Here is a 72089-nt window from a genome sequence, read left to right on the forward strand (position 1 = left end):
GCAAAAGTAATTTCTACAGATCACCATATTGCATTGACAGTTAAACCCTGCAGAAGTTTCATAAAGGTTGTCACATATGGAAAGACTCTAACTCAATTACACTGCTCTAGGATGGAAGTTTGAATATTAGAGTGTGAAACCGATCTCCAACACGGCAATATATCACTGTGTACCATGTCAAAGTAGTAAACATACAATTAGTATCCTGCACCATACAAAATCGCCCCTTTTACATCTTTCATACAGCTATCGACCGTCAGACGCTTGTACATACATCCCGAATATGGACAGCACCATACACACTAATCTCTGCACTAGATATTTTCCGCAAGGTTGGGTGGTTATCCACTCCCTACAGGTGACCCTATCGCTCTAAGTGGACCAAAGCCATTCTGAGAACTGTATACAAAGGCTGGGTCGGTTCCCATTGACACAAAGAGGTTACTTATTCTGGTCCCGACCTGCTTGCTTATTAGTTTTTCTACACCCATCTTCAAACTCTGGGGACGGCAAGAACACATGTACTTTCACATGGTTTGCCAGAATATTATACCATTCACGCGATACTTCTCGATATCAGTCATATAACAGTATCCCTACTAATTACTCGCACAACGTAATTCCGAAGATATAGACTGGGAACTATTTCTCTACAAACCCGAAACTTTAGCGAGGTGCAGCGTGCTGTACACCATTGAGTAACTAGAAGCTTATCCCATCTGTGAAGACCTTCATGTGAGAGCTTGATAAAAGAAATACAGGAAACTGATATTTCCACTCGCAAATACTGATGTCGGTGATATAATGGATTCCAAATCATCCCTATTATTTACAGAGTCAATTAAGGTGTTTCTCATGTTTAGAAAGCGAGAAAACGTGTCTTCCACTTGTATTTCACCTGCTAGATGCATACACCACACTCAGTGGTATCTCAACTAAATATAGGCGCGAAATGTGCAGAAGCAGTCAAACGAACAATTTACATGGGAGGGAATGACGTTCCAGCACGAACACACATCCATATAGAATCTTCTCAAATTTCCATGCCATCACGAAAGCTCTCCATCACATAGTATGTATTATTTCGCTATTCGGCCGTCTAGAGGAAGTTACGGTTAAGTTAGCTACATTCCTGCACCCCAAAAGAACTATCCATTAGGACAGCTCCTACTGTTAGCTGGAAACGTGAATCATTCTCCCCACAGGTCACCAGCGCTGCACGCCAAGCACGCATAGACAGAATCGTCCTAAGAAAAAAAACAGCCTCATATATATGTTATCCCTGTACTTACAATTAATTATTATGATCGCGGTCTCAGTTAAACAACGCTCTAAAATGTGGGAAGTATCGGAAATACACCCTGCTAACGGCTGTGTCTCTGGAAATAGAAGTATCTGAACTATTCTTATGACCTGACACACTCTTCCCTTCGCTATCAAAGAATTCCACGTCAAATCCATACCTTCTTTACGACTGGAAATAGTATTATCCTTTGCACATGTCGGATTATACACACAAACTTTATAAACTTGATGCTCAAGGCGAACCTGTCACACATCCCCTACTACTAAGTATAGTACTTCGCCAATAACTGATTGCTAGCGATACGAAATAATACTGACCGAAAATCAACGATGGGCGGACATGTCTCATAAGTTTTTCTTGCGAGGGCTACCACTGTGTGTTAGAAAGAGAGGCATAATTGTCTTACAAATCGCTATGTATTAAAAAAACACAACCATATTAGCATCACAAGCTATCTTGTTTCTACAGGTGCATACACGTATCCCTGTTAAAAGCTACACCAGCTTTATAAATCCACATTTGGCATTGCCTACAAATGACATAGTTTGTCCAGACAAATACTGGGACACTGAATATAGTTGGTGATCGCTGGAATGTACATTATCAGACCAACAGTGCAGTTACACTACGCCAACAGTGCAACCTTGTAATAAAATTACCGAGCACAAAAAGCGATTCGGTTAAGGAAGGTGGTATGATACTGGGACTTGCACCTCCCTCATGCTGACTCTAGATATTTCTCCAGGATTTTTAATGCATTCTGTCCCAATGCCATGCCAGAGGTACTGCAATACATCCACTGGGTTATAGGCGTAGGTTGATTGAGAAGGATCACAAACCGTAGATGGTGTGCTGATTGAGGTTTTAAGAAATTAACACAGGCTTTTCAAATCACTAGTGTTTAGCTACCCGGTAGAAATACTGTCAGGGATTTGAAATCAAGTTTTCCCATTCAACCACATACCTGCATTGGATCCTATGGAGAAGGCCTTTAATGAATCATATTTATGTCACTCTCATATCTCGAAACGAGTCATCTTTCTCGAACCTGTCTGCTACAGTAAAATTCCAACGTGGTTTTAGGTGCTCCCTATGCATCTTGCAACTGACCCTCAGACTCTGCGCTACCATCCCTGCAGCATTGCGCACGTGATCATTCCAATGTAAGTCGCAACTGATTAGACATCAAAGGCCGGCCGGTGTAGCCGAGCGGTTCTAGGCGTGTCAGTCTGGAACCGCGTGACCGCTACGGTCGCAGGTTCGAATCCTGCCTCGGGCACGGATGTGTGATGTCCTTAGGTTAGTTAGGTTTAAGTAGTTCTAAGTTCTAGGGGACTGATGACCATAGATGTTGAGTCCCATAGTGCTCAGAGCCATTTTTGATTAGACATCAGAGATATATCTACAACCTTCTACAACCCATGTAGAAACAAGCTAAGCTGAGATACAGCAACCGGACTTCGTTTGGATCATTCGATGGAAACGGGAACTGGGAGAACAACTAGGATTTTGCTACTGCACAGTGGTGCGTCTGAAGGACGAGCGACATGTAGTACTTGTGTGTAGTTCGGGGACGCACCACAGTGCAGTAGCAAAATCCTCGTCCTTCTCACAGTTCCCGTCTCCATCAACTGGTCAAAACGCAGTCCATTCAAGTCTGTCACCCTAACATTCTGTGCCATGTAACAGAGAAAAATTACGAACTATGAAACCTACACTAACTTCAACCGATAGAGAATTCCACAAGATACTTACCGCATCTCTCTCCTGCCATTTATCTAAAACAAATACCGCATCCATACCAACATTGAGGTATTCATCAAATGCACAGACCAGTTTAAAGATTCATCACCTGTACTACAGGAGGATGACTGTATCCCACAGACTATACTGTAAGTCGCAAAAGACTTTCCCTGTGACCCCGTGTCGCTGTTTTAAGCATTGTTCTTTCGGCTGTAGCACGCTTTGTACACTGCCATACATGTTTTTCCGCCACGACTTCGAGATTGTGTCAGCACCTAACTGACATTATCACATTATGATCCATTGCTTCTCGCATAAAACTAGACGTTGCACGGTGTAAATCATATTGTTACTGCTGCTACCATAACATGCCACACACAATGGAAGAGTTTGGCGGCACTGTAGAGAATTTCCAAACTGAAGTCCGAAGGTGACTGACGATCTCTACTTTTAAACTCGTCTGTCACAGTGAAGTAATAGTTGATGGCTCTGTTTTCCGTTTCGACTGTTCTTCATATTGCATTCATGTACGCTATCACTGTTTTCATGTTAGCCACCCCTCTCCACCAAAACACTTTCTCGAACTCAAACAAGCGATGTCAGTCAATCATTATGTCATAACCAACAGCGTGCCAGTGGGCGGATGGGATGGAAAAGACACCATCGATGTAATGTAATAATAAGCATCACAATTGCTAGTGCGAACCATTTTAGCGATTTTACACTAATTCCAACACCGACCACTGATGCCACAGCATGTTTCCAAAATTCAGTATCATAGTTAAACAGGCCTTCTCTACTTTGCGAGTATCACTGCGAATCCAGATAGATAACTGTGATGTACGTCCATTCATTGTTAATTCTCGAATACATATGGCTCTGAGCGCTATGGGACTTAACTTCTAAGGTCATCAGTCCCCTAGAACTTAGAACTACTTAAACCTAACAAACCTAAGGACATCACACACATCCATGCCCGAGGCAGGATTCGAACCTGGGACCGTAGCGGTAGCGCTGTTCCAGACTGTAGCGCCTAGAACCGCTCGGCCACTGGCCGGCCTCTAAAACATACATCATAAAACTATACCAGACAGCGCTGTACACATTTCTAACACCTCAAGCATAGTGCTTAATTTACGATCTATCTCCGCGTGGCTGGGAGAGACAGAGCATTCTCGCAGTCTTAGGATAAAATTAAAGACTGAAAGACCCCCTTGCACTGTCTTTGTGTGACCAACCTGCTCTGCAGCACCGTTACTGATTAAATCTGCAGCTGACCACAAACAGAACGCTGCATTCCGCGTCTCGTGAATGAGTGGAGCTTGCCGAGTCATCGCCTGTCCAAGTGCACAAAATATCTCCAGACGCGCCCATGTCGAGGAGGTTAACACCCCTTGGGTGATTTTATGCATGATGGAGCTTCAGGCGGATGGAGTTCGAACCTTTTTTGTAAATCAACTACGCTATCAATTTTAAAGTATTGTTCTAGTGTCTGGGATCAGTACCAGGAGGGTATTAGTAACAGAGAACATAAACACACGCACTCCTAATGCTACACAGTTCTGCACTTAAAACAGCCTGTACTGTTAGGTCACTTGAGTTTCCCACCTATCAGTCATGTGGAATGCAGTGCTGTTAATATTGCAATGTAAGAAATATACACTCCTGGAAATTGAAATAAGAACACCGTGAATTCATTGTCCCAGGAAGGGGAAACTTTATTGACACATTCCTGGGGTCAGATACATCAAATGATCACACTGACAGAACCACAGGCACATAGACACAGGCAACAGAGCATGCACAATGTCGGCACTAGTACAGTGTATATCCACCTTTCGCAGCAATGCAGGCTGCTATTCTCCCATGGAGACGATCGTAGAGATGCTGGATGTAGTCCTGTGGAACGGCTTGCCATGCCATTTCCACCTGGCGCCTAAGTTGGACCAGCGTTCGTGCTGGACGTGCAGACCGCGTGAGACGACGCTTCATCCAGTCCCAAACATGCTCAATGGGGGACAGATCCGGAGATCTTGCTGGCCAGGGTAGTTGACTTACACCTTCTAGAGCACGTTGGGTGGCACGGGATACATGCGGACGTGCATTGTCCTGTTGGAACAGCAAGTTCCCTTGCCTGTCTAGGAATGGTAGAACGATGGGTTCGATGACGGTTTGGATGTACCGTGCACTATTCAGTGTCCCCTCGACGATCACCAGTGGTGTACGGCCAGTGTAGGAGATCGCTCCCCACACCATGATGCCGGGTGTTGGCCCTGTGTGCCTCGGTCGTATGCAGTCCTGATTGTGGCGCTCACCTGCACGGCGTCAAACACGCATACGACCATCATTGGCACCAAGGCAGAAGCGACTCTCATCGCTGAAGACGACACGTCTCCATTCGTCCCTCCATTCACGCCTGTCGCGACACCACTGGAGGCGGGCTGCACGATGTTGGGGCGTGAGCGGAAGACGGGCTAACGGTGTGCGGGACCGTAGCCCAGCTTCATGGAGACGGTTGCGAATGGTCCTCGCCGATACCCCAGGAGCAACAGTGTCCCTAATTTGCTGGGAAGTGGCGGTGCGGTCCCCTACGGCACTGCGTAGGATCCTACGGTCTTGGCGTGCATCCGTGCGTCGCTGCGGTCCGGTCCCAGGTCGATGGGCACGTGCACCTTCCGCCGACCACTGGCGACAACATCGATGTACTGTGGAGACCTTACGCCCCACGTGTTGAGCAATTCGGCGGTACGTCCACCCGGCCTCCCGCATGCCCACTATACACCCTCGCTCAAAGTCCGTCAACTGCACATACGGTTCACGTCCACGCTGTCGCGGCGTGCTACCAGTGTTAAAGACTGCGATGGAGCTCCGTATGCCACGGCAAACTGGCTGACACTGACGGCGGCGGTACACAAATGCTGCGCAGCTAGCGCCATTCGACGGCCAACACCGCGGTTCCTGGTGTGTCCGCTGTGCCGTGCGTGTGATCATTGCTTGTACAGCCCTCTCGCAGTGTCCGGAGCAAGTATGGTGGGTCTGACACACCGGTGTCAATGTGTTCTTTTTTCCAGGAGTGTATCTCCAGCCCATGACATACATCCTTCTTGCAGGTTTCTCTACGATAAACTATGGCAATAAACTGTAAAGAGCAAAAACTACTTCCTTACAACAGTGGCTCTGTGTGATACATGCGCAACGTAGCTCTCCAGAGATGTATAGCGCCCATTGTTCACATCTGATCACGGTTCAGAAGTTATACTATGCTCCATCAGTCCTATATAAAATGGTCGTTAGTAATGGAGAATACCTCCAACAAGAAATCAGATAGACCCATGTACGAATAGTGGCCACAGGCACCATATCCTCGCGCCGAGGGTGTGCTCCTTCAATGATGGGCATCGTTGAGCGTAAGGGTGGCACGTTATCTTCCCTTACAATGACCAGTGCGCAAGGCTGCACATTCTGACTGGGGGCCATGCACATAGCCCGCTGCTGCAGATGATGTAGGCAGTTAGACGGCCAGCGTCGCCAAAAGATCTGCTGTAGTAGTTCCCACCTTGTGAGCAAGTTCAGTTTGGCTGTACGTTGATCTGGCTGAGCAATACTTGAGACAGCAGTTCCAATCAGGAAATGACCTGGGGTAATGACTTGAGGATCAGCAGGATTGCAAGACAGCGATGAGAGAGTACGAGAGTTAAAACAAGCCTGTGTTTGACAAGTCAGGGTTGCCAGATCTTCAAACGTTGAACACAAGCTTCCCATCGTTTGCCGAAAGTGGTACTAGAAGGACTTTACTCCTGCTTCCCATATACAACCAAAGTGTAGTGACGCTGGAGGAATGAAGGACCAATCGATGCCTTCTTCATGCACCAAGCTTTTCACCTGTGTCTGCTGATAATAGCTGCTCACAGCAGCTTCTAACTCACGGAGTTCCCGTCTAGATCCGACAAAGTTTATACCATTGTCGCTGACCAAGTTTTGGCATCTACCCCGTCATGACACATATCTTCTAAGGGCCGACAGGAATCAGTCAGTAGTGATGTAGCCAGCTACCACCAAATGCATTGCTCGTGTTGCCAGGCACACAAACAGGGTAACACAGCACTTTTCCTTTAATTCCGATAGCCATGATCCGGTTTTCTCATAGAATCGTCCTGTGTAATGAACTCGACAGCTGGAGAAAGGCCTCACAGCTCCTATACGAGGGCATGGTAAGTCTCGCACAAGCTGATGCGCAGGCTTTGACTTTAATCGCTAACAAGTCAAGCACTGAATCATCTTGGCAGATTAAAACGGTGTGTCGGACCGAGACTCGAACTCGGGACCTTTGCCTTTTGCGGGAAAGTGCTCTACCATCTGAGCTACCCAAGCACGACTCACGCCCCGTCCACACAGCTTTACTTCTGCCAGTACCTCATCTCCTACCTTCGCAGGAGAGGTTCTGTAAAGTTTGTAAGGTAGGAGACGAGGTACTGGCAGAAGTAAAGCTGTGAGGAGGCGGCGTGAGTCGTGATTGGGTAGCTTAGATGGTAGAGCACTTGCCCGCAAAAGGCAAAGGTCCCGAGTTCGAGTCTCGGTCCGGCACACAGTTCTAATCTGCCAGGAAGTTTCATATCAGCTCACACTCCGCTGCAGAGAGAAAATCTCGTTAATTCATGCACTGATTCAGAACAGCCCGATTGCATCTCGTCCGTCAGTATCCAGTATTGCTTCCTGAGAGATGTAAGCATCAGTTGACATCCAACGTGGGGAAGATGATGATGTTCACTTTCCACTATTACCCTTGTGAGATGTTGACCAGGTGGCAGTATCACCTGATGCTTCTCATCATATGACAGATCAGCATTTCGCAGCGTGTCACTCATGTCACCAAGGATAGGGTGAAATTATTTCAGTTTGATGTAGCTTGCTAGCCTAAAATTGGTAGATTTCTGTTGCATATGTGGCTCCTTGTGCCATTATGACGACCCGTAGCAAGGCATTCTGCAGTTCACTGCGAGACAAGTCAGCAGTTACTCTTGTTTCCCTTGCAGTTTTGCAGTTATTGATAAATCTGATACGGTATGACATTATCCACTGTAGTCGTGACAACATCGAGAATTAACAGATGAGATCATCTTGGATTACTCTGCTGATGTGACAGAGGACTTTGGCTCTTTCTTCTTACAACTCCTTACACACATACCCGCTAGAGGCATCTAATACAGACCATGAAGTGACGTCCTCTTTAAGCCAGGATGGTCCTTCCCACCACAGGCGGTTTTCTTGCATGTCTGCAGGAGACACTCCTCGCGAAGTCAGGTTAGCTGGTTTTTCCATTTTAGATACATGGCTCCATAACGCAGCTGCTGTGGTGTCCTGTTCCTCGGAAACACCGTCCACGCGAAGGTCTTCCACGTGTGGGTGGAGCCGCGAGCCATTTCAGCACAATCGACGAATCAGTCCACAAATGGTTCAAATGGCTCTGAGCACTATGGGACTCAACTGCTGAGATCATTAGTCCCCTAGAACTTAGAACTAGTTAAACCTAACTAACCTAAGGACATCACATCACATCCATGCCCGAGGCAGGATTCGAGCCTGCGACCGTAGTGGTCTTGCGGTTCCAGACTGCAGCGCCTTTAACCGCTCGGCCACTTCGGCCGGCAATCAGTCCACAGGTAAGTTCGTTCGATGTTTAAACCCAGAGCGCTAACAACGTACTGCACTAGTCGTGAAAGCAAGAGAGCCCCACTGAGTTCCTAACGACAGCCCTTTCTGTGGAGCAAGTCGCGTTTCGGAGCTGAATAGTTTGACACACGTGACTCCATACTGATTAGTTGATGGCACATAGATACACCAGTCATACTTCTCCGAAGCATCACAGAATCCATGCACTATGGTGATAGGTGTCCCTCCTGCAATGAATCTATGGTCAACACGAATATTGTCTGTAGTTAGATTTCAGGGAGGTCACCAAATAGCAAGGCCTTCACTCCCATCGGATGAGTGAAGGAAGTCGGCCGTGCCCTTTCAAAGGAATCTCCCCGGCATTTGCCTGAAGCGACTTAGGAGCAGCAGGGAAAATCAGGATGACGCGGGTCTGAACGTCGTCCTCCCGAATGGAGTCCAGAGTGCTAACCACAGCGCCACCTCGCTCAGCGAATGTTGTCTGTCATATGAATTTCGCTGTATAGTGTCTGCCACAAACAGTGCAACTCTTGAGGCAAGGGCTCGTCCCAAGTTAACTTATGCTGCCATAGACGTTGTGAAAATATCTTGAATGTGATCACAATCGGCCAAATTAATCTCAATGGATCAAAAATTGATGGCGTGATAGACAGTACAGTGCGTTATGTGAAGCTGTAGACAGTACTTGCTGGTTTGACATTTGTTGTGGACTGGCAAGACAGCCAATCCACTAGGAGGAAGCCGAAAGGCACGCGTTTAAGCTCACGCAGGCTGGCGTGAGGTGTGGAACAGGACTAGGAAGTTATAGTAGCAAAGAACGTACGTAGCTGCCGGAATACTTAACTTTAATCCATAATTGGTGAACATCGCTCTTGACGGTACATGTTTTACAGCATCAATAGTAACTGCTAATGGCGCCTTGCTAGGTCGTAGCAAATGACGTAGCTGATGGCTATGCTAACTATCGTCTCGGCAAATGAGAGCGTAATTTGTCAGTGAACCATCGCTAGCAAAGTCAGCTGTCTAACTGGGGCGAGTGCTAGGAAGTCTCTCTAGACCTGCCGTGTGGCGGCGCTCGGTCTGCAATCACTGATAGGGGCGACACGCGGGTCCGACGTATACTAACGGACCGCGGCCGATTTAAAGGCTACCACCTAGCAAGTGTGGTGTCTGGCGGTGACACCACAACATTGTTCACAATTTGGAACTGATCAGCACCTTGATGCCAGAGTGAACCTGAAGTTTTAAGATCTTCGTCGTTATCAAGTCGTAAAGGCAGTTGTGTTTCTCGCTACTCTGAAGGGATATGTTCGACTTATTCCACGCTGTTGTTGCAGCATTTCCGTAATGAGAACGCACCTTTCTTCGGTAGCTTCGTGAGATCTTGCTGGACATAAATCATTAGCAAGAATGTTTGCTGCCACGCACCGCTCACCCTCTTGACGAGAAAGATGAGACAGACATTGTACTGCAAGAAATGGTGCACAAGCCACTCCATACGTGACTATCTTCAACTGATATTCCTGCTCTGGTGGAAGACCTATCATTCCTCCACAAAATTCGTTGGTAAGCGCAATATTCATCCCCTACCAGATGGTTCAAATGGCTCTGAGCACTATGGGACTTAACATCTGAGGTCATCAGTCCCCTAGATCTTAGAACTACTTAAAGCTAACTAACCTAAGGACATCACACACATCCATGCCAGAGGCAGGATTCGAACTTGCGACCGTAGGGGTCGTGCGGTTCCAGATTGAAGCGCCTAGAACCGCTCGGACACATCGGCCAGCCCCTACCAGACCCTGTCGATACATCAGCATGTCTGCTGAGAAGGCAATGCGATACATGCGGGAAGCGTAATATTATAGGTCATAAAACCTTTAGGATGGTCGGAACTACCATTAGCAGACTGTTTAAAGACAAATTCGTGTTCGTTTTGGCGGAACAGTCAAACATTACTCTTGTGTCGAGATGTCTTCCTTCACGGCAGCACGATGTGGCATGTAATATGAAATCGAGGTTACGTGACTATTGGCTCCAAATGTCCTAAGTTTTCATACATGTGAAGGTGGCAGTCATAAATAATTTTGAATTATGTTAACTATTATTTTTGTATTATCTGAAAAGAAGAAACTACATTGGAAGAAACTGTATTTGAAACACCAAAATGAGAGAAACACGCTGAACCACGTCATTTTCTGCAGCCGACAACGATGCATTGTGGAATCATACTTACACAACTGAAGCCAAGACTTATATTTGCTTGCAAACGTCTAATGGAAAAGGTACTGTCACTAAATATGGCAAATTTAAGTTTATAAAAAAAATGGTGACCATATTTTCAACTTGTGTAATAGCCGGGATGCCATATTTCAACAGTTGAAATATGGCATCCTGGTTAAGACAGAAGTTGAAAATATGATCACTATTTTTTTATTCACTTAAATTTGCCATATTTCGTGACAGTACCTTTTCCATTATACGTTTGCAATCAAATATAAGTCTTGGCTTCAGTTGTCTAAGTATGATTCCACAATGCATTGTTGTCGGCTGCAGAAAATGATGTGGTTCAGCGTGTTTCTCTCATTTTGGTGTTTCAAATACAGTTTCTTCCAATGTAGTTTCTTCTTTTCAGATAATACAAAAATAATAGTTAACATAATTCAAAATTATTTATGACTGCGACCTTCACATTATTCTTCCGTGAACACACACCAAGAGTTAGCTTGTGACTCGGACTGACTATAGTCAAAGACTACTCCAACGTCAACGATATTTTACACAATCAGTTTCTTTGCTATTCTTCGATACATTTTCTAATAGTAATCAATATGCTTTTACTCTCAAAAACAGAAGTAAATTAACATATAATAAGACAAATTATGATAAATTCTGACAAAAATATTAGAAAACATTTTGAATTCAGTATCGACAAATACGGTAAAAAAAATAACATCTCCCAGATCCATTACAACTGCTCCCCAGGGCTTTTATGTTATGGACATATATAACAAAATCCCGACAACACTCAGTGATGGATCTGTATTACACAATTAGTACATTAATGATGCAGTCTGATAACCTCTTCCAAATTTGGACTCTTTGAATCTGTGGACCAGTTACTGGCTGTTGTTGCAATGATACTTCCCCATCAATCCCATACACAAAAATTTCAAGTAAAGAAATTATTTAACATGACAAATATACATGGTATAAAACATACATGAGAAATATTCTAACATACAGCATACAGATTGAAAATAATAGAAAGGTAAAACTCATTTCGTAGAATAAGATTTAATTAATTTTTTTTATATTAATGTTAATTTCATTATGCTTACATATTGCAACCGTAAAAATGATACTGGACATATATAGTGTAATGTGTTTTTCTCCATATTTCCCTTTTATATATATATATATATATATATATATATATATATATATATATATATATATATTTTTTTTTTAACTTCTGATTTTTTTTAATTTTTATATTTTTTTATTAGTCATGGTTTTTTTTGTTTTTTGTATATTTTTTGCTTATGATTTTCTTCTTAAATTTTTTTCTCATGTTTTTTCTATATTTTTTATGATTTTCTTCTTTAGTACAGCTAAAGATACGTCAGTATTATCTAAATTTTTTGCAATTATTTATGTACACTTTCCTCTCAACTACAATATTACTACAAGTCACATTCTTATGAAGAGTACTTTTGCTCCCCACAACATCAGTATAAACAACATTAAACTGCTCATATATCATGAGGCTTTATCTAAAATTGGTTTTGAAACTTATACCTTTGCATGCATGTCCTCACATGCATGCCTTCACCCACAGGGAAGACTTAGCTTCCAAAATTAGAAAAATTCAGAAATGCTCACTAGGGAGACTTTTTTGTAAAAAAGTAAAAAGAAATCTTTCTCTCATTCTTTGTTACATCAGTGTTTTTTTATCAGTTTCAATTAACATGTGACTTCAAATTATTAATTTATACATGCAAATATACACACTTGGTTGTATAGGCAGTTTTGTTCTAAAAAGCATATTCCAGTGGAGGACTTTTGTTTTAGATGATAATGGGTTATTTAAATTTTGAAATTATGATTTCTGTTTATACAGTTTTAAAGAGACAACATTCCTGAGACCAAATGATTTCTTTGACTTAGGATACACCAAACGATAAGCATTAGGGTGTGGATTTTCTATGACTTTTCTCATGCTTGAGCAACATTCTGCTTGCAAATGCTATGGTACAATGTATCTTAACTCCATTCTCTACTCTTTCTTGAAATAACTCTGCTCCAAGCCCATAATTACTGCTATCAGTGTTCAAACAAAATGGTAAATTAAAATCAGGTCTGTGTAATAAGTGTTGCTTCCTCAACTCTTGCTTAATTTTATCAAACTCTTCCTAACAACTTATATCCCAAACCCAAACAGTGTTTTTTTTAAGTAACTGACTTAAACATGGTGCATTCAGACTCTGATCACTTATATGTTTTCGGTAATAACCGCATAACCCAAAGAACGACTTTAATTGTTTTTTAGTCTTAGGAATAGGAATTTCTGAAATTGCTTTAATTTTTTCTGGATCTGCCAAAATTCCCTTGTCTCTGACAACATGACCCAAAAATTTTAATTCAGAAACTGCAAATTTACATTTCTCTAATTTCAATGTCATCCCCCCTTTTCTAAGTTTTTCACAAACTGACTTCAAAATCAAAAAATGTTCCTCCCAATTTTTCCCTGTAACCAAAATGTCATCTACATAGATTATCAGTTTAGACGCAAGTTCTTGCCCCAGTAAATGATCCAAAGCTCTTATAAATTCGTAAACAGAAGAATTTAACCCAAATGGCACAACACAATATTGGTAACTCTTACCATTGTACAAGAAAGAAGTATATTTTCTAGAATTAACCGAAAGTGGTACTTGATCAAAACCTGAAGTTAGATCCAAACTTGACATATATTCTATATCTGTAAATTTATAAAGTAACTCATCAATATTTTCAGGATGGTCTGTCTGTCTGAACAAAATTTTGTTTAAGTGTCTAGAGTCCAAAACCAATCTTACTCCACCATCTTTTTTCGAAACTACTACTAGAGGATTATTATATGCACTGATACTCCTTTCTATTATATTACATCCTTCCATCTTTTTCAGCTCTTTCTCAACAGCAGGTCTTTTTGATAATGCAATTGTGTATGGTTTTATGAAAAATGGTTCATGAGGTTTTACCTGAAGCTCACACTGGTAACCCTTTACCCTACCAGGTATGTCACTAAAAACATCACTGTATTCCCACAGCAGATTTTCTAACTGTTGTTTTGCTCCCCAGATAAATTTTGTGTTTCTTAAATTTTCAAACTTACCAAATTCCCAAATTCAACTCCATCAGTATCAAATCTATGAATTTCAATATTCTCCAATCTATTTTCTTTTAGTAAATTAATACTGTCAAAATTTCCATTATACTCTGGTCACCAAGTGTGTTCACAAAATTTGTCTGAATGTATTCCCTTTCACTAGTTTCTATCAAAAGTTTTCTTCCAACCCAATCAAATGCTGTATTTACTTTTACTATCCAATTCATACCCAAAAGAAAATCCTCATTAAATTCCTGAATTACAAAACATCCATGTGTGAACAACTTGCCTTCAATTAAAAATGTCACTAAAGCCTGGCTTTTTACCAATTTACTGCTCTTCCCAGTAGCACCTTTTATCTTTACCCCAACAAATGGCATTTCAACATAATCTTTCCCCACTTTCAATTTTTTGCTTAACCTTCCAGATATTCCCAAGATCTCATTTCCTGTATCAATTAAACATTTACCAATCCATGACCCAATTTGAACTTTTATATAAGGACTGCAAAATTGATCACTTTTCTCAGAACCTGTATCCTCATGTAATAAATCACTTTCAATTTCCCCAAACCTACACTTATCAGAATCATATGGTATACCATTATATGTATTATTTGTCACAGTTATAAAATTTGCACGAGATACAAAATTGTCATTAGTACTCTCTATTATCTCAAATAGCCAAGAATTTTCATCCAAATCACATTGTATACTATTGAAGTACTTATCCTTCAGCTTTTCAAAAATAAAATATCTCATCTTTTTCCACCACTCAGGACATACTGTTTCACATACATTAATAAGCATCTTTCTAAAGTTCTTGTCAAAAGAAATTGTTTCACTGTTCAGCCATATATTCATAAGAAATGTGAGTGTATCATTAGTATCTATAAAAGTTTCACTTGGGTAAGAAGTTATACATGTGTCATCGTTATTTGTGTAGTCAGATCCTTTACCAGCAACATCTAAATTCACACTTTTACATACACCCAGATTGCGAGTATTATTCATCCTGGCAACATCCCTGGGAATTTCTATAGTATTCTCACTATTTAATCCATTTTCAACCATGTGTATACCCAACTCCCTATTTAAACTAATGAAATACCTTCCCTCAACATCATCATCAATACCATTACCATCATTATCACCTTTATCAACAACATCATTATCATTACACATATTCAGGTCATACACATTCAAATTATCCCCCAAAACATTATTTCCCCTTTCTAAAGTTACCAGATCCCTTTCACCAACATCTTCATTCTCACAGCATGCATTCTCTCTTTCATTCACACACATCTCTGAACTACTGCAAATTACATCATCAGACAAAGTGTTTTTCTTTTCTGCCCGAGTGTAAAACTCTGTTAAATTAAATGAATCACAATTACTTTTATCTACTGTATGTTCTTGTGTATTGAAAATGTTATCTTTATCATTATTATTTTCCTCTTGAAATTTCTTCAATAAGTAACAACTAATGACCTCATGTGATATCTTAGGTTTGGAACTGACCTGTTTGGGTTTATGATAGTCACATCCATTGGTCCTTTCATCATGCTCACCTTCTGCCTCAACCTTGCGCACCTTCAAGGGGGCGTCTACTCGTTTTTTATTTCCGGTTCCTGTTTGAACTGCTGATTATGGTTCTGCCAATGTCTCTGATCAACATTTCTGATCCCATTCCTATGCCAAACATTACCTGATTGTTGGTAGTTTCTATTGTACTGACCTCTATCAAAATTTCTGTGATTTTGATCCCTAAAGTGTTCTCTATTTTGTTGATTATTAACGCGAAAATGTTGTTCTTGTTTTGGATAAAAATTATGGTCCTTCTTTTCAAAATTGTTATAGCCCCCTGAATTTTGACTGACGCCATGATAATTGTTTCGTTCCCTTTTTTGAAAGTTGTCATTTCCCCAATTTTGACCATTACCTTTCTGAGCAAACCCACTGTGTGTTCATGTTGTTACCCTATCCAACTTATCAATATAATTGAGAAACTGCTCTACATTACTATCAGGACAATGAACTAAACTCAACTGCATTGCTGATGGCAATCTTCTCTTTAAAGTATCAATTTTGATCAAGTCATCCAAAGGTTTTGTTAAATGAATAAGTTTTTGAAGTTCACTTTTGCAAAATTGTTTCATGTTCCCATCTGATTCTCTATAGTTTCGCCCATTCAAAAATTCACTTTTGATTCTAGTTTGTTTAAGATCATCCCAAAATTTTTCCAAAAATTTTGATTCAAATTCTGAAAAGGTCATCCCCAAAGTTACAATCTGGTTTGCCCAAGTCAAAGCTTCCCCTTCCAAGAATTTTTTACAAATTTAATATTTATTTCATCTGGTGAATGAGGTAAAAAACAATACCTGGTAGGGTAAAGGGTTACCAGTGTGAGCTTCAGGTAAAACCTCATGAAACATTTTTCATAAAACCATACACTATTGCATTATCAAAAAGACCTGCTGTTGAGAAAGAGCTGAAAAAGATGGAAGGATGTAATATAATAGAAAGGAGTATCAGTGCATATAATAATCCTCTAGTAGTAGTTTCGAAAAAAGATGGTGGAGTAAGATTGGTTTTGGACTCTAGACACTTAAACAAAATTTTGTTCAGACAGACAGACCATCCTGAAAATATTGATGAGTTACTCTATAAATTTACAGATATAAAATATATGTCAAGTTTGGATCTAACTTCGGGTTTTCATCAAGTACCACTTTCGGTTAATTCTAGAAAATATACTGCTTTCTTGTACAATGGTAAGAGTTACCAATATTGTGTTGTGCCATTTGGGTTAAATTCTTCTGTTTACGAATTTATAAGAGCTTTGGATCATTTACTGGGGCAAGAACTTGCGTCTAAACTGATAATCTATGTAGATGACATTTTGGTTACAGGGAAAAATTGGGAGGAACATTTTTTGATTTTGAAGTCAGTTTGTGAAAAACTTAGAAGAGGGGGGATGACATTGAAATTAGAGAAATGTAAATTTGCAGTTTCTGAATTAAAATTTTTGGGTCATGTTGTCAGAGACAAGGGAATTTTGGCAGATCCAGAAAAAATTAAAGCAATTTCAGAAATTCCTATTCCTAAGACTAAAAAACAATTAAAGTCGTTCTTTGGGTTATGCGGTTATTACCGGAAACATATAAGTGATCAGAGTCTGAATGCACCATGTTCAAGTCAGTTACTTCAGAAAAACACTGTTTGGGTTTGGGATAAAAGTTGTCAGGAAGAGTTTGATAAAATTAAGCAAGAGTTGAGGAAGCAACACTTATTACACAGACCTGATTTTAATTTACCATTTTGTTTGAACACTGATAGCAGTAATTATGGGCTTGGAGCAGAGTTATTTCAAGAAAGAGTAGAGAATGGAGTTAAGATACATTGTACCATAGCATTTGCAAGCAGAATGTTGCTCAAGCATGAGAAAAGTCATAGAAAATCCACACCCTAATGCTTATCATTTGGTGTATCCTAAGTCAAAGAAATTATTTGGTCTCAGGAATGTTGTCTCTTTAAAACTGTATAAACAGAAATCATAATTTCAAAATTTAAATAACCTATTATCATCTAAAACAAAAGTCCTCCACTGGAATACGCTTTTTAGAACAAAACTGCCTATACCACCAAGTGTGTATATTTGCATGTATAAATTAATAATTTGAAGTCACATGTTAATTGAAACTGATAAAAAAACACTGATGTAACAAAGAATGAGAGAAAGATTTCTTTTTACTTTTTTACAAAAAAAGTCTCCCTAGTGAGCATTTCTGAATTTTTCTAATTTTGGAAGCTAAGTCTTCCCTGTGGGTGAAGGCATGCATGTGAGGACATGCATGCAAAGGTATAAGTTTCAAAACCAATTTTAGATAAAGCCTCATGATATATGAGCAGTTTATTGTTGTTTATACTGATGTTGTGGGGAGCAAAAGTACTCTTCATAAGAATGTGACTTGTAGTAATATTGTAGTAGAGAGGAAAGTGTACATAAATAATTGCAAAAAATTTAGATAATACTGATGTATCTTTAGCTGTACTAAAGAAGAAAATCATAAAAAATATAGAAAAAAACATGAGAAAAAAAATTTAAGAAGAAAATCATAAGCAAAAAAATATACAAAAAACGAAAAAACCATGACTAATAAAAAAATATAAAAATTAAAAAAAATCAGAAGTTAAAAAATGTATATATATATATATATATATATATATATATATATATATATATATATATATATATATATATATATATATATATATAAAAGGGAAATATGGAGAAAAACACATTACACTATATATGTTCAGTATCATTTTTACTGTTACAATATGTAAGCATAATGAAATTAACATTAATATAAAAAAAATTAATTAAATCTTATTCTACGAAATGAGTTTTACCTTTCTATTATTTTCAATCTGTATGCTGTATGTTAGAATATTTCTCATGTATGTTTTATACCATGTATATTTGTCATGTTAAATAATTTCTTTACTTGAAATTTTTGTGTATGGGATTGATGGGGAAGTATCATTGCAACAACAGCCAGTAACAAGTCCACAGATTCAGAGTCCAAATTTGGAAGAGGTTATGAGACTGCATCATTAATGTACTAATTGTGTAATACAGATCCATCACTGAGTGTTGTTGGGATTTTGTTGTATACATCCATAACAGCAAAAGCCCTGGGGAGCAGTTGTAATGGATCTGGGAGATGTTATTTTTTTACCGTATTTGTCGATACTGAATTGAAAATGTTTTCTTATATTTTTGTCAGAATTTATTATAATTTGTCTTATTATATGTTAATTTACTTCTGTTTTTGAGAGTAAAAGCATATTGATTACTATTAGAAAATGTATTGAAGAATAGCAAAGAAACTGATTGTGTAAAATATCTTTGACGTTGGAGTAGTCTTTGACTATAGTCAGTCCGAGTCACAAGCTAACTCTTGGTGTGTGTTCATGGAAGAACAATGTGAAGGTCGCAGTCATAAATAATTTTGAATTATGTTAACTATTATTTTTGTATTATCTGAAAAGAAGAAACTACATTGGAAGAAACTGTATTTGAAACACCAAAATGAGAGAAACACGCTGAACCACGTCATTTTCTGCAGCCGACAACGATGCATTGTGGAATCATACTTAGACAACTGAAGCCAAGACTTATATTTGATTGCAAACGTCTAATGGAAAAGGTATTGTCACGAAATATGGCAAATTTAAGTGAATAAAAAAATAGTGATCATATTTTCAACTTGTGTCTTAACCGGGATGCCATATTTCAACCCGTGGATTCTTTAGTTGTGTGTTCCACAAAGTCTCTTTCGCATTGGTCTCCTTCTTTCGTCATTACAACACGATTTCATTATTCTCTCTCCGGCAATGTCTTCGTGAATGTTTGAACGTCAGTATGGGTTATTACAAAGCACGAGACGACCGGCAGCCTTGACGAAATGTTATGCTCTACCATTTGATACTGCACTGACGTAATCCAACTTAGTTCTCCTCTTGTAGCACACGATGACCAGTTCCTACGGAGATAGTCCTTGCCTTCTGAATGTGTGGGCAAACGTCTGCTCCCAGCAACACGTCGATCATGCCAGGTGACCAGAATTCTGGTTCAGCGAGTTGTACACTCTGCAAGTCCCATCCACTGGGACCAATTGTTTTCTTCGACAAAACTAAATATTTAGTACATAATACGAACCTGTTTACACAGAAGCTGACTTGAACAGAAACGCCGTGTTTTGTTTCTGAGAGGGCTGCACCTATTTCTTGAATCGGTACTCTGCTGGTCCATGTTTGAAGTCTGCGGCGTTGTGCGTTTGCTTCCGATATAAAGCGTGACTGCGACCCAGAATCCAAGCGAGCACGACAAGTTTGTCATTTGACACTGCTACGAGGGTGAGTCAAAGGAAAATTTTAAATATTTTTTTAAATATTATTTATTGTGCAGAAGTGGTACTAAGCTCTATCACTTTTCAACATAATCTCACCCACGCTCAATGCAGGTCCTCCACCGCTTACAAAGTGCATAAATTCCTTTAGAAAAAAATTCTTTTGGTTGTCCGCGCAACCACTCATGCAAGGCCAATCCTGAGTGGTCCATTCGGCATGTTGTTGTGCCCATCTGTAACAGGCTGCATGGTGTTGTGGTTGCAAAGATGGACTTCGCCATGGACGTCGTGAGTGAAGCTGTGCATCAGGCAACCTATTGCGCACAGTTCTAATCCTAACACGACGTCATGTGGCTGCACTAAAAGCATTATTCAACATGATGGCTTTGCTGTCTGGGCTCCTCCGAGCCATAATCCGTAGGTAGCGGTCATCTACTGTGGTAGTAGCCCTTGACCGGCCTTAGCGTATCTTATCCATATCCGAACAACATCGCTTTGGTTCACTTCGAGACGTCAGGACACTTCCCTTGTTGACAGCCCTTCCTGGTACAAACTATCATTGCGGAAATGATCGAACTGCGGTATTGACCGTCTAGGCATGGTTGAACTACAGACAACACGAGTCGTCTACCTCCTTCCTCGTGGGGTGACTGAAACTGATCGGCTGTCAGACCCCGTCCGTCTAATATGCGCAGCTCAGGCACGGTTGTTTACATCTTTGGGCGGATATCGTGCCATCTCTGCGAAGTCAAAGGGACTGTGTCTGTGATACAATATCCACAGTCAAGGTCTATCTTCAGCGGTTCTGGGAACCAGGGTGATGCTAAACTTCTTTGAAATGTGTATTTTGTACTCGAAAATAATCTGAAGTTTTCCTTCGTGTCACAAATATACGAACTATGGGAATTCTTTGTCTCGGCTAGCTCGGCCCTCGTATAACAGAAGCAAAACTGATTTTTGTACTTAGATAACCAGTCTAGTTCGAACAAATAACATTTATTGGTGGCCAGTTTCAGTTCAAAGGCGGACAATCTTCAGACTGTACTCTGAAATATAGAGTACTATTCACATAGAAGAGGATACGCATTAAATATGAACAATATAATAAAAATAAAATGAAGTTCTACCAAAAATTTGTGTGTGGAAACGGATCCATGGGGCAGCATCAGAAGTCTTCCGATGCTGTCAACTGCTGGAGAAAACGTGATGCGGTTTGTTTGAATAGCGCAATCTGCCCCCCCCCCCTTTACCCTTGTCGTCTCCAACAAGTAGAATAAATGCTTATGGAATACATGACGAAAAAAATGGTTCAAATGGCTCTGAACACTATGGGACTTAACATCTGTGGTCATCAGTCCCCTATAACTTAGAACTACTTAAACCTAACTAACCTTAGGACATCACACACACCCATGCCCGAGGCAGGATTCGAACCTGCGACCGCAGCAGTCGCGCGGTTCCGGACTGAGCGCCTAGCACGACGAAAAGCTTTAGCTGATAAATTAAAAATGTTATCTATTTTTAGTATTGGCAGCAAGATTAACCACTAATATTTTTAAAACATAAAGCAGCGTACTATAAAAGGCTGATCAGTTACTTTGCCCTCTACGGGTATGAACAAGGCGTCACTGGTTACTTATCAGCGTGTATAACGCTTCTACTAAATTTTGGTTACCAGCTTGCTTATGGTATCTAACTATAATATCGGCTTAAGTTGGCTATTTTAAGTTTACGCTGTAAAATATAATATGTTTAAACGAAAATTAACGTAAAATAAGAAGCCAATTACGTCACTGTTGTAGTGTCGTATACAAGACCGTCTGTACTACGTGAAGCTGCTGGTTACTTACCAACGTGCAGCATCGACAGTTGTCAAAGATGTTACGATGTAATTAATTATGGATATCTGGTCGCTCTGAAGTACTGCTTGCAAGTTAACTAACGCACAGAAATATGATTTCTGCAAACTAGACCTTTTCTCAGTACAGCTGTGAAATTGATCGCTGTTTCCCCAAAATGTTTTCGAAAACACGTTTTACCATTGGAATCACATTAAGAAAGGCACCTGAAGATTCTTTGGAGACAAACACAGCACGTGACTAGGCAAATATGCAATAAAGTGTTCGCATAAACCCAATTACGTGCTTCGGCTTGTAGAGAGCTATAGACTTAGAGAGAGAAAATTAAATACACAAAATTAGACCAACTACAACTTTATAGTACACATTACCACTAATTTCTGTTACCACATGTTATAAACAAGTTACTGAAATGAAACTGCCAAGTTGTTAGCAGAAATAAAATTTTAGAGATTAACGAAAAGCTAAATTTATAGATTAATTTGAAAAAAACGTACGGGGATAATGATACGCACCGCCTTGTTCTGACCTGCATTGCTTTTGAGTACACACCCATTTCTCTTGAGGACTGCAGATGCAAATGTTACAGTCAAATGATTTCGAACTCCCAGGTGCACACACTGAAAAAGCAAAACACAAGAAGTGAAAAATGATACATATTCGAAAAATCGGCATCAGTTGAGTTGTAATGAGAAATGGAAATTGGGGTTATAGGTGGTGAAACTCACCTTCAATTGCACTCTCATACGAACAAAATAATTAAAAAATGTAATGAAGAACTCCTCAACTTTTTGTACAGACCGTATAGTTGAAAGCGTGGTTTTCGGTTGAAATGTGGCGTTGCAAAACGATTCAATAAAGTTAATACATAAAATAATTACAAACGAAACTTTTTGTGTTATGTATCAGAGAATTTTATTTCTCACTGCACGAATTATGTGCCGGGGGTACTGTTTCAAACACGTCATTTAGCGTAACATACAACGGAACAAAGAATCTACATACATGAATGAAATTAAATGTTAAACCGAGACCTTAAAATATACAAAAGATAAATTAAGTTGTGATAAGAGAGCTTTTTTTCCATGCCCTGATAGGTCGCGAAAAGGAAACCACAGCGTAAATTATAACTGTTTTGTTTGCAACATTTAGCTACACCTTCCAACTACTTCTCTGCTCAGTCGCCACTTCGACTTAGACATTTGTCGTGGCATGGTAGTAACTGTCCAATACCCTCGCCTGTGATTAACGCAAATTCTCTGAGCTGGTCCGCAACTTGCCATACTGTAGTCCTCATACCCAGGGGTTCATGTGAGGTAAGAGATGAAATCAGAGGGAGCCAAGTCCGGGATGTAAGGTGGGTGATCAACACTTCCCCTCGAAAATCCACCTGGATCGGCTTCGTTGCCCTGCAGTATGCCGAGAACTGGAAAGAAAACACGCGACAGTTACTTTGTGTGGAGTGCATGAAAGCAGGCAAAATCCCTTATCAGGTCTTCCATCATAGCGGGAGACGCTACATGCTAGGCATATTTTCGTGCCCACTGTATGCTCAGAACAGAAAAGTACGATGAGACGCGACAGACGAGCATACTAAAGACACATATACGCAAAGTTTCATTGGATTTTAATTGAGGTATTAATTTCGCGACCGACTGGAGATGGAGAAAAAACAGTCATCGTAAATTGATGGAGACCTATCTAGCAGGTTGCCAGCTTGTAGTTCCTCAGCGCACAAGACTGATAATAGTTATTTTTCACAGTGTTTGAACGAAATCTCATAGTCGAATCAGTTGGGAAACGATAACGTAGTCGTGATGAGATAATGGTATATTGACTAGGAGGAGGGAGTATACTTACGACAATCCTGAATGAGGCCATTGGGTGTCGCTTGTTCACAAGATCCAGAAGGGCATTGGTAGTGGAAGGTATCTCGGTGCTGGCATCCTTGACTTTCAGAAGGTGTTCTATTCATTTCTGCTCCATTGTCTAATAAACACAGTACTTTCTGAGTGAACAGGCCAACAGGTATGGCGTTCAGAGTGAGATTTTCAATCTGCAGCAGAGTGTGCGCTGTTATGAAACTTCCTGGCAGATTAAAACTGTGTGCCGGACCGACACACGACCTCTGGACCTTTGCCTTCCGCGGACAAGTGCTCTACCAACTGAGTTACCCAAGCACGACTCAATCCCCCTCCACACAGCTTTACTTCTGCCAGTATCTCGTCTCCTACCTTCCAAACTTTACAGAAGCTCTCCTGCGAACCTTGCGAAACTAGCACTCCTGAAAGAAAGGATATTGCGGAGATATGGCTTAGCCACAGCCTGGGGGATGTTTCTAGAATGAGCTTTTCACTCTGCAGCGAAGTAAGCGCTGATATGAAACTTCCTGGCAGATTAAACCTGTGTGCCGGGCCGAGAATAGAACTCTGGACCTTTGCCTTTCGTGAGCAAGTGCTCTACTTCTCTCCTGACAGAGCACTTGCCCGCGAAAGGCAAAGGTCCACAGTTCGAGTCTTGGTCCGGCACACAGTTTTAACATGCCAGGAAGTTTCAGGTATGGCGTTGATTGCATTGATGCATTGAAGATAGTCCTTTGAAACCGAATATACCGGATGATCAAAAAGTCAGTATAAATTTGAAAACTTAATAAACCATGAAATAATGAAGATAGAGAGGTAAAATTTGACACACATGCTTGGAATGACATGGGGTTTTATTAGAACAAAAAGAAGCAAAGTTCACAAAATGTCTGACAGATGGCGCTGGACAGCGAAACTGCTACCGTAACGGGTGAGAGGTACGCCGATATTTTATAGAATCGCATTATCCCCAGCCTGGCTGATAAACACCTGCTGGAACGTACGATATTTATGCAGGATGGCGCTCCACCCCGTATTGCTAGACGCGTCAAAGATATCTTGCGCGCGTCGTTTGGTGATGATCGTGTGCTCAGCCGCCACTGTCGTCATGCTTGGCCTCCCAGGTTCCCAGACCTCAGTCCGTGCGATTATTGGCTTTGGGGTTACCTGAAGGCGCAAGTGTATCGTGATCGACCTAGGGATGCTGAAATACAACATCCGACGCCAATGCCTCACCATAACTCCGGGCATGCTTTACAGTGCTGTTCACAGCATTATTCCTCGTCTGCAGCTATTGTTGAGTAATGATGGTGGAATATTGAGCATTTCCTGTAAAGAACATCATCTTTGCTTTGTCTTGCTTTGTTATGCTAATTATTACTATTCTGAACAGATGAAGCGACATCTGTCGGACATTTTTTGAACTTTTGTATTTTTTTTTTTTTGTTCTAATAAAACTCCATGTCATTGCAAGCATGTGTGTCAGTTTGTACCTCTCGATCTACATTATTCCGTGATTTATTCAGTTTTCAGATTTATGCTGACTTTTTGATCACCCAATGAGTTTTGTTTTCAGCACTTTTTATGTGCATGTAAAGCACGATATTACAGCTTTGTGTCGAAATATCAAACATACAGCGGAAGACAAAGAAAAATTCATACCCTGAAGGAATTGTCTGAACGCGAGAGAAACTGATAGACGTACAAACAAACAAATAATTACAATTCCAGAAACATTGGGTAATTTATTCAAGAAAAACAACTTCACAGATTGAGTAAGTCAATAACTCTTTGGTCCACCTCTAGACCTTATGCAAACAGTTATCCGGCTTGACATTAAAAGAGTAGTCGGAGGGTCCTCCTGAGGGATGTCGTGTCAAATTCTACCCAGTTCCTGGGTTACATCGTCAAAATCTCGAGATGGTAGGAAGGACGTGCCATAATGCACCAAATGTCCCAACTGGAGAGAGATCCGGCCACCTTGCTGACCGAGGTATGGTTTGCCAAGCACGGAGACAAGCAGCAGAAACTCTCACCACGTGCGGGCGAGCGTTACCTTACTGAAATGTAAGCAAGTGATGGCTTTTCATGAAGGAAAATAAAACGCAGCGTAGAATACGATCGGTACTGTGCTTTGCTGTAATGGTGCCGTGGATGACAGCCAAAATGTTCCTGCTATGAAAAGAAACGGCAGCCCAGACTGGTTGTCGGGCCCTGTCGAGGACGGCAGTCACGTTGGTATCGCACTGCTCTCCTGAGCGTCTGCAGACACGTCCTCGGCCTGGAATCTCATTGAGTGGAGTAGAGTGGTCTTCAGTGATGATGCCAGCTTCGAACTGAACCCCAGTGAGCGGCGAAGACGTGTCTGGAGAGGCCCTGGACAGCGATGGGATACGAACCTGAGGGTCGCCCTTCGTGGCAAGCCATCCTGGGCTTACATTTCAGCAATATACTGCCCACCCACAAGCGGCGAGAGTTTTTGCTGCTCGTCTTCGTGATTTCCAAACCCCACCTTGGCCAACAAGATCACCGCATCCCTCCCGAATTGAGGTTTTTGTGAGCGTTTGTTGGCAGGGCCCTACAATCAGCTTGGTATCTTGACGGCCTAATTCACCAATTAGACAGAATTCGACAAGATAACCGTCAGCAGTAAATCCAACAGCTGTATCAACGCCAAGCCTCATAACTGCTTGCACAAGGGCGACGGTCTGATCAACGCGTTATTGACTTGCTCATTTTGTAAAGCTCTTTCTCTGGAACAAAACATCAGATCTTTCTGAAATTGTAAATATTTGTTTGTCTGTACATATATATCACATTAACCGATTTCCGCCCTATTCGGACAATTTATTCGTGAAGCGTGGTTGTTAGAGGAGACTAGAATATCGTGCGCTACTTCTTGTGAAGAGTTTCACTGCGATTTTTTTAAAATTTTTGTGTATACTTGTTTGTTGGGTGCTTTCTTATGATTTCCATTTTTGAAAATGGGTTGTAGTATTCGTGAAGGTTGGTAGGTTATTGAAAGTTTGAGTGTTTGTTCCCGGAGAGTGCTTCTTTGCACAAACCGTTCCTCACGATTGTTTCACTCCATAGTGGGTATATTTGCAAGAAAGGAGGAGTTGATAATTAATTTAGAGAGATCTGCTTCATTTGTATTAATTATTTATACAAACCACGACTGGTTTCGCGATTTTAAAATTCCGTCTTTATGTGTATGAAGTTATTCTGTTGCCTGTCGTTGGGCTGTTTCGGCGAACATGCAGCGATTGGAACTCTTACACGGACTTTCCCAACCGCATTTTATGTGTTACGAGATACAATGATACCGTTCACCTGAAAATGGGATTTTAAAATGTCGAAACCTCTCGGGTTTGAATAAATAATTAATACACCTGAAGTGGATAACTCGAAATGAATTATCATGCCTCTTATCGGCGGATGTCCTACGTACTAAATCTTATAGGGAGAGTGTGTACTAATGCATGTAGGACGTCACGTTTTCACCGGTCAGTACCTTAACAACATAGGATAGAGATGCGCTGATACTAGTATCAATTACACTCCGCCAGGTGCCTTCGGAGTATGTGTGATAGATTTAGACATAGGAATATCTTGATGGGTGAATTTTGTCTGTATGTTTGCAGGAAATCATTGCTATTTTAACCTGGACGGGCAGGCTTTTGCTTACACTTACCTTCCTGCGCTCTCTCGAGGCAGTTGAATTTGGTGCAAATTGCGCTCCTGCCGGACCGTCTGCAGATGCATCTGTTGCACCTTAGCATGAAGCTCGTTCCTGGTACGCACTGAGTCGCTTGGTTGTGGCCTCTTACACCTAGAAAAGAAAATTGGATTCAGTCCGCTGTCCCACGCTGTAGAACGCTAGGTGCCTTAGGTGAGTTCTTTGAAATGTAGAATAATTTCACAACTCTTTATGTCGGCACGAGGATGGACATGACGTCGTGTTCCTAGTATGCCACCACACTGTAATATGCGACACAGCCCGTAAGGGGCTTTGCTGCCGGCAGTGACGTGACGTGTTGAGAAGTAGTTTGCTCCTGACGCATCGCAGTTTCCCTGGAATGCTCGCAGCTTGACAGTTGACACTTCAGTCAGATCGGTAAACTTCACACCCGAACCGTTTTCCGCTGACAAGCTGCTGCCGCAACAACTGAATTGGAATATCGAGAAATCCCACATGTCCCACAACGTAAACTTTTCAGGAGATACAAAATAAACCTTCTAGGTCTTAAAGTTATGCTGAAATTCCGTGCAGCTATCTCATTTTTCGTTAAAATGAATGTAACGGGAAGAATACCAATGAAACCTTCAACCATTTTCTCGACATTACCATAAAATTTATGTAGTGGACAAGTGAGCTTACTCAATATTTCGTAATAAATATCAATCGTTACTTAACTCATACAGTGTTCCTAGTAGATATAAAAATCAAACAAACTGTTCTTATTTTTCCATTCTCTTTAGCAATATACTCTACATGTGGTTTATTCTTCCCCACACGTTAGCCAATTGTGCATGTCAGAGCAGAACTTGTAGATTATTTCTTCTTTTGGTAGAAACGGCATAACGCGCCTTTCCTTATGCATTTTCTCATCATTTATCGGCACGTGGTCTTGACAAGCCTGACTTACTGAGCTTGGTTTAATTAGAGATGATTCAACCAGTTGGAATGTGTGCCCTTCTGCTCCATCAGTTAATGGCCTAACTTTAACAACACCAAGACTATCGCCAATAGCAGAACTGCGTGAATTGTGTTACATGAGACCGCTGTTTTTTTTTCTTTGTGTAGCCCTTCCTTGAGTTTCGACGGAAACAGCATTATTTTGGCAGAACTTGGACCACTGATTCTTAAAATTTAGCATCTCTTCTTTCCTTTTGTGTTTTCACTTCAAAATTCGTCTTTTTGCTGGACTCTATTTTAATTAGCAAATATATCTTATTGTCCTTTATAATTATTCTTTTCACCATGCTGACATCTCTGTAATATGGAAGGTAAGTGACCTCTTATTGGAAAGTAATGGCTGAAGAAAGTGAATCTTCCCTGTACCACAAGCATTAAACAAAATCCGACCATAACTGGGTTTTTACAAGAATCAGAGAACAAGTGAAGATGTTTAAGAAGTGATCCAACGTTTTCATATATATAACGAAAACGAAATGAGCAGACTTCACAGTTTCTTATTTGGGAAGAAATTAAACATATCAAAATATCAAAATACCATCCAGAATCAAATCCTGCAGGGAGGGTTATGAAAGAGTCAGGCAGATTCTTTCGTACCTATTGCACAGAAAAATATACCAAGTGGGCAATAGTAGTTGCAGATTTAGAACTAATTTTAAATGAATTACCACATTTAGTTACAGGACTAGTACCAATTGAATTAGTAACTGGAACATTTGTTGGAGAACCCTTATTAAAGTACTTTTTGTGCTTTTCCTCCACGACAGAAAGTAATGCACATGAAATGTTTACTCGAAGCTTACACAAGTACATCACATCTTGTATTGATATCTGAGGGAACTGCAGGTGTGGCCCAGCGGTACTAGGTGCTTCAGTCTGGAACTGCGCTGCTGCTGCATCGCAGGTTCGAATCCTGCCTCGGGCGTGGATGTGTGTGATCCCTTAGGTTAATTAGGTTTAAGTAGTTCTAAGTTCTAGGAACTGATGACCTCAGAAGTTAAGTCCCATAGTGCTCAGAGCCATTTGAACCATTTGTGTGCTGTCCTTAGGTTAGTTAGGTTTACATAGTTCTAAGTCTAGGGGACAGATGACCTCAGATGTTAAGTCCCATAGTGCTTAGAGCCATTTGGAACTGCAGGTTCTGATAAAATCAAACGGGAGGCCTTCAAAGGTAAAATCTGTTTGTTGTCTCTTTAACTACATATAATTTCCCAAGGGCTTTTTCAGAATGCCCCTTATGCACTGCTAACTCAGTTGTTGCTGCCCTTTTAACAGTATCAGTCAGAGATGGATTCTCGATTTTTACACCGAGCTCCTTGCATGTGGAACACGACTCCTCATGTGGCTGTCAAAATCTTAAATTAAACTCTCCATGGGAAATTTTCAAATAAAATTGATACTCAGCAGTGCTGGTAATTTAAAATTTTGAGAAAGTCGGCGCCTTTTGTACATGTGGGGTTTCTCTTCCGTTTAGGTGATACAATGGCTCCATAAAAACGCTACTGGTGCTTAGAGAAATTCTCTAACCACGTCCGACGTCACCTGAATGCCACCATTCCAGGACGTGGGATTGGAAGAGGAGGAGCGGAAGATGAACGACATCGCCGGTGGTCTTCCAGGTCTCCAGACCTCACACTTCATGACTTCTATCTGCGAGGCTACGTAAAAGATCGCTATTCTATCCCCCGCCCCCCCCCCCCCCCCCCTACGCATGATACTCTTGAAAGTCTGCGACAACGCAATGTGGAAGCTGTGAATTCGATAACGAGTTGTCAGGTGCTTCGTTTGTGGCAGGAAATGAGCCACCGTTTTAATATTTGTCGTGTAACGAATGGTGCTCAAATTTGAACTTTTATCTTTGCAGGAACGTTGGAATTGTGTTTGGAACTAACAAATGTTTGAAATCTGTTCTCTCTTTTAAATAGCCCTGTATCTAAAAAAATTTAATTCCTAGGGAGTGTTTGTACATATACACGTATCGTACATGTGCACACTACGCTATGCGCTATTCTGATAGTGTTTTGATATCGGTATATACACTCCTGGAAATGGAAAAAAGAACACATTGACACCGGTGTGTCAGACCCACCATACTTGCTCCGGACACTGCGAGAGGGCTGTACAAGCAATGATCACACGTACGGCACAGCGGACACACCAGGAACCGCGGTGTTGGCCGTCGAATGGCGCTAGCTGCGCAGCATTTGTGCACCGCCGCCGTCAGTGTCAGCCAGTTTGCCGTGGCATACGGAGCTCCATCGCAGTCTTTAACACTGGTAGCATGCCGCGACAGCGTGGACGTGAACCGTATGTGCAGTTGACGGACTTTGAGCGAGGGCGTATAGTGGGCATGCGGGAGGCCGGGTGGACGTACCGCCGAATTGCTCAACACGTGGGGCGTGAGGTCTCCACAGTACATCGATGTTGTCGCCAGTGGTCGGCGGAAGGTGCACGTGCCCGTCGACCTGGGACCGGACCGCAGCGACGCACGGATGCACGCCAAGACCGTAGGATCCTACGCAGTGCCGTAGGGGACCGCACCGTCACTTCCCAGCAAATTAGGGACACTGTTGCTCCTGGGGTATCGGCGAGGACCATTCGCAACCGTCTCCATGAAGCTGGGCTACGGTCCCGCACACCGTTAGCCCGTCTTCCGCTCACGCCCCAACATCGTGCAGCCCGCCTCCAGTGGTGTCGCGACAGGCGTGAATGGAGGGACGAATGGAGACGTGTCGTCTTCAGCGATGAGAGTCGTTTCTGCCTTGGTGCCAATGATGGTCGTATGCGTGTTTGGCGCCGTGCAGGTGAGCGCCACAATCAGGACTGCATACGACCGAGGCACACAGGGCCAACACCCGGCATCATGGTGTGGGGAGCGATCTCCTACACTGGCCGTACACCACTGGTGATCGTCGAGGGGACACTGAATAGTGCACGGTACATCCAAACCGTCATCGAACCCATCGATCTACCATTCCTAGACCGGTAAGGGAACTTGCTGTTCCAACAGGACAATGCACGTCCGCATGTATCCCGTGCCACCCAACGTGCTCTAGAAGGTGTAAGTCAACTACCCTGGCCAGCAAGATCTCCGGATCTGTCCCCCATTGAGCATGTTTGGGACTGGATGAAGCGTCGTCTCACGCGGTCTGCACGTCCAGCACGAACGCTGGTCCAACTGAGGCGCCAGGTGGAAATGGCATGGCAAGCCGTTCCACAGGACTACATCCAGCATCTCTACGATCGTCTCCATGGGAGAATAGCAGCCTGCATTGCGGTGAAAGGTGGATATACACTGTACTAGTGCCGACATTGTGCATGCTCTGTTGCCTGTGTCTATGTGCTTGTGGTTCTGTCAGTGTGATCATGTGATGTATCTGACCCCAGGAATGTGTCAATAAAGTTTCCCCTTCCTGGGACAATGAATTCACGGTGTTCTTATTTCAATTTCCAGGAGTGTATTACTGCCTGTTCTATGGCGTTAAATGTTAATGGTTGTTTATTTAACATTACCATTTGTTACGGACGTATAAATATTTATTCAAAGTTCTGAAAGATTCCTATTTGCATTTATGGCTAAGCTCTACTAATCATGCTTCATGAATAACCTCATGTTGTCTGCTTTCATATTTCTATTATTGTGCACGTTCTGTCCATTTCCGCGTCTTATGAGAGTTTTTCAGATGTTGCGGTTATTGTGTGCGGACAGTTTACGACTCTAAAAAAATCGCAAAGCTACAGCTAGTCATCGGATAGTGTGCACGTCAAGACTTGCTGACACGACCGTTGCTTATGGTACATACAGAGCATTAATGCACGTTTTATAAGTTCTTTTTGGGCCAGTGGATGACTTAATTAGTTCTTACATACTCGTGTTAAGCCTGATGCCAACAAACTTTTGTAGCGTTTACAGTTTAAACAGCTTTGTTGGAAGCAGCCCTGACTTTGAGACAAATAAAACAATCCGTTTTTCTTTCTTTTTTTGGGGGGGGGGGCGGAGGTGTTTTACTGGCGGCTTTACCAGCTTACCCTGTCCATGGAGAGCGTGGTTGTCATAGCCAAACCATTAATGCAAAACAATTTGAAGATTCTGAATAAATATTTACAAATCCATAATAAGCTATAGTACTCAGTAAATGAACTGTTAATAAACGACAATATGAAAACACAATCAAAGAATAGCATAATATAGTAAGCACGTATATGGGCATATTTAAATATATTAATAATTCCTGAACAAAATGGCAGTAATTTAATATATTTCTTCTAGCAGGGGAACTATAAAAACTGTAATGGAAAGCACAAAGCATAAAGTCAGGCGCTCAAAGAGCAAATGACACTTGGCAGTTTGTAACACTTACGTTAAGTTGATACGAGTAAATCATAATTTAGCTCAATGTGGGACAAGTTCTACAGTGTGAGCAGAGAACTACGTTGGGGTCTAGCTGACGAGTTATGACGTCACACCCACCTGGAAACAGCGTCCTCACTTGCCAAGGGCTAAACAAAGCTCTACATTTAAAAATATCACAATAATTCCTACGGTGTGAGCAACTGAAGCAGTCGAGACAGCAGCGCCCTTTTGCTTCTGCTGGCAGGAAGAGTCCAGTGTAACAGCCAAAGTGAATATCCGTGCTGGTTATGAGTGCAGCCATTTTTTATCATACATTTCATTAATAGAATTGGGTGGCAATGGTCAACGTGAAAGTTCACAGACGTTGGAGTGGGTTAATACTTTGAGATTTACTACGAAAGAGTCTCACATGAAGGGCTGAAGTGAGTGTGGTCACATAGGTGAGCAACTGTATTAATTTCACACTGCATTTGACGTCATCTTGATTCACAATACTGTAGTAGTAACACACACAGGTGCTGTTTACAGAGCTGTGTTAAGAAGTAAAGCAGAGAGTGAATCCTTTGGAACAAAAACTGTGTAATGTTTACTCAAAATTAGTTACAGAGTATAGTAATGTTCTCTCTGTTACAACACACCTTTTTAAACAAGGCCATTACCATGGGTATCGCTTGCAGTGAGAGAGAGAGAGAGAGATCTTTACAAGACAGCGTTCTACCGAAAAACTGTGAGGTGTGACTGATGTTGTACATCTCCAACGCCAGCCTTCATATGTACTACCAGTCAGTTACAACCAGCTATGGAGGTACTTTACTTTTCCAAGTGGAGGTATTGTATGTGGCATCGCTGGTAAGAACGATTTTCAGAGACTGAACGAAGAAATATCTAAAATAGTGAATTTATGATAGTAGGTGTGAAGCAGTGAATCTGACTGGATGTACAGTTACAATTAACAGTAGGCATAAATAGCACAATGGAATAACACATAACACAGTTTACAGTGAAGTTGCCGCGGAAAAACTGTGAATTCTTTCTATTCCAAAATTACGTAACATTTCAGTGAAAGTTAATGACACTCGATGTTGTCATAAATGCCACGGGATACAATGAATGCTGACACGGGATGCCAAGTAAGAGACTGATTTCACAATGAGAAGATAGCGAGCTTTCGCCTATAAGACTATGCCCTATTGATGCGTACAACTCGCTGGCATACAGCATGTAGCAGTAGTTAAGCACACTCGTACTTCATTGTGGGTCGAAGACGTTTTTCACATTGGAAAGCAGCCACAGAACTCGAAAGGCACCATGTGCCGAACGGGCCCATGCAAGTCTTGACAACACATGGGCAGACATCGTAAAATACGGTAGGCCAACTGATCCGATTTTTCTTAAAAGCCCAGGAGCATAGCATGGCATAGAACCACCTCGCAGTGCAGTGAAACAGTGTGCACCCTTGTGCTAACAAATAGTAAATATATTTTATAATTATGCACATAAGTGACATTTTAACTATAAGTGACCATACAAAACTGTGACGTTAAGGAATGGGGAAGAATGTTACTCTTCTCATAGAAGAGAAGAGGATAACAAAGTTTTGTCAGAATCACATCACAAATTGTCAGAAAAGATCTTTAATGCAAGAAATTTCGGATCTCATGGAAAACACTGCATGACTAGCTTCACATGACCTTGGTTTAGACGTAAGTGTACTTGGTGGAAGTCACCGCACTGCATCGGCAGACACTGTACCTTTCGACAGTAATGGGGCAGTTTTTGGCAAGTTCCATTTTCTAATGTGTGCAGGAAATACACAGTCTTTATCTATAGGGGGTAAGGATACCAATTCAAGGTGTTACCATTGAGCCTGAAAATATCGACAGCCTCTTCTTGTGTTTCTCACAGTGTGAGGTAAGGATTTTCAGAACAAAATAACTTTCTGCGTCGATGGTGCATTCAAAATGTTGACGTGAATGCAGTCAGATATTGGAAGACATCTTAGTGGTATTCGAGCAAATGTGAAAACGTAAGAGTTTAAAAAAAGGAAATTAAATTCCTAGGGCATATTATTTCAGCTTCTGGAATAAGAACGAATGCTGAGAATATTTAAGCCATTAGAAACATTTATGAGCAGAAGAATAGGAAGCAATAAAGAGTCGCTTTGCTGTGTTGATTTTATCGCAAATTTACGAAAAACAGTATTGAATGCAAAACTGTTGTTGGACGTAACTAATAATAACGCTGTTTGCAAATGGACCAAAGAACACAATAAAGAATTTGAGGAAATTAGGAAAACTTGGGCAGGTGAATCATGTTGTCACACCTGACCTGCCACAGAGTTTTTGTTCAGCGTACAAGTACCTGTAAATGGAATTGGTGCAAGACTATTTCACGTTATACTATATGAAAGAAAAACAATCAGCTTTTCTAGCAGAAGCTTAAACAAATGAGAATAAAAATTACTCTGAGATAGAAAAAGAATTTCTGGTCATAGTACAGGGTTTTAGAAAGTTTTAGTATTATCTCGCAGGTAGGAAATGTACGTATACACAGACCACAGAGCATTAGCCTTTTTGTCCAGCTGCAAGCTAACACTTGGAAGACACATAATAAGGGCACGAGCGCTACAGGAATAAGACTTCCAGATTTTACACGTGAGGTTTTCACAGAATGGATTAGCTGTCATGGGCTTGTATTGTTAGATTCTAATAATAATTAGAATGTGGATTTTGTCTGATACAAAGCACATTTTTAAATGGAACAATACTTATTGACATTAACAAATAAAATTACGGTAAATTAAAATTTCAGTCGTGTTGGTTGCAGTAGTCTAGTGTGAGTCGTTTATAAGATATCTCACTCTGACACGTGTACAATATCTGTGGAAGGGCATACTAAAGAGCAACACAAGTACATACTATAGTTGTGTGGATTCTGCACAGTAACGAGACAGTTAACAAGATAAGTGACCGTTACAATTTCATACAATAGTTGTGTGGATTCTGACCAGTAGCGACACAACTAACAAGATAACTGACCATCACAGGTTGTGTTGAAAATGACCACTGGCAGTGGCAACACATGCTTCCAGTCTGGTATGGAAGGCCTGCAGCACACGTGCTAGCATTTCAGCGAAGATTTCTGACCAGGCTACAGTAATGCATCGTTGCATATCATCTTGGGTAGTTGGTATGTCCTTGTACACATCTTTCCCCCACAGGAAAAAGTTAACAGGCATCACATCTGTGCAGTGCAAGTTTTAGGTGATTGACGAAACTCGTCTAGCTTGAAGGGGGAAACCAGATGGTTAGGCCGCTAGATGGCGCTGCCACAGGTCAAACGGATATCAACTGCGTTTTTTTTAAATAGGAACCCCCATTTTTATTACAGATGCGTGTAGTATGAAAATAAATTTGAATGTTTTAGTTGGACCACTTTTTTCGCCTTGTGATAGATGGCGCTGTAATAGTCACTACACGAATATGTAATAAAAAATGAGGGTTCCTATTTAAAAAAACGCAGCTGATATCCGTTTGCCCTATGGCAGCACCATCTAGCGGGTCAACCATAGCGCCATCTGGTTTCCCCCTTCAAGCTAGACAAGTTTCGTTCTTTGTAATTTCTTTGAGATTTTTGGCCCGGTCAGGATCAATGGACCACCCTATATATATATATATATATATATATATATATATATATATATATATATATATATATGGGTGGAGGGTAAAAGGGTGTACTGGAGCGCTCGGAGAACCTTATATCTTATATTTAACAACCTGGAGAAAAGAGTTAGAAGATTGTCATAAGACTGTTATAAGCGTAAAAAAATGAGTTATTTAATGTATATCCAAAAGAAGAACTTTATCCAGTCATTCCTGAGAATCTTTTTAAAAGAGTAAACCGCCATCTTATTGTGTATTATTAGATTCATTTTTTGTACTCTCCAGATTTCAGCTTCTATGACAATATGAGGTACAATGCTGAAAGCCGTTAGACCATTATTAAGTCATCAATGTTAAGGTAAATAGGTAAACAAGGCCAACACATGTCTTTATATCTTAAAGATACGTGTTGGGCTTGTTTAACTGCTTTGGACTGCCTTAACATACATAACTCATTAATGGTTATAGAACTTTCACCAATGTATTAGATAAAGCAATAAAAGCCGAAATCTGGGTAATACAAAAATTTATATAATAATACACAGTCAAACTGCGATTTACTCTTTTAAAATGTACTCAATGACTGTGGATCAACGCCACCGAAAGCTTTTTATTCTTTAGAAAGTTTTGGATAAAATCGTAGTCAACCTCTACAACTCACAGTCATGATTAAAAAGGGGATTGTACCTGTATTTGTAGTACTAGATAATTGTTTTAAACGTATGAACCCATACCATTTTTAAAAAACCTGAGGGAGAGGATTAGCCACTAAGATCAAAAATGTAGTTATCCAGGCTTTCCCACAGATACGTAGACATATTGAGAAGTTGAGTATTCTGCCAAATGTCAATATCGTTCCTGCACAGTATTTCGACAATGTGACTCGTTACCTTAATTTGGTGCTATCTGTGACTGCTCATCCAGTGGGAAAAAATGGCTCTGAGCACCATGGGACTCAACTGCTGAGGTCATAAGTCCCCTAGCACTTAGAACTACTTAAACCTAACTAACCTAAGGACATCACACACATCCATACCCGAGGCAGGATTCGAACCTGCGACTGTAGCGGTCGCGCGGTTCCAGACTGTAGCGCTTAGAACCGCTCGGCCACTTCGGCCGGCCATCCAGTGGAACAGAACCAGTATTTAGAGTTGTCTTCCCTCCATGGTCAGCTTCAGGCGATCAAAAATGACTATGAAATCAGGGTAGAGAGACTCACACATATTACAAGAGATAACAGACACAATTCCGCTTCAAACTCTGGAAATCAACATTGCAGAAGTTGGGAATAATACCTGTTTGTATATCTAAATATCATCAACTCTCTAAGTCGGTGAAAGGATTGTTAGAAAATTAAATGGGCTGTGCAGAACCTATGGTTCAAATGCGCATTCCAGTTTGTATGGGGAGATGAGACTGAGAAGCAGATGCAGCCAGAATGTTGTGTATTAAGCACTGAAAACATGTAGAAAACAGTTAAACAGAAGACGCTGGACACCAAAGGAACGTTTTTGGCAGTGGGAAGGAGTCTTTCAGGCCTGAGGTAGGACATTTTCAGTCAACAGACGCACAACCTAAGAAGTAAACATTAAAGCATCATCTACAGTGTGCAACAGCGATTGCAATAAGGAGTATTTTAACACATAAATGTAAATTGATAGTATGTATGAACCAAACTCTTATGTTTTGAGAAATGAGGGTACAGAACTGTGCTAAAGAGTTGGCGTGCGTACAGGCCCTGTGGCATTGCACAATGGGAAAATCTTTCCACAGCGGGGAGCTCTACTCTCACCCAAGTAAACTCTCAAAGTGAGTCTCACAAAAAGTACATATGGATCGCAAACATAGGTGGATTTCCAAAATGGGTTGGGTACAATACTTAGTCTTAATGAAAAATGAATAGAATGGTGGCTAACCACACTGCCAATGATAGTATTGGAGTATTTGAATAATATGAATCTCTATTTCTGTTACTGGATTATCATACCACTACTTGTCACTAATTGATAAGTTTCTGTTATACGTAAAAACTTTGAATGATTTACCTGTGAAGAGACAGATAGAGAACACAGAGAGCTCAGTCACAGAAACAAGATAGCATTATCAAGGCGCAGTACCTTCTGATGCCAATAGCAACGTAACCTCTGCTGGAAATGTGTAGGTGCTGCTTCCTCTCGGAAGAAATAGTGTTCCTGTGAAGTGTGAAATATGGCAAAGTACTGAAAGATGGAAGCAGCCTTCGGTGTGTTATAATTTATGTAATCAAAAAATATTTATTTTATAAAGACAGCATGGTATCACCCCAGATCACGTAAGAAACAGATTGCTCAATCGCTTGGTCTAGCAGGCAACCCTTGTAAGGGAACGGCCACCAGGTGGCAACAGCGTCACACCCTTACTTGTGGAATCAACCACTAGATGGCACTCCGTTCTGTGAAATATGTGGCAACATCGGCTGAACGCGTGCAGCTTTCCACTATTTGGCGTCTGTGAAGTACAGCTGTTTCTGACAAACCGGTGATAGTGGATAGAGTCGTCATGCCGAGGGCCTGCGAGTATATCAACTGTGAAAGGAGTAGACGGACAAATCCTGAACTAAAAATGTTCAGATTCTCGTCAAAAATAAAGAAAGGTTACACGAGTGGATTTTAAATTCAGGTAAATCTATAAATTAGTTACGAGTAAGAATTAATAACGAGCCTTAAGCATTCGATCCTATCTAAATTTTGTCGATCTTCTATTCTGATATAACGTGGCAGCCCTTCCTGTACAAGAATCATATCATATAATTTTTAAATGAAATCTTTGCTGCGATTTGGACTTTTTTTAAACTGTTTATTCACTTCACTATCGTAATTTTGGCTGTAGAGGCGTTTTTGTGTGCAATGTGAAAACTGAAACCAATATAAGATATGGATAACAAAATGCAAAGCATAGTGTGGTAACATTTGGTAAACAATTTAAGAAGCATTACCTTACAAGACCTTTCCCTTGGTACTTGAAAATGGCTCTAGAGCTGAGATCGCAACAGTGAAATAAATGAATAATAGCCGTCATCTAACTGCTAGGTCATCGGTCCCTCTAAATCCTGGTATATACTAGAGCGAACGAAGTGAAAGAGTGTAAAACCTCGTTTACACTGCTGCAAATGAGTATTCATAGATAATTCGCCAATGTTCACTGCCATTCATTTATACATGTGAACAAACGTTTATACTGGAATGAAGGGAGGAGGATAGAAGAGAACGAGCATAGCATGCAAACTATAGACACTGCCTATTTTAATTTTTTTTATCTGTGCGCTAATAATCCTCACACAGCTTTCTCTCGAAAACAACACTGCCTATAGTAACATGTCTGCGCGAGTGCAGATTGTGTATTACATTTCATTTCGCATATGATTGTGAGAAGTATCCCTACAGTAGAAATAAACTTGGTTTGTAGAATTACAGGAGCTAATATACATTCTTCGATTGAAAACTCGGGAAAAACCATAGCCGATCATGGTCTACAGTCAGCTGTGTGACGAATGCATTTCGCGCGCAGCGCTCTAGCCGAAGACATATCAGCGTCATTCACGTCACCGAAGATACAGCGTTGCCAATTCCGCGAAATGGACAGGTCAGTTAGCATTGTAGCGTCGCCTGCGACATCTGTTGACCGACGGGAAAACTATTTTTACGGTTGCCTGTTCTGCCGTAAGGACGGTCAATCTGTTCTTACGTGATCCGGGGTATCACGTAAGGAGAGGTAAATAATTGTACATAAGGATAGGTTAGAATTACGAAGAAGTGCATTTAATTAAATATAACGAATGAAATGATCTGTATATTAAGTATGATGTTAATGTAACATTTGCAAATGAAACCAAGAAAGGATTTATGTATTCTTAACAAACATTTAATTTTACTTGAAAATATTCCATAAAAAGTGAGCAATTTGCAACGAAAATTTATGCCACGGTTCATGGGTTTCTCATAAATGTTACTGTCTTTGAGAATTTCCAATATTTGAAAAAGAACCTTAAATAGGAGTTGATGTAACGCATATTAAGACAAAATCAAGTAAAGTGTAACATGGAGCAAATCTGGCACAGAACCTACAGTACGAGAAGAGAAAGACTGTGGCATCCAAGTAACGAGTTACGGCATCACAACCAGTGTGGAAACCACATCCTTACATGCTACTGGCTGAGCAAATCTCGATTAATAATAGCATGAAATTTTCTGTGATATGACTGGTTGATATGACTGAGGCAGAAGCACTCTTGTGCCGGCGGAAAGAGTTATTTGGCGAAGGCCACAGAAGACAGTCATGTAGGTTATGGGTCTAGCTAATTGTGGACATATACTGCATTATGCACGCATGATCTAGGAGTAGCGTCTTTGGTTGGCAATCAGAACATCCTCGATCCCAGTTCGAACCCTGCCACTCTTTAAATTTTGAATAAAAACCACCAGCATCGGCAGCCGATGACCTCTGGCATAAGAAGTCACTCTTATTCATTCAGCAAACGGCCTTGGCAAAGTGGGTGAAGGAGTGGGCAGAAATTCAAAGCTCTCTCTTGCACTGGGGTGGGAAACTGCCCTTAAAATGCGGAGGAATCAGCAGTGATAAACAGCATGAGGATACAAAAGGCAGTGGAAATCACTGCGTCGAAGGCACATAATGTGGCCTGTAATTGAAAAGGTGTCGTGATGATCTCTCCGTTGACAAACAATTCGAGACCATTGATGAAGGTTTCTCGGGTCTCCAGCCGGGTGGTGGCGTTGATATCTCGCGACGTTGCGGGAAGTGTCATACTACCCATCTTCTGGCGAAGTGTCGAGATTCTCGGAGAGCGGGCTATTTATATACGCGGTCACCATCCTCCACTAGACCTCGTGTAGCTGCTATGGACCAGCGGCGTGCGCGCGGTGGTGTGGATGGCGGTCGTCCCCGGCGTCCGTGTTCAGTTCTCGGTGCAAGCATTCTGTCTGCTTCCACGGAGGAGGACGTTGAAGGGGGTGCTCCCGACGGATTGCCGCTGTCGTAGGTTCGATGCTGCGCTGAGTTGGTAACCCACATCTCTGTTGACTAGATTGTCGTGGATCCTTATTTCTATGGATCTTTTGATAACGCTTTCCCAGAAGCCAGATGCTCGGCACAGTGCCTTCGTGTTTTCGAAGTTGAAGGTGTGTTCTTCATTTATGCTGTGTTCTGCTATGGACGATTTTTCTGTGTGACCTAATCGCACACATCTGATATGTTCCTTGCAGTGTTTAGATATACAGCGCTGTGTCTGCCCAATGTATTGATTACCGCATTCGCATGGTATGCTGTATACTCTGGTGTGTTAAGGTTCAGCGCATCTTTGGCAGAACTTAGGAGTTCGCTCGTCTTCGGTGGTGGTCGGAGAACAGTTTTGATAATGTATTTGCTCAGAGGACGTGCAGTGTTGACTGAGAGCGGACCCACATAAGGAAGGAACGAGAGTCGTTTGTGTTTTTCTTCTTTATCATCTTCTTCTGGGGTTCTCACTGCTTCCTTCTTCCTTTTAAGTTCCCTGTTGATCTGCGTTTCACTATAGCCATTTTGGTGGAAGGCTTACCTCAGGTGTTGCAGCTCGGATGATAGGCTGTCTTTGTCGCGTATACCGCGCGCCCTGTGTACCAGGGTGATCGGTACTGTTTATCTTTCTGCTGGATGGTGGCAGCTTGTTGTTTACGCCGGGAAAACTTACGGTCACATAATACAGTCACAAATTCGAGACCAGTCCCCCATTCAGGTCTCTGGGAGGGGAGTGCAAAGGAAGAGGTGACCATGAGAAAATAATTGAATAATGAACGAAAGGATAAGTTTCTTGCCCATGGATATGTTGTTCGAAGCGGTTTTTTTCCACATTGGCTGCCTACATTTTCATGGATTTAAAATAAACTTAAGGTGAGTTTGGACCGAGGATTGGAGAATCTCTTTCTGAAGCCACAAATGTCGTTGTGACAGAACCTAAACCTGGTAAACAAAAGTCTGACCACGTCAAAAGACATTTTAAATATATTTTCTTTCACAGTGAGGGAGAAAAACCTGTATTATTGTGAGATTCTTGGGGCTGTCAGTGGAAAGAAACATATGGAGCACCATACCTGAGGATAAGGAACTTGTTCATCTGGTGATCCCAAAGCGCTCGACGGCACTGGGACGGACAGTCGACAGATCTATATGGCTTTCGATGTGGGAAGAACTTTGTGACAAGATTTTCGGATCTGGTTCTGTTAAATGAGCACGAAGTCAGTTTACAATTGAGAAACGATATAATGAAGCTGCAGTCGCTAGTACTCAATTAATTCTCTTCGTCACGGCTTACCATTGTAGTCTACTATAATATGGCTGAGACAAATCAGGGTATTAACAGCGTCACCCGTGACAATTTTATATTCTGCTGAATTCTCTTTTATATTGTGTTCTCTGTCCTGTATGTTAGTGGTGCAGTTTATTTTATCGGCATAGTGTAAGAAAACGTTATGTTTGAAGCACTTATTTACAGATTATGATTATTGTAATGATTTTGTATCACAATAATGAATTACCTTCAACTGACAGAATACACATATATTAAATGGTAAACTAGAAACAAAAAAACTGAATGTGAAACGTGAAATAACAATTTAAAACATAAAACAAATATAAGTCAATAAATAACTGGAGTAATTATGAATGCTGAGGTATTTCAATTAGGTATGTTGAAACTACTATAATAGCACATTGAGTGTAGATCATTTTCCGAAAACTCTATTTCAGAAATCAGCTTTATTACACGTGGATGTATTTAGCCGGAAAGCTTCTTTTTATTTCTGTTGCAAAAAAGTTTTATTTTCCAAAATTAATTTTTGGTGGTGCGGTATTTTACCAAATCTCAAATTGTTATAAAATTCGATTATGCAGTTTTCAAGAACGTTAATTACGTGTCTTCTTATATATGAGATACATTTTTTTTGTGTACCGTCGTTTGGATTATAGTCGTTACAAATCTAATATGCCAAATTACCTTTCAGGGTGTGTTTTACCCCTTAAAATTGAAACTAGACACAAACAAAAAAATGCGTATTGTATTATTTTGACACCTCTAGACACCCACCAAGTTACATCAACATCGCTTATTGGCACTTGGCAGTCGCAGTATTCAGTCGTGGAGGCTAGTTAGATCTGAAGCCATCAAACGGTCGAAACACACTGGTAGCGAGGCTGTGCACGCAGCGTTCTTAAATCTTTCCAGCGGGCAATGCTGTACTCTCTAGCACGACGCTATAGCACCTCTTGTTACGTTACAACGACCAGTGGTACAATACAGGTGAGAGCCCTATCGACAGTAGCCTCTCGAACCAATAAATGGATAAAAATCTAGCCAGGAAATTTAGTATGACTGTGACGGATGTTTAAAAGTTTTGATTATTGTACCCCAAAACTGGCAAAATAAAGAATGAATTCATTTTAGTGAATGATATTTGAACTACGTTCGTTTTGCATATGGTATTAACTTGTTCATCCCAAGTGATATAAAATTCAACAACTAACGGAAGCAGAGCATTGCGCTGGTTTGAAAGTAGGGTAAGAACCGAGACTATTAAGACTAAAAAATGAGTTGCGGACATATTGAAAAGAAAACAGTGCAATCTGGCAACGTGGTCATTGAGCCAAATGATGCGGTTCTATGTTCATGACAGATATAAAAGAGTGTCTCGACAGACGAGGATGAATATTGACAAACTGAAAAATATGTGGAAAGCTTACAGTAAACTATACAGAGTGTTCTGTTATAACCTTCCGAAAACGAGAGTTTACGACGTGGGTGTATTATCACTTTCTCCCTACGGCAGTGAGTCGTGAACTTTTAGTGCAGAAATCGCTCACCAACTGACGGTCGATCAGCGACTACTGCAAAGATGTATGTTATGAAGTATTGTAAAGGATACGAAAACAATAAATAACGGTTCAGTGAAAAGACTGTAATGAAATACGTAGTTATGACCTTAACTAAATTGAAACGAATGAGGGGGGAGGCCATGTAGGAGGCAGAAAAGTTGTTAGATGGACCAAGAAAGTTTTTATCCGAATTCAAAAAGGTAAGAAAAGACCCATACGACTATCTGATGGAACGTGGATAGATGTAAAAAATATACAGACCTGACATAGATTCATACAAACATATGTAAACAAATAAATGTAAATGAAAATACGATAACATGAACATTGTCACTTTAATACATCGCTCAATCACAAATTAAACTGTGTCTTTTGAGTCACTCAATACAGTAAAAAACAATTAATGCTATCTGAGGAGAAAATGCAAAAGTTGAAGTTTTTCACAAACATAGAAGATGAAAGTAATCACTAATACTGCTTCAGTTATTCGATAATATTGACTGAGACCATTTTCTCTTAAAAACAACTAATTTGTCTTTCACGTACGTTGATGAACTAAAACAGGTTTAACGTTCAAAAACATAATTTTAGTCCCTGAAAATGATAGTGTACGTTGTGTTTCTACTGGAAATATCCATGTCCCTTAGCGCTACGATAGAGAGGTGCGTCGTGGCGAGTGTTTCTATAGCGTAATGTTTAGTCGTGAAATGGTGAGCAAGTGGTTTGGTATCTACGAGTATTCTGCGGAGTAAACTGTGCCGCGCAAAGGGAGCATACTACACTACACTGTGTGTGCCACAAACGCTCACCTCTCTGTGCGAGAGACACGCATCTCAGCCCGGGTCGCTCTCTCCAGGATATCTGGGGGCTTCGCTTCCGTCGGAAACCTAAAAAAGAAAACAGAAATCAAGTAATTTTTCTAACGATAGTTGTGTCAACATAATCATTTAGGTACCTGATCCAGTTTACGGTAAACCCACTGTTGCGTCCTGAATTAAGCAGGGACTATAAGGCTTTCAAAGTACAGCCTAACATATTCTAGCAACCTGGAGACTTGCTAAATACAGGGTTATTATAATTAAAATTAAACTTTCAAACCGCTGTAGAAATAACACCACTGGTCAGATTGACGTCAAATAGCAACGGAATATTGTCGGAAAAAGGGGAAAATGTATGGCAGAAGAAAAATAAATAGTTACAAAATGTAGCAATATATAGAGCTGTAAGCATCGTAATTTAATAGTGATCAACTACATATGACAAATGAATCATACAACAATGGCAAAGGTGTACGTTTGACGTTAAACTAACTGTACTGTTCAGTGTGTATGGATGTACAGGTGTGATACTGTTAGTTACGTAAGCCCATCCGCCACAGCAAGGTCATATCACATAAGATGGGAAAAATTGGTTTTTAATTGTCCTGAGGCCAAAAACCGCACAAAAGGCATGAGTCAAAATCAAATCGGATTATTAATTTCCGTGTGACTGGCGCAAAACATGTTCAATATGCTGTCCACCGTTTTCTTCAACAAGTTGAAACCCAGAAACAGCATGATCCACAAGTGATCGAAGTGTTTCCGGGGTCACGTTCAGAATGTGATGCGCAGTGCGTGCCTTCAATGCAGCTAAGTTTGCAATCGGAACACTGAAGACATCATCTTACAGATAGCCTTACAGCTAGAAGCCAAACGGATTAAGATCAGGTGATCGGAACGGTCAGGCTGTAGGGAAATGGCCGCTGATAATTCTAGTATTTCAGGAAAGGCGCTTTAGCAGCTGCTTAACTGGATTTGCGATATGTTGAGGTGCTCCATCTTGCATAAAAATGACCCCATCCACACATCCGCGTTGTTGGAGAGCTGGAATGACGTGGCTGCACAAAAGACACTCATAGCGCTTACCAGTGACGGTACAGATAACAGAACCGGAAGCACCTGTCTCTTGAAAAAACTATGGCCCTATGATAAATGATGCCGTAAATCCGCATCACATAGTGACCATTTCAGGATGAAGTGGTACTGGTTGATTTGCGTGAGGATTTTCTGTTGCCCATATTCGAGAATTCTGTGTACTGAAATATCGTGTCAGATGGAAAAGGGCTTTGTCTGTCCACAAAATCTCCCATGGAAGCAAGAAATTCTAAAGCAAAGCTGCGCGGGGTAGCCGCGCGATCTAAGACGCCTTGTCACGGCCCTCGCGGCTCCCTCCGTCGGAGGTTCGAGTCCTCCCTCGGGCACGGGTGTGTGTGTCGTCCTTAGCGTAAGTCAGTTTAAGGTAGATTAAGAAGTGCGCAAGCTTAGGGACCGATGACCCCAGCAGTTTGGTCCCATGAGACCTTACCACAAATTTCCAAGAAGTTTCTCTTACTGGCGGGTCAACAGGAAGCAAATCGTGCACATAGGTAATTTTGAATGGGTAGCAAAGAAGGATGTTAAAAGAACCCGTCTTTACGAATTTCCGAATCATTTTCTCCAGACCCACGGCAGTCATTGTGCACAGTCATCATTCGTGTAATACAGCTTTACAAGCACAGCGCGATCCTGCATTGAGATAGTCATGGCGAACGCCGTAGAAGCGAAAAGAGGAAAGGCTGTGTACCCGGCATGTTTATACCAACCTCAATGGGTCGTGCGCAGGTGTTTTCATTTACGTTCAAAAATGGCTCAAATGGCTCTTAGCACTATGCGACTTAACGTCTGAGGTCATCAGTCTCCTAGAACTTAGAACTAATTAAACCAAACTAACCTAAGGACATCACACACATCCACGCCCGAGGCAGGATTCGAACCAGCGACCGTAGCTGGTCACTCGGTTCCAGACTGCAGCGCCTAGAACCGCACGGCCACTCTGGCCGGCATCATTTACGTATTCTGATACATACATTGCCATCTATTGATCAATTTTCACACTATTATTTTTCTTCTGCCGTACGTGTTCCTCCTTCTCCGATAATATTCCGTTGCAGTATGCCGTCATTCTGACCAGCGATGTTATTTCTAAAACGTTTTGAAAGTTTAACTTTAATTATAATCACTCTATATATCACAATGCCTATTCATATTTCTTCACGAAAGCTAGTGGGTGCTTCATAATCAACAGAAGAAACATACCTCACTTCTTATAGTGGAAAGCAGCAAGCTAGGAGGATCATCTAAATCCCGGCCTTGCACTAAGAGAAGCCAACTGGTCTGCATCCATCCAACGCAATTACAGCGTTACTGTTACCGACTCTCGAGGTTCTTTAGTAATGATTAGAACATTAGAAACTCAAAAGCCAACTGTCATGCATAGGGCATACTTAAATTTCTCTACAGATGGAGGCCACTAAATGAAAGTGTGCAATTTTGGCACACCTTTAGAAGGTAAAGAGACAGGCAACTCTTTCCTGTGGAATTCATACGTATGAATTTGTGGGTCACAAGAACGTGATTCTGCAATTCACCAGATTCTAAGGCGAACATGTCAAGTGTTATTCCGTATCAGCCTCCGAAGTAGGAGTACCTCTACACACACGTTCCTTCAGCTACGGCTAGTGAACCACGTCATCCCGGCAAAAGTTTTGAAAGACGTGCGTGTCCAACTCTGTACCATTTGGAAAGATATAAATGTTTCGGTCTACAGTGGCTACTTCTTTATTTTATCTACTGGTTTCTAGTTTCAGTTCGCAGCACCATCCTCAGGCCATCATTAGATCGAAGAACTGCAGTACCTAATTAGAACTGTAAAGCAAGTGAATTTTACAATTTTTTTCTTCGTTACAGCAAACATATGCTATATTTCGCAGCCTCAAAATGATTAGTGGCCCCTTATCCCTCGCATGCAGTCGTCAATCTCGATCCCCAAGTAAATGTCACAAATACTGCAAGTAAGGGTCAATAATGATCTTTAAATAGATGCAGATTGCGGCCAGTAGTGATAGGTCTGCCCCCAATGTACAGAGTCATATTTTTTTTACTATTTAAAATACGGTCACAATGTGAGAAATGTCTAGGAAACAAATATAAGGTAAAATACGAAATTAAGAAATCACGTAATAAAACAAAGATAAAACTGTCCCCACTGTAATAAAACACAGAAAAACAACAAGTCTATGTAGTCATATGCATGAACATGAAGGCCATTATGGAATGAATCTCCTAACATTTTTCAGCTTCATTCTAAGCCGAGAGTCATTATCTAAGTCACTGTAGTTTCGTTCCCTTCTGTGACTCATTATCGAATACATGAGACTTAATGTCTAAATTATTTAAGAACGTTAGTGATAAGTTTAAAGGGGAACAGAGGCTAAACACACTTTTTCAATGCTAAATTGTATCGCACGAAAGTCAGATAAATAAATAAAAACACATGGAGAACAACTTCATGTAGAAACGAAGAAGTTAGTCACGTGGGTAAGAATGTGTGACATTACGTAATATACGTTGATGAGCCAAAACATTATGACCACCTGCCTAATAGCTTGTTTGTCCGTCTCTGGAACGAAATACATCACTAACTCTGCGTATCAGGCATTAGATCTCTACACATAGGCCACGCAATTCGCGTAAATAACGGGTCGTCCATTTGTGTACGCGGTGATGGCGCCTGATAGCGACCCAGACGGCTTCCGTAGGATTTACATAAGGCGAAATTGGTCGCCGAGACATCAGCATGAGTTCATTATAATGCTCCTCAAACCACTGTTATAAAAGGATATATATAAAAAAAGGGAGGAAGGTTTATCTGTTTAGCAAGAGTAATAGAAGGCAGATTTCAGATACCTAACAGATCAAAACGAAAATTTCTGTTCCGACACTGACAATGTTGAGTGTTTATGGAAAAAGTTCAAGGCAATCGTAAAATGCGTTTTAGACAGGTACGTCCCGAGTAAAACTGTGAGGGACGGGAAAAACCCACCGTGGTACAACAACAAAGTTAGGAAACTACTGCGAAAGCAAAGAGAGCTTCACTCCAAGTTTAAACACAGCCAAAATCTCTCAAACAATCAGAAGCTAAACGATGTCAAAGTTAGCGTAAGGAGGGCTATGCGTGAAGCGTTCAGTGAATTCGAAAGTAAAATTCTATGTACCGACTTGACAGAAAATCCTAGGAAGTTCTGGTCTTAGGTTAAATCAGTAAGTGGCTCGAAACCGCATATCCAGACACTACGGGATGATGATGGCATTGAAACAGAGGATGACACGCGAAAAGCTGAAATACTAAACACCTTTTTCCAAAGCTGTTTCACAGAGGAAGACCGCACTGCAGTTCCTTCTCTAAATCCTCGCACAAACGAAAGAATGGCTGACATCGAAATAAGTGTCCAAGGAATAGAAAAGCAACTGGAATCACTCAACACAGGAAAGTCCACTGGACCTGACGGGACACCAATTCGATTCTACACAGAGTACGCGAAAGAACTTGCCCCCCTTCTAACAGCCCTGTACCGCAAGTCTCTAGAGGAACGGAAGGTTCCAAATGATTAGAAAAGAGCACAGGTAGTCCCAGTCTTCAAGAAGGGTTGTCGAGCAGATGCGCAAAACTATAGACCTATATCTCTGACGTCGATCTGTTGTAGAATTTTAGAACATGTTTTTTGTTCGCGTATAATGTCATTTCTGGAAACCCAGAATTTACTCTGTAGGAATCAACATGGATTCCGGAAACAGCGATCGTGTGAGACCCAACTCGCTTTATTTGTTCATGAGACCCAGAAAATATTAGATACAGGCTCCCAGGTAGATGCTATTTTTCTTGACTTCCGGAAGGCGTTCGATACAGTTCCGCACCGTAGCCTGATAAACAAAGTAAGAGCCTACGGAATATCAGACCAGCTGTGTGGCTGGATTGAAGAGTTTTTAGCAAACAGAACACAGCATGTTGTTATCAATGGAGAGACGTCTACAGACGTTGAAGCAACCTCTGGCGTGCCACAGGGGAGTGTTATGGGACCATTGCTGTTCACAATATATACACTCCTGGAAATTGAAATAAGAACACCGTGAATTCATTGTCCCAGGAAGGGGAAACTTTATTGACACATTCCTGGGGTCAGATACATCACATGATCACACTGACAGAACCACAGGCGCATAGACACAGGCAACAGAGCATGCACAATGTCGGCACTAGTACAGTGTATATCCACCTTTCGCAGCAATGCAGGCTGCTATTCTCCCATGGAGACGATCGTAGAGATGCTGGATGTAGTCCTGTGGAACGGCTTGCCATGCCATTTCCACCTGGCGCCTCAGTTGGACCAGCGTTCGTGCTGGACGTGCAGACCGCGTGAGACGACGCTTCATCCAGTCCCAAACATGCTCAATGGGGGACAGATCCGGAGATCTTGCTGGCCAGGGTAGTTAACTTACACCTTCTAAAGCACGTTGGGTGGCACGGGATACATGCGGACGTGCATTGTCCTGTTGGAACAGCAAGTTCCCTTACCGGTCTAGGAATGGTAGAACGATGGATTCGATGACGGTTTGGATGTACCGTGCACTATTCAGTGTCCCCTCGACGATCACCAGTGGTGTACGGCCAGTGTAGGAGATCGCTCCCCACACCATGATGCCGGGTGTTGGCCCTGTGTGCCTCGGTCGTATGCAGTCCTGATTGTGGCGCTCACCTGCACGGCGCCAAACACGCATACGACCATCATTGGCACCAAGGCAGAAGCGACTCTCATCGCTGAAGACGACACGTCTCCATTCGTCCCTCCATTCACGCCTGTCGCGACACCACGGGAGGCGGGCTGCACGATGTTGGGGCGTGAGCGGAAGACGGCCTAACGGTGTGCGGGACCGTAGCCCAGCTTCATGGAGACGGTTCCGAATGGTCCTCGCCGATACCCCAGGAGCAACAGTGTCCCTAATTTGCTGGGAAGTGGCGGTGCGGTCCCCTACGGCACTGCGTAGGATCCTACGGTCTTGGCGTGCATCCGTGCGTCGCTGCGGTCCGGTCCCAGGTCGACGGGCACGTGCACCTTCCGCCGACCACTGGCGACAACATCGATGTACTGTGGAGACCTCACGCCCCACGTGTTGAGCAATTCGGCGGTACGTCCACCCGGCCTCCCGCATGCCCACTATACGCCCTCGCTCAAAGTCCGTCAACTGCACATACGGTTCACGTCCACGCTGTCGCGGCATGCTACCAGTGTTAAAGACTGCGATGGAGCTCCGTATGCCACGGCAAACTGGCTGACACTGACGGCGGCGGTGCACAAATGCTGCGCCATTCGACGGCCAACACCGCGGTTCCTGGTGTGTCCGCTGTGCCGTGCGTGTGATCATTGCTTGTACAGCCCTCTCGCAGTGTCCGGAGCAAGTATGGTGGGTCTGACACACCGGTGTCAATGTGTTCTTTTTTCCATTTCCAGGAGTGTATAAATGACCTAGTAGATAGTGTCGGAAGTTCCATGCGGCTTTTCGCGGATGATGCTGTAGTATACAGAGTAGTTGCAGCATTAGAAAATTGTAGCGAAATGCAGGAAGATCTGCAGCGGATAGGCACTTGGTGCAGGGAGTGGCAACTGACCCTTAACATAGACAAATGTAATGTATTGCGAATACATAGATAGAAGGATCCTTTATTGTATGATTGTATTATGGCGGAACAAACACTGGTAGCAGTTACTTCTGTAAAATATCTGTGAGTATACGTGCGGAACGATTTGAAGTGGAATGATCATATAAAATTAATTGTTGGTAAGGCGGGTACCAGGTTGAGATTCATTGGGAGAGTCCTTAGAAAATGTAGTCCATCGACAAAGGAGGTGGCTTACAAAACATTCGTTCGACCTATACTTGACTATTGCTCATCAGTGTGGGATCCGTACCAGATCGGGTTGACGAAGGAGATAGAGAAGATCCAAAGAAGAGCGGCGCGTTTCGTCACAGGGTTATTTAGTAACCGTGATAGCGTTACGGAGATGTTTAACAAACTCAAGTGGCAGACTCTGCAAGAGAGGCGCTCTGCTTCGCGGTGCAGCTTGCTCGCCAGGTTTCTAGAGGGTGCGTTTCTGGATGAGGTATCGAATATATTGCTTCCCCCTACTTATACCTCCCGAGGAGATCACGAATGCAAAATTAGAGAGGTTAGAGCGCGCACGGAGGCTTTCAGACAGTCGTTCTTCCCGCGAACCATACGCGACTGGAACAGGAAAGGGAGGTAATGACAGTGGCACGTAAAGTGCCCTCCGCCACACACCGTTGGGTGGCTTGCGGAGTATAAATGTAGATGTAGACTGTACGGTTCTGGCTCCGAGACGCGGACAACTATACTGCTGAAAGATGATATCACTGTCGGGAAGGACATCAAGCTTTAAGACGTGCAAGTGGTTCGCAGCTTTCAGCTTTTAATCGATTACTACCAAAGGTCCCATAGACTGTATCCATGATGAGCCGCACGTTCCAAGCTACGGTTAACTTCGACGACATCGTTTGTGGACACGACCATCGACCTGGTGTAGTAAAAATGTGATTCACCCGAAGAGCCGGTACGTTTCCATTTTCGACGGTTGAGTTCCGATGGCGACCACTTTAATCGTAAATGACGATGTCGTCGGATCAACATGTGAACACGCAGGGGTGGTCTACTACGGAGCTCCATATTCAACAATGTACAATGAACAGTGTGCTTCGAAACACTTGTGGCCGGCCGGAGTGGCCGTGCGGTTCTAGGCGCTACAGTCTGGAACCGAGCGACCGCTACGGTCGCAGGTTCGAATCCTGCCTCGATCATGGATGTGTGTGATGTCCTTAGGTTAGTTAGGTTTAATTAGTTCTAAGTTCTAGGCGACTGATGACCTCAAAAGTTAAGTCGCATAGTGCTCAGAGCCATCGACTGAGAATTGACGTAATCGATGGATAATTATAAGTTGAGCCTTTTTAATCAACATACATGGAATGCATAAACACTTAATTACCTACAAATCGAGAAAAGAAACTTTTTCGACTGTCTATTATGTACTCAGTAGGGTGCTGGAGGTGTTCCATAAAAGCACCACTTGTGTTGCAATCGAACTGTCTCGCTGATTCGCAGTTGCCTTCTGCAGGTTTTCTCACTTGTATATACTCTTTTTTTCGTTTCGTAACTGGTAGGCTGAGAAGGGTTAATATTGTACGTAGATCAACAGGGATTAATAACAAAGTCGGCAAAAAAATTTCTCAGACGGCTTCGAATGGTAAAGAATTAAATGTTTAATACTGGTGTCTTTCACGTACGCTGTTACACGATCTCTGTTTCTGTCGAGCAACAAGAAGGATGGTTCCAGAATGAGATTTTCACTCTGCAGCGGAGTGTGCGCTAATATGAAACTTCCTGGCAGATTAAAACTGTGTGCCCGACCGAGACTCGAACACGGGACCTTTGCCTTTCGCGGGCAAACTGTATGGTAGAGCACTTGCCCGCGAAAGGCAAAGGTCCCGAGTTCGAGTCTCGGTCGGGCACACAGTTTTAATCTGCCAGGAAGTTTCAAGAAGGATGGTAGTTGTATATAAACGTTGGAAGAAAATACGCTCGCGGCGCCGAGAACATTCAATGAATGCAATCATCGCGCAACGACATCGTTCTTGCCGCGGATCTGGAGACAAAAAAAACTTGGTTTACATTTAAAAATAATTTCTTTTTCGGCAATTAATTTTGAAGCTTAGGGTAACATGGTTTGGAGAAGTAGAGCTGAAATATGATCACGAATTATGTTGTGAATAGTTTCTGCATCCCATATGTTGTGCAATTCCCGTTGGGTTTCAATAAACAGACTGTAATTCTAAAGTCTTGAACTAGAATTTGTAATTTTGAGATTAAACTGAAGCAAGGGCAGTACTCTCAATATTCTCTGAGAAATCTGTATCATGCATCTCCTAAGGCTACGCCCAAACGAAAGACTGAAGGTTCTGCTGGATCTGAGACACAGAGCCACAATTTTTTCGCTTGCTTATGGCCTCCTATAGGAGGAACCCCTTCACAATAACAACTGCAGTATCTCATTTCCACCGCACTTTGAATTTTGGTTCTCATTCACCTAGTGTTACTACACATTGCGGTCCCCTCGTCAATTTTAGTAATGTTCCTAAATCACCTTCAAATCGTAAGCATCGAGTGATTTAAACTGGTTGTTCTTGGGTCCGAAAGGCAATTTCAGTAACTTATATGTTAATCTGTTTTAAGTTTTAATTAGCTGGAGTTGTGCAAAACCTAACATATGAAGCACATTACACATAATTTTTCCACTGTGTTAAAGATGATAGTAATGCTACCTATGACAATTCGCTCCCGTTGTTATTAAATAATTTGTCTTCATTTATCAATTTCATTCGTAAAACGACTCCAGACCTTCGAAAAATAAGGTACAATCGTGTTTGATGTTGCCAAGATATGTACCTTATCAACGTTGAGAGATCGTATTCGCTGAGTGAGTTAAAGCAATCCAGCCAAGTGAGTATCTTTTTCTCCTTCATGGTAGGCACTATTAACAGGTTTCACACCTAACGGTCTCTACTTCGTATGTGTATTGTTGCTGATGAACCTGAAGATGCGATTCATTACCGCAAAACTGGTTGCATTTTGATCCCACAATAAATGAGAATTTGAAGCTACAAGCGGCTTCTTCTATTTTCTTAGCACTTTTTAAATATCTTGTTATCTACACAATGACTTGCGAGCCTTTTTGTATTTGGCTGTGGAAGAGCTCCTCCACAAAAACAAAAAAAAACCTGCATCCATTTGCTGGTTTTACCAGTGGCAAGATATTTTGTGATGCTTTGTGATTCCAAACGTATTTATAAATGACGTTGGCGCCAGACTGTTATTATTATTTACGATCACTATTGCAATTTCGACCACAAAAGACGTTTATTTATTAGGCCCATACTGAAAAAAGCAAAAAAACACATAATACTGAGAAGTAGATACTCTAGCAGAATTATTAAATACGTAGGCAAAGATTGCATCTATAATTCAGGGTATGTTGTATGTGACGTTGATATTCCTTGACACGGCTTTACTGATTTAAAAACCCACTTAGCGTATAATTAACGCAACTTGAAACTTTCTTACACATTTTTAACCTTAATCCGAGGACATAACTGATATGACGTTTGTGTTAATGATCTGAAAATAGTCCGCTCCGTCCACAAAGATGTTGACTCATGAATGAATAGTAACGCTATCTGCCTTTATTTATGACATTCAGCAGCAGGAAGCATTTTAGGGGAGCAACGATAAATATAGGGATCTTGAAGATGTATTGAAGTAATGCATAGTTACAACGAGTACTCTAGAACCTGATAATACAACCTGTCCAATGTAGTGAGTGCATGGAATGGAAATGTAGTCTTCACGATGTATTCAAGACGCATTAAACACACTGTCTTTCTTAAGATAAATAAATTCTTAATGTAAATAATACGAAGCACATTCTCTAACAGACGGCTTTCACACTGTCACACTTCTGCGAGCTTTTGCCAATTGCATTACTTACACAGACGTAGGCTTTACTCTACTTAGTAGTTGTTGTTGTTGTGGCCTTCAGTCGAGAGACTGGTTTGATGCAGCTTTCCATGCTGCTCTATACTGTGCGAGATTCTTCATCTCTCAATACTTACTGCAACCGACATCCTTCTGAATAATCTTAGCGTATTCATCTCTTGGTCTCCCGCTACGATTTTTACCCTCCACGCTGCCCTCCAATACTAAATTGGTGATCCCTTGATGCCTCAGAACGTGTCCTACCAACCGATCCCTTATTATAGTCAAGTTGTGAGACAAAGTTCTCTTCTCCCCAATTCTATTCATACCTCCTCATTAGTTATGTGATCTACCCATCTAATCTTCTGCATTCTTCTGTAGCACCACATTTCGAAAGCTTCCATTCTCTTCTTGTCCAAACTATTTATCCTCCATGTTTCACTTCCGTACATGGCTACACTCCATACAAATACTTTCAGGAACGATTTCCTGACATTCAAATCTATACTCGATGTTAACAAATTTCTCTTCTTCAGAAACGCTTTCCTTGCCATTGCCAGTCTACATTTTATATCCTCTCTACTTCGACCATCAGCAGCTATTTTGCTTCCCAAATAGCAAAACACATTTTCTACTTTAAGTGTCTCATTACCTAATCTAATTCCCTCAGCATCACCCGACTTAATTCGACTACATTCCATTATCCTCTTTTTGCTTTTGTTGATGTTCATCTTACAACCTCCTTTCAAGACACTTTCCATTCCGTTCAACTGCTCTTCCAGGTCCATTGCTGTCTCTGACAGAATGAGAATGTCATCGGCAAACTTCCTGGCAGATTAAAACTGTGTGCCCGACCGAGATTCGAACTCGGGACCTTTGCCTTTCGCGGGCAAGTGCTCTACCATCTGAGCTACCTAAGCACGACTCACGCCCGGTCCTCACAGCTTTACTTCTGCCAGTATCTCGTTTTTATTTCTTCTCCATGGTTTTTAATTCCTACTCCGAATTTTTCTTTGCTTACTTTACTACTTGCTCAATATACAGTTTGAATAACATCGGGGATAGGCTACAACACTGTCTCACTTCTTTCCCAACCACTATTTCCCTTTCATGCCCCTCGATTCTTACAACTACCACCTGGTTTCTGTACTTCGTTATAGTCAAGAAATTGAGGCACATACACCGATCAGTCAAAACATTACGACCGCCTATATAATAGCCGGTATGTCCACCTTTGACACGGATAGCAGCGGTGATGCATCGTGTAATGGAAGCAACGGGGCCTTAGTAGGTCGCTGGAGGGATCTGACACGACATCTACATACAATTCACCTAATTTCCTTAAACTCCGGCGATGAACTTGGTCGCCATGTTTAATCACATTCCAGTTGTGTTCGATTGGGTTCAGATCTGACGGTTTGGGGAGCCAGCACGTCAACTGTAACTCGCGAGAGTTTTCCTCGAACCACTCCATTGCACTTCTGGCCTTGTGAGTTGCCAGTGCCGTTGTGAAACATCACCATCATAAAGAGGTGCACATGGTCTGCAACCAGTGTACGATACTCCTTGGCCGTCATGGTGTTTTGCACGAGCTCCACTGGACCCCCTTTGCCCACAAAAATGTTCACCACAGCATAATGGAGCCGCCGTCAACATATCTCCGTGCCGCAGTACAGACGTCGAGGAACTGTTCCCCTGGAAGATGAGAGATTCGCGCCCTCCCATCGTCACAATGAAGAAGGTATCGGGATTCATCAGGCCATGTAACGCTCCGCCACTGTGCCAACGCCCAATGCCGATGGTCATGTGTCCATTTCAGTCGTAGTTGCCGATGTTGTGGTGGTAACATTGGTGCATGCGTGGGTCGTCGGCTGCTGATGCTCATCATTAGGTGTACTGTGGACCGAGAGTTCAGACACACTTGTACTCCGCCCAACATTAACTTCTGTTATTAGTTCCGCCACAGTTCCCAGCCTGTCCCGTTTTACCAATGTGCCCAGCCAACGAAGTCCCACATCTGTAATGAGGGTGGGCCACCCAACCACACGACGTCTGGACGTATTTTCACCTTCGTTTCGCCACGTGTTGTAGGCATTCACCATAACACTCCCCTAACTCACTACAAGTCTTGCAGTTTCCTAAGTGCTAATGCCGAGCCTCCAGGCCATCACAGTGTGCCCTAGATCAAACTTAGATGGATCATGCGCCTTCTCCGTCCTACTCGCGGACAGTACTCCCACTGACACTACACTGGAGAACTGGAGAACCAAAGAAACTGGTACACCTGCCTAATATCACGTAGAGCCCCGCGAGCACGCAGATGTGGTGCAACATGGACAAGATAATGTCTGAAATAGTGTTGGAGGGAACTGACACCATGAATCCTGCAAGGCTCTCCATAAATCCGTAAGAGTACGAAGGGGTGGATATCTCTTCTGAACAGCATGTTGCAACTCATTAATGTTCATGTCTGGGGAGTGTGTTGGCCAGTAGAAGTGTTTAAACTCAGAATATTGTGCCTGGAGCAACTCTGTAGCAGTTCTGGACGTGTGTGGTATCGCATTGTCCTGCTGGAATTGACCATGTCGGTCGGAATGCACTATGCTCATGAATGGATGCATCTCTGTTGGTCCATCATGGCCAGGGGACATCGCCTAGATAGTAATTTGTAATGTCAATAAAATTCACCAACAGCTGTATACTTTCAGATATTTTATTTTATTCTGAAAGCAACCAGTTTCGGCATTTTATTTTGCCATGTTCAGGAGCCATACGCTTCTATCCAAATAAATGAACTTGTAGTATCGCGCCATAAATTACTGGATATGGTGAATTGCAGTCGTTGTACAGCTGCTTCATTCCAACTCGTGACACGTTGCTTTCAGAATAAAATAAAACATCTCGAAGTATACGGATGTTGGCGAATTTTATTACTGAAAATGAATGGATGCAGGTGATCAGACAGGATGATTAAGTACGTGTCACCTGTCAGAGTCGTATCTAGACTTACCATAGGTCCCATATCACTCCAACAGCACACGCCCCACACCATTACAGTGCCTCCACCAGCTTGAACAATCCCCAGCTGACAAACAGGGTCCATGGATTCATGAGGTTGTCTCCATACCCGTAAATGTGCATCCGCCTGATACAAATTGAAAAGAAACTCGTCCGACCAGACAAGTGTTTCCAGTGATCAACACTCCAATGTCGGTGTTGTCGGGCCCGGGCCCGGGGTAAAGCTTTGCGTCGTGCAGTCATCAAGAGTACACGAGTGGGCCTTCGGCTCCGAAGGCCCATATCGATGATGCTTCTTTGAATGATTCGCACGCTGACACTTGTTGATAACCAGCATTGAAATCTGGAGCAATTTGTGGAAGGGTTGCACTTCCGTCACGTTGAACGATTCTCTTCAGTCGTCATTGGTCCCGTTCTTCCAGGACCTTTTCCGGGTGCAGCGAAGTCGGAGATGTAATGTTTTACCGGATTCCTGATATTCACAGTACACTCGTGAAATGATCGTGTGGGAAAATCGCCATATCATCGCTACCTCGGAGATGCTGTGTTCTATCACTCGTGCGCCGACTGTAACACCACGTTCAAACTCACTCAAATCCTGTCAACATCCATTGCAACAGCAGTAACGGATCTAACAAGTGCGCCAGACACTTGCTGTCTTATGTAGGCGTTTCCGACCGCAGCGCCGTGTTCTGCCTGTTTACATATCACCGTATTTGAATACGCATGCCTATACCAGTTTCTTTGCAACTTCAGCGTGCATGCACCGTACGTTTGTCAGACTAGTAGTCATTCCTTGCCAGGTGACGCTGCTATCGCCTGGGATGGGTTTATATCGACAGCACGTCGGTGGTCGTAATCTTTTATCTGACAGCCAATGACACCTATCGGCATATCTATTGGAAGATGTGTATAGTTTATTACCAACGAAACTATAAAACGGGATGTTACAACAATGCAACCGATCGTTCGTTATATCTTTCTCATACGTTTGTTGACATTTCAGTGTCACACTTGCCTCTTTATCACCCGTTTCGAAGTCGAATATCTTCCGACTCACCATTGGCACCTAATGAACCATCTGCAGACCAACTGTAAGCCCTGCCTTCACAGTTGTCTCGCTGGGGCCTAACTTTGGAGCTGCTAGTATTCGGTCACGTGGCTCGTCAATTAACATCACGAGGCTGAGTGAACCCTGTACCAGTCTCGCCACCAAGGAAAAAAATCTTCGATTCTATCGGGAATCGAACCTGGGCCTTCTGCATTGCCGCCTCCTTCACTGACCACTATGGAGGCGGACTCACTAGTCAAGAACCGTCTCAAAATTAGTTACAGTTCAGCTTATAGCCTCTTTGGCGCTGTCACCGAGTTATTCAGATAATGTGGTTTAGGGAATCACGAAGGAACTAAATTTTAACGGCAGTTCCAAAATCTTGGTCTTCAGTCTTTACGATTTCCTCTCCCTTACATCTCGGAGTAGCTCTGGAACCTAACATCTTCCGTACATTGTTGTGTACAGGGTGTCCCAGGAGGAATGGTCAGTGTTCAGGGATACGACAGGGAAGATCATTCGAAGCAAAAAGGTTGCACACATGGGCTCTAAAATGCGTATCTTAATAGCTACGAGCGTTTCTTGTTTTTCAGTACTGTGAGTCACATCTGTTCTACCGCAACCTTTCGCTTTCCATGTTTTAGAAGGAGGTAGTATCTAGCACAATAAGAAAAAATGACTACCTAACATCGGGTCTAATAAGCGTAATTTAAGAGCTATGAGCACTTGCTCAGTGGATGGTATGTGTTTTACAGTAGCGAAGATGAACACGTGCTAGCAGTTAGTTAAGTTGCCTACGTTAGAATCCGTATTTAATGGACACTTTGGCCTTGATCATGTTGAGCACAACTGACACTAACAATAATGATTAATGAAAAGCACCTCAGCTTTATTAGTACACATTTATGGTGTTACGACTGGTTTCTTAGTAGAACATTTGAAGACCAGATCGTTTGTGCCATAGCTTGAGCTCAACTCTGCGCACGAAATCGGTCGTAACACAATAAATGGCTAATTGTACAACTGAGGTGGTTTTTATCCATTATTAATATTTTGTTCTTATTTTGGTCTATACTGCGACTTCTAAAATACGGAAAGCAAAGTGCCTGCAGTAGAACAGATTCGTTTCACAGTATCAAAGATACAGAAGTGCGCATAGTTTATAAGATACCCGTTTTAAAACCCCCGTTTACTAGACTTCTTTACTTCGAACGATAGTTCGTTTTACATCCTTGAATACTGCCCATGCCTCTAAGGCGCCCTTATATCCCGGTCTCTGTTTTCCCAACATTTTTTTACCCTTTACAGTTCTTTATACTGCCGTGGAATCTGTTCTCTGATATATTAAATTATTTCCTGAAAACTTAAAACATCTTCTGTCATGTACCTTTCAACTATGACAAAAAGTTACGCAGGAAGAATGCGACCATACTGCAAATTATCATCCCATACCTTCTTCTAATAAGTTTCTACAAGTTCTGTGGAGAACCTCCTCATTTATCTTAATAGTCCACTTAATTTTTGTACCGCACCTAATGGTATCGATATTCTTCTTCTCTAACTTTTCCACACGCCATAATTCATTCCCATACACTGAGATGAATAAAGTCATATGACAGCAACATGCACAAGTACAGATGGCGGCAATCTCGTGTACACAAGGTATAAAAAGGCAGTGCACCGGCGGAGTTACCGTTTATACTCGATTCATGCGAAAAGGTTTCCGATGTTATTATGACCGCACGACGAGAATTAAACGACTTTGAACGCTAAATGGTAGTTGAAGCTAGATGCATGGGACATTAAATTTCGGAAATCGTTAGGGAATTAAATATTCTGAGATCCACACTATCAAGAGTGCACCGAAAATAACTAATATCAGGCACGACTTCTGATTTCGGATGTAAGGTGGGCATGTCACTTTGTTTTTGGTAAGTTACCGATGTGCACGTCAGAGAGAGAGCAAGCTATATTGATGGTGAAGAATCTTTGGTCTCGTTGTGGCACAGTCTTTGCTCTGTGCAGTCTGTTACATGTTTAGTAGAAGTGTGGTAGGTGACGGACGTATTCAGTAGTACTGTTTGGACTTGTGATTTTATCTTTTAGGTGAAGAAAGATTTATTGTACAGGACAGCAGGGATGATGTATTTGCTGAACGGCGAAAAGAATATACATAAAAAAAAACTGAAAGAAGAAGTTTGAGGTAAGACTGCAGCACTGCCGGTGAGTTTGCCAGAATAATTATTGCCAGCTAGTTAACATTCTTCACTCGCTCAGAGCTGAGAGAAAGCCCTTTCGATTGCCCAGGGTCATTCATTAACATACAACTGATTAAGCTTTTTGGTTTTTATAGATATTCTCTGTTAACACTGCACCCTTTTTAAATCCTTGTTCACTCTGTTAAGCATAGTATTGTTCAGACCAATGTTATGTGTAAAGATTAGACGAAATTTTAATCTTTTTTTTAATACATACTCCAATCTACAATTTTTTACTTGGAATATTATTTCATAGGAATAGTTACTCTCCCCATCCCATTGTTTAAAGCAGGTTTATCATTACGCATTACCACATTGCACCATATGGTATGCAACAATTTGAATATTGTTTGGAAATTTCATTTCAAAACAGAGATCTAGCTAAGCCGCTGCCTGTTCGCCGTTTTCTGTTGAGCTTTTGAGAAATCTACGAAAATGTTGTCAAGATGAGAGGTAAGTGAAAATTTTGATTAGGGCCAAATAACTGTTTTAATTCAGTTGCGCATTTAATATCAAGATAAGATATATTCAGACCCCTTACACTTCAATTCAAATTAGGTTCTGTTTCTTCAAAGGTCAGCATACGAGATTAAGTAGGGTAACAGTTTGTGGCTACATAGTGTTGGTAATATGTAGCCTTTTTTAGAGTGGGAGGTAAGTCGAGGCTCGTACAGAAAAGCGTGCTGCGGAACTTACATATGCCGACCCAACCTGGATAGTTCGTTGGGTCCTTTGACAATACGTAGTCAGATAGTGTTGGATTTCTCATCTACATCTACATCTACATGGTTACTCTGCAAATCACACTTAAGTGTCTGGCGGAGAGTTCATCAAACCACTTTCACAACATTCCCCTATTATTCAAATCCAGAACAGCGCGCGCAAAAAACGAACACGTATATCTTTCCGTGCTAGCTCGGATTTTCCTTATTTTATTTTTATGCTCGATTCTCTTTATGTAGGTCGGCATCAACATAGTATTTTCGTATTTGGAGGAGAAAGTTGGAGATCCCGCCGCAACGAAAAATGCCTTTGTTTTAATTATGTCCACCGTAAATCCTGTATATTTCAGTGACACTGTCTCCCATATTTCGTGATAATATCAAACGTGCTGCCCTCCTTCGTACTTTCTCAATGTACTCCTTTAATCCTATCTGGTAAGGATCCCACACCGCGGACACGCGTAGTTTAGGCAGTCCTGTAATAGATGTGTTAAATTTTCTAATTGTCCTGCCAATAAAACGCAGTCTTTGGTTTGCCTTCCCCATAAGATTTTCTATGCGTTCTTTCCGATTTGATTTGTTCGTGATTGTAAGTCCCAGATATTTAGTTGAATTTACAGCCTTTAGACTTTGCGATTTATTGTGTAAACGAAGTTTAACGGATATCTTTTAGCACTTATGTGGATGACCTCAAACTTTTCGTTATTTGGTGTCAGTTGCCAATTTTTGGACCCTACAGATATCTTTTCTAAATCGTTTTGCAGTTTATTTTCATCATCTGATGACTTTACTAGTCGATAAGTGACACTATCATCTGCAAACTCCCTAAGACGGCTTCTCAGATTGTCTCCAAAATGGTTTATATAGATAAAGAACAGCAGAGGGCCTACAACACTACCTTACTGAGAGCCAGAAATCACTTCTGATTTACTCTAAGACTTCCCGACAGTTACTACGAACTGTAACCTCTCTGAGAGGAAATCACGAATCCAATCAAATAACTGAGACGATATTTCATAAGCATACAGTTTCACTACAAGCCGGTTGTGTGACACAGTATCAAAAGCCTTCTGGAAATCTGGAAATACAGAATCAATTTGAAATCCTTCGTCTATAACACTTAACACTTCGTGTGTGGAAATAACTAGTTGTGTTTCACATGAACGAACGTTATAAATTAGCTTAGAAGGGAACCGTCTATTGTCACACAGTCAACACCGATTTAGAATATATTGCTGCATATCGACGTTAATGATATGGGCCTGTAATTTAGTGGATTACTCCTACTACCTTTTCTAAATATTGGTGTGACTTGTGGAGCTTTCTAGTCTTTGGGTACCGATCTTTCGACGAGCGAACGGTTCTATACGAGTGTTAAGTATGGAGTCTGGTATATAGTGTGGACCGGGAGACTAGCTTTTATCAACTGATTTAAGTTGCTTCACTACTTCGATGGTATCTAATTCTACGTTACTTATGTTGGCAGCTGTTCTTGAATCTACTTCTGGAATATTTAATCCGTTCAGGCTAAATTTCGAGATTCTCCAAAAGATCCCCAATCTTGGAGATTTTGCGTTCGTTTAAATTTTGTGAATCAAGGAGGAACAGCTCAGTCGTTTGTTGGCTTACTTCGTGTAAATCTCTCAATTGCTCTCCATACTATTTCTCTGAATTCAAGCCGCATCTGGTTTACATTTACATTGTTAATTTGGAAGGAGTGGAGATTGTCTCCTAGGAAGAAGTCAAATAAATTTTTATCTACTTTTCTGAATAGGTATATTTTTCGTTTATTTTTGGAGGATTTGGCGATTACGATATTCAATCTCGCTACGAGAACTCTGTTTCCCCTCATCCCTGTATCACTTTGATGCTTGTTATTAGCTCATAATTATTTGCTGCTAAGAGGTCAAGTATGTTTTCACAACCGTTTACTATTCGTGTGGGCTCATGAACTAACTGTTCGAAACAATTTTCCGAGAATACGTTTAGCACAATTTCGGATGATGTTTTATGCGCACCTCCGGATGTAAACAAGTATTTTCGCCGACATACTGAAGGTAAACTACAGTCACCACCGAATATAATTGTGTGAGTCGGAGATGTGTTTGAAATTAAACTCAGTTTTCTTTGAACCTTTCAGCAAGTGTATCATCTGACTTAGCAGGTCGGTAAAAGTCTCCAATTATTATTATTATATTCCGGTTGCAAAGTAACAAACTCTTCACCACCAACTGTATTGAGCCTATCCTTTTGGAACTCCGTTAAATTCTTCGCAAAAATTTCTGCTGAAGTTATCTCCTGCTTTAGCCTGCTTTCAGTGCCTATAACGATTTGAGCATCAGTGCTTTCTGTTAGCACTTGGAGCTCTGGTATCTATGTTCTTCCTGTATTCTGTCTGCACCCTTTGAGACCGAAGCCCTTTTTTGTGTTTTCCTGAGACCCTATAAGCTAAAAACCACCCTGTCCACGCCACACAGTCCCTGTTACCCATGTAGTCATCTCCTGCGTGTAGTGGGCTCCCGACCTTTTCAGCAGAAACCGAAACCTAGCCACACTATGGCGCAAGTCGAGAAATGTACACACTGCACCGTCGCAGAACCCTCTGAGCTTCTGATTCAGACGTTCCACTCGACTCTGTATCAGAGCATCACTGGTACCGACGTGAGCCACCACCTGTAGTTGGCTTCATCCTCTGCTCTTCACTGCATCTGGGAGGACCCGTTCCACATCTGGAATGACTCCACCCAGTATGCACACGGAGTGCACCTTGGCTTTGTTTCCCTCCTTGGCAACCCTGTCCCTGAGGGACCCCATAATGAGCCTAACATTGAAGCTCCAAACTTCCAGTAATCCTACTCTCTGCGATGTCCCGGATCTTGAAGGCTGAGAGGTAATTGCATTTGGCTGAGCGACAGTGTCAGCGACAGACAGCACCTGGAACCCGTTTGTCAGACTAACCATGGAGGCCTTACGTGCGGCCCGGGATGCCGTCCCACTCGACCACAACCTCAGTGCTGGATGTAACTGTGCTGGACACCGGTGCGGACCGATCGGCGGTCTCAGACGTGCTGGACGTCCGTTGGATTCCCACGGCCGGCCCACGACAATGATGACCATCCAGTGCAGCTTCGAGCTCTGTAGCCAAAGCCATCACAGGCTGGAGCTGAGAGCGAAGTGTCACCAACTCTGCTCGCATCCGCACATAGCACTCACAGTCCCTATCCATACTAAAGATCGTGGAAAACTACACTACTCAGACAAACGGACTATTGACACGTGCTGCAGAACTCTAACGTGGACACTGACGAAAACGCAAAACCTGTGTCTAATATATTAGATTAATACGCAGAGATTCAAAAATTGAACTATCAAAGCACGTGGGTGAGACTAAGTAATTCGCTCCTGATTAGAAACTTGTAATATATCACAAAATCGGTTTAATTTCTAACGCAAACGAAAACGCGCGACCTATGCCTATTAAATATTAAATTAACAAGCAGGCACTCAAGGAACTAAACTATCAAAGCACACAGATGAAATTATACAATTCGCTCCTAGTTAGGAACTCGTCAAATGTCACAAAATCGGTTATTTCCCTGTTGCTGCGCTGCTTGTGTCTCGTCCTGTTGCTGCTGCCTTCTCGAAAGCAAAACATAGCGCTGGGCAAATTTTACTAAGGTTGGGCTTCTTTTTTTAGGCAATCGATTTTAAATTTTGTGTTCAATTTGTGAAATTTTGTTGCTTGTCACAATTTTTTATTACCTAAACAGTTGACAAAATAGTACAGATTCTGGGTAGATTCCTTTCATTGTTGAGTAATTGCGTGCCCGATAGTAGAGTTTTATTTATTTGCTTGGTCATTTAGCAATTGTGTTTCTCGAAGGAGTAGTATTTCGGTACGTTTGACGCAACAGAAAACAATATGAAAGTGCGTCGTAACACAAGACAACAGTGAACGTTACAAAATAACGAGACGATACAGGACAAAATAAACCACCTTGTGCAAATAGCAGTTACCAACAGTTGACATGAGACTTAACCAATTCACAAACAATAATGAAACAGAAAAAACGATGAGTAACGAACCTGAAAATAAAAAATTTATCATCTGAGAGTAGAAAAGAAATTAAAAATGGCCTTTTTGCAACTATATTACGTAACCTTGAGACAACAAGAAAACATGAAAACAAACCAGTGTAATGAGAAGGACAAATTGTTATTGAAAGCAACATTGTAGTTCTGAGTGTAAACTTCGACATTAAATTCTGAATAATAAAAAGCACAATTAAAGAAAAAGTTGCTGACTTGACAATGAAAACGACAAATCTGTTAACAAGCGCAGATAGAGATTCAAATGGGACAGCAGAATACCAGATTTCAAAAAATTTTAGACAATCAGGAGAAAATTTATTGGGAAAATAAGTGTTACAGGAACACTGTGAATGAAGAAGTCTAACGTATTTAATGAAATCTTAGTGGCGAAGACGAAAAGAACGAATCTGACCATTTACATTCATATTTAGAAAACATTGGTGACCATACAAATTTATGGCGTTTAGGTGGTTTTCCGCTAGAACAGTACCACTCATCCAGACACGACAGTGAATCGCTGTCATGGTGCAATAGAGAACAATCTTGTTCATGCAAAAATGATAAATTACAAAGACCTTTTACAATAAGTAACTTTACAGTTTTCAGGAATTGCAGTAACGAAATTCACCCCCAAGCTTGGATATATCAGTTCTTATGTTTTTCACCCCCAAACTGGCCACCTGAACACAAATCAGATTTTCTCTGTGGTTATTTAGCAAATGAATCTGCAGCAAGAATGCGCTCAGCATTTTTGTCAGCCTTCTCACAGGTCACACAAGATCGGGCAAAACATAGCATTCTAGTGCTACGATACGTTGAACCGTCCGACTTCTCTAAACCAACAAAATACTTCGAAGACATGGTACGCAGAAATCAGTACGTATCAAACCCATTCAGTCCGCTGTAGCTAATTCGATTTGCTTAAAAAAGTTACCTACATATTTGAGACAAGTCATTTTGGCCAGTAGATATAAAGATAATTTAGTAACATTTCAAACAGTACCATAATTGGACAGCTTAACGAGAAAACACAGTAACTGCGACACGCAAGAAGCTTTTGTACTCCGTGAAAACAAAAACTGCGGAACTCGCATAACAAACAGACCCACAGAAACAAGAACAGACGGGATAACCGACATCGTCCTATGACATACAAGTCTCGCAGTTGAGTAATGATTATTATGATAGAAGTAACGGACAGGAATTACAGTAATGAGACTAGGTATAATCATGATTGTCATAATCGAAGTAATTACATACAATACTCTCACTCACGCAAGTGATGCAAATGATACGAACACGCACGCACACTTCAAGGCGGAAGATGTCCTCGTCTGGGAACGAAGTTCTAGCGCGCGAGGCGCTTCTCCTTCTGACATGATGGTTTGGGGAGAAAAATTCTTGGCTTTATTGTATTTGCTTGACTTTGTGCATTGTTTTATGTATATCGAAAAAGATCAAAGAATAGTAAGAGGGATAGTGAGAGAAGTAGAAGGCGAACGGCCTAAATGGCTGGCCGGTGGTTACAGAAGTCTCCGCTACGTCTGGTGATGGCCTTGCGTGGTGTTCATTACTGAACTTGGCCCTGTAATTTCCCTAATTTTTGTCTGAGTTCTCCCCTGACAAAGATGTCGTCGGGAAGCTTCTTCATTTTCCTACCCGACCGGCAGTCGAATAAACATAGTCACAATAATCAACATCATAATCCACAGGGATAAATTTCTGGTAGGGCAAACCCAATGCGACAGATAGAAGTAACAAGTCAGATCATCAAATCCACGAGACAATCAACGACGAGGAAACAGTATAGGGAAATGACCCGCGATTCTGGCAGCAACAATGCTGTGAATAACACAAAACACGCCGCTGCCGAAACTTCGAATTTTGTGCATTTTTAAGACATCAGAGATATTTTACTGAAAGCGAATGAAGACAAGCAAAATTCTGTAGTACGTCCAATAATAAACATTTCAGTAGGCAACACAATACTTTCCACTGTCCTTGATTCAAGTAGCCCTATTTCTGTGCTCGATTACGCTGCATTCCACAAATGTTTGACAACATGTAACGTCGCGAGTCAATACGCAATAGCCGTTATTGCAGTACGCCTTGTAGCTTTGCTGCCATTGGCAGTGATAGAAACAGCCGCTTGTATCTTATAATAAGATAATGTCTATATAATAATTTCCGCACCCAGGGATGATATTGACCGGTTTGTGCATTATTTGGAAAGAGTTGAAAATATTTTCAAAGAGGAAGAAAATACTCGGAGAGATTTTAGGCCTCCCGCTAGACCCAATGACAATAGAGCAGAGGTCAATGTAAACAGAATAGGCATACAAAGAGGTAATAGTTACCGGGTAGATTCAGAGGAAGAGGGGGTACTGCTGGGAGCAAGTTCATAGACAGAGTACAATATTTTGATTGCCATCAGCTGCAGTCTGATGACGTAATGGGTAGGCGCGGCCCGACAGGTGACAGAAGCGTCAGAGGCAACGACGTCACACAGCAGGGAAACGATTAGCGGTCTCTGATGGCGCTAGCGTTTGCAGACTGCAACCATACAGATTAAACTCGCTAGCGACGCACTTTGTAAAGAGGGCACCTACTAAACAACGTTTTGGATGTAATATCAATGAAATCAGGAAGGCAGAGCAGAGTAACAATTTAGAAAATGAAGTAGCATTTCGTGGAAGGGAAAGTCCAAATAAAGACCACAAATACCCTGTTGAGAAGGAACTAAATACTGAAAGGGAGGGCTCTGGTCAGGAGGTGGGGATCAATCGGCACTGCGAAACAAACGCAAAGCTACCCTTAAACTGTGGAACTATTACAATAACTGGTGAAGTAGCATCAGAAGTGCAGAAGGAAGAAAATAATAGAGTGGAAAAAGTAGTGGATAGATTAAAGGAAGTAGTATTAGAGGAGGAAGAAAGGTCGGAAGAGCAAGAAGAAGAAAATTTAAATAATTCTGACAACACCTTGGATAGGTTTGCAGAAACAAAGAATATTATGGAGGGTAAGAAATTAGAGAGATGTTTTGATTTGTATATAGTGGACCGGATAGGAAAGCCACCAATACAAATGAAGTAAAATGGGATCCACTTAAACTAAATGTACTCTCCACAGGAGGGGTAGGTTTTTATAAGCGCGAAGTAGTGCAAGATTTGTTAGAAGAATATGAGTCTCTAGTTAGAAGAGAATATGTTGGACAACCTATTATTGAAGTCACTGTGTTTAAAGAAAAGGATCCTTGTTTAATGGATATGCTTCTGAAGTTTGTGCAGTGTCCCAGAATTTCGTGAATGCTCTCCCTAAAAGTAAGCAAATAGTGATAATGCCCGTGAGTGGGCTGAAAATTGTAGTGGCCACTGGGCAAAGCAAGACGGTGGTTAAACAGGAAATATTGTTACCAATCATAGTAAGTGTAGTACAAATAGAATTAAATTTTTTGATTGTTAATGGACTCAGTGTTGGAATGTTGGTAAGTGGTGATGTCTTAGACAAATATGAAGGTGGGTTAATTTTGGGACAAATGAAAAACCTGTAGTTGTTCCCTTCATAGGTAAAAGACAATGGGTAATTAATAAACCAAGTGATATTCCAATAAGATACTGTAGGACCACACAGGTAATCGTGGGCTATAATGAATATGGCGAAAGAAAGGAAGTAGATAATTCTGAGACAGAAAATGTCATAATTACGATCGACGAAAAATTGGAAGAATTAAAGGCTTTGACTGACGTACAAAGAGATTATTTGAGACGAATTTTGAACAACCATTATGAAGTGTTTTCAGGCCAACCAGGATTATTCGGAATTATGAGTGCTATTTAACTGTGAAAGAGGATGCAAATTTTTGCCGAAATCCTTTTGCCGTTCCAGAAGTGCATAAGGAAGCCGTTCGAGATTTGATACAGAACCTGCTCGAATCGGGAACAATAGAAAACGATTAGTGTATATAATAACCTATTGGTGGTAGTCGCTAAGAAGGATGGTTCTTTAGGCTTGTTTTGGAGGCCACAACGTTAAGTAAAATTATCTTGCCAGAAAGTGATGGGCCTGAAAACATAGAAGAATTATTACAAAAATTTAAAGGTGCAAAATTTTTCACATCCATGGATGTAACATTTGGTTACTGGAACCTCCCGTTGGCTAAAGAATCTCGAGAGTACAAAGCTTTCCTATTTGAGGGGAGATGTTACCAGTATAAGGTAGCGCATTTTGGTTTAAATATCAGTGTTTGTGCATTTGTTAGAGCGATTCCCAGATTCTAGGTGACCATTTGTTAAGGAGAATTACGGTCTATGTGGACGATATATTAAGTTCAACTCCCACTTGGAAAGAGTACTGCCTGTTGCTAGACAAGGTGTTAGAAGCAATTAAAAAGGGTGGGAATGAAATTGAAATTTGACAAAACAGAACTTGTTAAGAAAGAAATTAAACTCCTGGGACATATAGTTAGTGATGAAGGGATTATGCCAGATCCAGGTAAGATAAAAGCCATCAGAGATTATGCAATGCCAACCACGCGTAAAGAATTAAAGGGAATGTTTGGACTGTTCCTATTTTACCGAAAATTTGTACCTGGTCAGTTATTTAATGCACTTTGTCCGAAGGAACTTTTAAAGAAAAATATTCCCTATAAGTGGACTCAGGAGTGTCAAACAGTTTTCGAAGAACTTAAAGAAGCACTAGTGAGTAGTCAGATTTTGATCCATCCTGACTTTTCAAAACCTTTTTGGCTAGGATCAGATGCATGTGGTTACGGCCTGGGGATGGAATTATTTCAGGTCGAAACAGTTGGTGAAGAACAGGTCCACAAAATGATGGCATTTTCAAGTCGAAAGTTGCAACAAGCAGAGAGAAATTATAGCATTTCTGAATTGGAAGCCTTAGCCGTTATTTTCGGATTGAAAGAATTTGAGCAGTACCCCTTGGGACAAAAAGTTATAATTTTTACAGACCATAGTCAGTAGCGACTCGAACACGGTAAACTAAGGAAGTGGTTTACGTATTTACAGCAATTTGATTTATGAGATGAAATATATAAAGGGTTCTGAAAACATTGCGGCAGATGTGTTATCTAGAAGCATAATGGAAAAAGAGCAGGGGGTAGATCCATTAAGGAACAGGGATTGTG

The sequence above is a fragment of the Schistocerca piceifrons genome, chromosome 8, assembly GCF_021461385.2.
Source record: "Schistocerca piceifrons isolate TAMUIC-IGC-003096 chromosome 8, iqSchPice1.1, whole genome shotgun sequence".
NCBI lineage: Eukaryota > Metazoa > Arthropoda > Insecta > Orthoptera > Acrididae > Schistocerca > Schistocerca piceifrons.